General features: G+C 37.1%; 3 protein-coding genes and 1 non-coding gene across 4 annotated transcripts; all 4 read right to left on the bottom strand.

Moving 5' to 3' along the window:
- Window positions 1-19,531: 19,531 nt before the first annotated feature.
- On the bottom strand, window positions 19,532-19,637 carry LOC141603583 (small nucleolar RNA R71). The gene has a single exon (XR_012525447.1). It is a non-coding gene; the product is annotated as a small nucleolar RNA R71 (small nucleolar RNA).
- Window positions 19,638-34,589: 14,952 nt separating this feature from the next.
- Window positions 34,590-35,798, bottom strand: LOC141602085 (uncharacterized). The gene is made up of 3 exons (XM_074422396.1): window positions 35,173-35,798; window positions 35,014-35,069; window positions 34,590-34,936 (listed from the first exon to the last, which is right to left on the bottom strand). Exons 1-3 carry the CDS (start codon window positions 35,796-35,798, stop codon window positions 34,590-34,592), a joined length of 1,029 nt encoding a protein of 342 aa, XP_074278497.1.
- Window positions 35,799-37,794: 1,996 nt separating this feature from the next.
- LOC141602084 (uncharacterized) lies at window positions 37,795-38,463 on the bottom strand. The gene has a single exon (XM_074422395.1). The coding sequence runs from the start codon at window positions 38,461-38,463 to the stop codon at window positions 37,795-37,797; it is 669 nt and encodes a 222-aa protein (XP_074278496.1).
- A 9,931-nt stretch (window positions 38,464-48,394) lies between these two features.
- On the bottom strand, window positions 48,395-63,051 carry LOC141598445 (cytochrome P450 81Q32-like). The gene is made up of 3 exons (XM_074418173.1): window positions 62,481-63,051; window positions 60,275-60,678; window positions 48,395-49,384 (listed from the first exon to the last, which is right to left on the bottom strand). The coding sequence occupies exons 1-3, from the start codon at window positions 62,956-62,958 to the stop codon at window positions 48,764-48,766; spliced, it is 1,503 nt and encodes a 500-aa protein (XP_074274274.1). The 5' UTR covers window positions 62,959-63,051; the 3' UTR covers window positions 48,395-48,763.
- Window positions 63,052-72,089: the final 9,038 nt, after the last annotated feature.

Genomic DNA, 72,089 nt, shown 5'->3' with positions numbered 1-72,089 from the left:
TTATTTTTAGATGATCTGGAAATTTTCAGAATTGTTAGAGTTTTTATGCTCGAAATATGGATTTTTCATGATAAAAATCGGATTTAGATGAAAAATAGGTTAATATGAGATAAATTCCGAATCTGGTCATAGAAATTTAGTATGTTTTCATATGCAATTTTACAAGATGTGTGTAAAATAATAAGCTATAATGAAATCTTCATGCATTATTTATGATTTTTTGATGAAAAATAGCATAAACAGTGACTTAATTAGTGAATAATTGCAAAAACATACTTCATGACTAAGGAAAAACGTCACATGTTGCATTTTATTACCTTTTTTAGATCTAAAATTGAAAAGTTGATAAATATAATTTTTCTCATGTTTTTATGATTATTATTGATAAATCCGATAAACCGCAACATCGTTTTTCCGATAAATTTTTCGAAATTTTAACCTAAGATTTTGAACATTATGAGTGTCATGGTATTTTTTTCCAGAATTTTCATGCGTTTAAATTTCAAATTTCAAATTTATTTGAAATTTTTATGATTTATTTGAAGTTTATGGCTTTTATTGTAATTTTAATTCCTTTTATGAACAATATTAAGAGATATAAAGTTAATTATAGTCACTATGTTAGTGGAGACTAATTTTGAGTCCTAAGATGGTTAGGGTAATTAACTAATGCATAAATATGATTTTATGTAATTTATCGTGATTTTAAAAGGTTGAATCACGCAAATCCGTAAAAACCGTTTAATATACGATATTGGCTCCTTAAAGGCGATTTAGCATAAAATTGGGCATGTTCATACATATTATAATGCTGCATTTTATTTATGATTGTCATAATTTTATTTTATGTAATTTTTGAATTATGTAATTTTTACTTAGTATGGCCTTAGTTTTTAATTGGTATTACCCGAAATGTATGGGAATATCGATTCGGTTGTAATTTATTGTGATCTCGTATCACCGTTTTGGTATCACCCGAAATAAGGTACCTGAAATTTTGGTTAAATAAACTACTTCAATCAAATATGGTATCTAAAATGCATTGCCAAATAGAGTCTAAATCAATATCTGTCTATATTATTAAAGGAAGCTTTTTCGAGCGATTATAGAAACTCCAACCTGTGCAAACCTCATAGAACAAAAAATAAAAATAAAACACTTAGAAAAATAAAATAAAATAAAATAAAAAATAATTAAAAAGAGAAAAATATGACTAGAATTACAACTAATAATGTAATTAAGATAATTATTGTAAAGTCAATTACAATCCTATGCACATCATAAGACGTCCTATTTGTGTGTGTATATATATATATGCTTTTTAACAATTGTTATTTGTCAGCAACAAAAAAAAACAATTGTTATTTGTGTTCTCATATATTGTTTTCTCCCCCATTATGTTTGGTTATTGTTATGTAATAGATTTTATTAAAGCAATTGAGTATTCTATGGTGTTTATGAGAATGTTTACATGTTTGTTCGTTTATATTGTATTACTCCATAATTTTCTTTGATCACAGACATTTTTCTCCTGCGGATATTGTAGGTATGTAGAGATGAAGTGAGATTGTATTCAAGTATGCTGAAATCAAACATATAAATACAACGTTCATGGTATAACCTTACTTTGAGCTTAATTTGCAATATATGTTCATGGTGTTTTGCTATATACGTTCATGGAATTTCTTACTTATGTCATACGTTAGATTGGTCTTTTTAATTTAAATTGATAGTAAAATTTTGTGTATTTCATAATGCAATTGAGAGATTCAAGATTTATATTACATTGATTGTACATAACTATTATTTGATGAACATCTGATATGTTGTAATTACTATTAACACAATTCGATATCACTACTATTTTATGGCAACGACGATTGTCAAATTCAAACCTCTTATTACTATTATCAATGTGCAAACCTTTATAAAATATCTATTTGGCTTAGAAATTGAAACTATTAAGAATTTACAAATCTCCATGAAAAATATTATAATGGATATGATTTGAAGTAAATTCAAACTTTTATAAACTACTTAATATTTTAACCGATTTGTTTAAAAAGGAATAGATGTTTGGTTAAGTTAGTATGCCAAGTTTTGGATTAAAAAAACTACTCCCACTCATTTGTTTTCCTTTGACTAAAATTACCCTCACAAAGAATAAAAAGGCAAACAAATTAATAAATGATATAAAATGACCCTCACAAAGAATAAATAGGCAAACAAATGATTGAGACCGATGGAGTACAATATTAAGACAAAATAAGGTACGTTACGAATTTAATTGGTTTTGAAAAAAGAACTAACGACAAAACATTTATACATATAAATTCCAATATGAAATCCAATCTCATGCTCTGATATCCATAATTTAGCTACTGAATGCTCGCATATGGTGTAATATTATGTTATAGGTTACATTAACAAGGTGAATAATGAGACCAATACTTGCATTTACGAACAACCTATATTAACTACATAAAAAACTTACATAAAGATAGGAATTGAAAGACTTCACGTTCGAGCCAACGGTAGCTTTAAGAGTCCTACAAAATTTTTCATTCAAACATGACTTTAGGCGAGATTAGATCTTTTGACTAATTACAAATTAAAGGAGATCGTATTTTATCACAATAAATAAGAGAGAGCTTTATAAAGAGTTGTATTATTGAATTGGAGTTAATAGTATAACAAGGGTCTAAAGTATCAAAAAATTTAGCGATAAAGACCTATATTTCATCTGTTTAGCAATAGGGACCTCTGGATTGTTTCCATTGATGACTCCGTTATCTTTGTGAGTTGCCTACTTGATTACGTGCCTTCTTTTTCTTTTCGACAATAGTAAACTGATATTAAATAAAATAAAGTATGTTACAGTACAAACCCCGGGATACCGTAGTTCTGTAGACTACTGAAAACCAACAAACCGAACTAACGTTACGTGAGTATAAAACAGAAAAGGTAAGACGACGCTTCATGCAGGGAGGATGATAAAATTCGTCAAAGTGGAAAAGATCCGTCCCCTTCCTTTTAGCCCTCGTAGCTGCTGCAATTTCCTTGGTGTACCTATAAAGACATAGAGAAAAGTCGACCGAGACCGAAGATCTTTTCTTTGTATGAATACTAGCTTGGGTCTAGGGATGTCAATGGATCGGGTTCGGGTCGGGTGAAGCCTCATCCGTCATCCATCCGTCTTTTTAAAATCTCATCCAACCCGTCCGTCATCCGTGAAACATATCATCCGTCATCCATCCATCCATCATCCATGGATGAAACGGGTGGATCGGGTGATAAACGGGTGTTGTGCATTTATAATTTCAAGTTTAAAAAAATGATGATTTTTTTTTCTCTACAAAAATAAAGTTAGATAATTAATTTAGTTTAACTTTCTAGTGGGTAGGTTTACAAAATATTTATATTGAGAGTAGAAAAAAATGAAAATTTAAATATTTTATATCTTAATAATGTGTTATATGTAATAAAAATTAAATAAAAAATAATAAAATCAGGTGATGGATGGATGGCGGGTGGATGGCGGGTGGAATTTCTTCATCCAACCCATCCGTCATCCACATCCGTTTCATCCGTCATCCATCCACCATCCATTTAAATCGGGTTTTCATCCATCTTTTAGGATCGGGTGGATCGGGTTTTGATGGATGCGGGTGAAATTGACATCCCTACTTGGGTCACATGTCTTCGATGGTAGGAATAAACCACCTTACGTCGACAACTCTTATTCTTATTATTCGTGTTATCCCTGAGCGCAACAAATTGGAATTGAACCGCAGAAACCTTGCAGACTTGAGCCAAGTCCGATGATACCCGCTTCTTTTTAGCAATTTTTAAAACAGCTTCCTCGTGAACCACTTTATCTTCGTCGGACTCCATATCTACCTGGATGATTACCTCCTCTTGAACCAACTCAACACCTTCGGAGTGCTTGAAATTAATTGGCTGAAAAAGGTTCTCCTGCAATGGAGAAGTGCTAGGAACTTCTGTTGTCCCTGAAATTTCTTCCTGGGGAGTTCCCGTCTGGATAGTTTTAGAGGCGAGGGTACGGACCCTCAAGTAAGACATGGACCTTGGGTGGTACAATCCCAAATTTTTGCCATGTGCTAAATTTGCGTAATCTTCAGATGATAGATGTAATCTATTGTGAGGTCTCTTCTTGTTAGTGAAGTGAAATTGAGATGGTTGTGAGCTTTCTTAGCGGGATGAATTATAGACAGCTGAATCATTCAAGGCCTCGCACTGCGCGGTCACACTTCTACTCTCAGAATCGATAGGCACATCGGGTGAACTACAAGGAACACAGTCATCAGGCTCCTCCTGGGACAACAAGGGTTTCTTTCTCTTCCGTTCTTTGCTAAGACGGTCGGACGTAGAACAGTCATCAGGCAACTTAGGCAACTTATTGATCCTGCATGAGTAATTCTCCACCACACTAGGAATAGCACATTCGTTGACAACTTCGGGACTAGGACTAAAAACCTGATTTTTACCTCTCTTGGTTATGGCCAAAGGGTCAAATTGTAAAGCGACCCGCTTTCCATTAAGATTAAAGGCTAATTGGTCAACCAAAGAATTTAGCTCGCGGCTGACAACCTTATTGCTCGGATCAATTTCCAAAGCAGACTCGAAATCTTCAAGAGCTTTAGTTAGTGAATTCAAATGCTTGGACGCTAAGCCTCTACGGTATAGGGCTTTAACATTCGATGGTTCAAAAGTTAAGACGAAAATGCAGTACAACAGAGCCTTAGTGTAATTCGAAAGCTTTAGCTCACAAAAAGCTAAATTTAGGACAGTAGAAAAGGTAAGGGAAGAAGCCATGGACTGATCAGATAAAGGTGGAAGGCCAAGAAAACATAGAAACTTTAGAGCTAACTTGTAATGAAGAGCAGCTGAAGATATATTGTCTTCTTTAAAGAGGGCATTACCCCTATCTTTTAGCAGATTAACAGCTGGAATGGATGGCCCCCCAGTTCCATGATCCACTTAGCAAAAATGTCATCTTCCGCACCACTATCATTAGACAGAATTAAATCACACAGATTGAAAAGGAGAGTTTGATAATCCATTGAGAGAAACAATAGCCAAACCATCCCCATACCATCGACACAAGCAAACCACCGACTCAAGAACTTGATCAGGAAGATAAAAGATAACACCTTTCATTAAATAACATGGACCTCCGACCAAACAACCCAAAGAACAATTAATTTTAATAAAATCCAAACAGCGACAAAGTCAATCGTAGGGAAGCGGGACGACTTACAAATCTGTCGCTAAAGAACCCGTAATCAAAGATAAGAAATGAAAACTTTGAATTCCCAATTTAGAAGAACATCAGGCCAGTAGTGAGAAAATCGAGAAATAAATCTTGGACAAAGCAACACATGATTCCTTTTGAGAAAACTATAGCAATTCATCAATTCAGGAAATGATAGATTAGAGATCTAGAAACTCAATTATAAAGATACTAAAGAAAGGACAGAAAACAACTCAATTAATAGACTGAACTAAGCACGGTAAGACGTATAGAGGTCGGAGGGAGGACAAATGAACCCATGATCAATCAAAAAGGCCGCCGGAGATCAGCCTCAAAGCGGCTGCATCTCCGGCGGAGCCGGAGGGAAGCAGTGGTGGATGGAGGGGATGAAGGCGGTAGTAAGCATGGAAAACTTAAGGGTTTGGAAAGGGAGAGAAAGTCGGTGTATCTCTCTAGGTTTCTCTCTCTAGGAACAATTGTAGTACGAGCCTTCTACTGTATAATAAGTTTCCTTTTATGAGTACTAAAATTTGATTATCATCCCTTGGTCTTTAATTTCATAGTTTAAATGTGTCCAATTTATTTATATTTACCTTTTTAAATTTTATTTTATAAAAATATATTTACGTTACCTTGGTTAATTTGCCTTAATTCATCATTTATGAATTAATTTTTAATGATATTTTTAATATTAAGATAAAATTTATCAAGTAAATTATGAGGCACATTCATTATTCATGTTGTCACTATTGTTATCATTACTACTATTATTTTCATTACTATAGTTTTTAATACTGTTACTTTCAATAAATTACTTTTGTTGTTATTTCGGTTAGTTTTACTACACCTACTGCTATTACGATATTATGACTGAATTATTATCATTTATATATGACTTCTTTTAACATAAAAAATGTTTATGATATATTTTTTTATAAAAATGACAAATTTATATATACATATGTTTCGTCTTTCAAAGTCTCACACTTTTAACAATATTAATGATCAAAGTTTCTAAAGTTTAGCTACCATAAAATGAATGTTACATAAGACATGGATGAGATGGAGTAAATATATAATAGTACTAGATCAGATTAGATTACGTGCCCTAATTCTATCGTTTAACGACATCATGAAAAAGCATTTACCGTATATAAGTTATTTATTTGAGATTATGTACAATAGTTATCATTATCCAAAAGTATATTTAATATTATATGCTCCATACTTAATTGACATACTCAACAATAAGGTTGTCAATGATATGAGCCGACTCGTCGAACCCTCGGAATCGGCTCGACCAAAGCTCGGCTTTTGCTCGTTCAAAATGAGCTCGAGCCGAGCTTAGCTAAATACGAGCCAAGCCCGAGCTCAGCAAGGCTCGGCCTAGAAGCTCATTTGGGTGCGTTTATAATTTTGTTTGGTATAATTTTTAGGTTGTAGTATTATGTTTATTTCAAATTATATGTTATTTAAACATTTGAATAAGTATATTATGATATAATTATATTTTTAAGAATTTTAGAATTTATTTTTGGGTTTTTTGTCAAACACAACCTTTAAAAAACTTTTTTTTCCAAACACAACCTTTAAAAAAAAAGTTTGTGAAACACAACCTTTAATAAATTTTTTTTTGTTAAACACGACATTTTGGCTAGAATTTGAACACTTGCAATAGAATGACTTTAAGTCGATATTTGAGGTTGCAAACGAGGTCGATTTGAGGTGTTCTTATACTCTTTGGAAAGGTGGGACTACAAACTTTCCAGGCGTTACCAATACGGTGGTAATAGGCGGCCTTATGTGGGGTCTATTGGTGTGTAAAGTAAGGTTGGTCAAGGAGTGAATTGGAGGTAAAAACAAATAAGAAAAAAACCAATTCACTCCTTAATTAGCCTTACTTTACATACCAATAGACCTCATATAAGGCCACCTATCACCACCGTATTGATAACGCCTGAAAAGCTTGTACTCCCACCTTTCCAACGAGGTTAAAAACACCTCAAACCGACCTCGTTTACTATCTCAAACCTCGACTGTAAGTCACCGCATTGCAAGTATTCAAATTCTAACCAAAATGTCGTGTTTAACAAAAATAATTTTATTAAAGGTTGTGTTTCACAAACTTTTTTTTTAAAGGTGGTGTTTGGAAAAAAAAGTTTTTTAAAGGTTGTGTTTGACAAAAAACCCTTTATTTTTTTTCAAAATATTTATATTTAATTAGATTTAAAAGGTGAGAAAGTGAAAATATATCCATACACATATAAAAGTTTGCAAGCACCTCTACTGTAGCTATGAATAGTGCCCATTGAATGTGAGCCATTGATATTAGTTGTGCAATCCTCACCCTCCATTTTGACCTAATATCTTCATGTCCTTTGCTCCTTACTCGCAGCTACCTTTATTTTCTCGCTGCTTCGCTCATTTGTTCTCCTCATCTCAGCTCTAAAACCCTTTCATCCTCCTTTCAAATTTACAAAACATTCTCAAATCACATAAATTGCTCCAAACTTGGTAAGATTCTCGATTACTTTTATAAAAATTGTTTCCAGCCTGACCATTTTCTGGTGAGAGAAGAGGTCACCTTTCTTTAAATTAGAGTTTTGATCTCGATTGCGACTTTGGTAGCGACTCGATGATTTTATTTTGCGGTTTGCAGGATCTGGCCAGGTTACTGGAATTGGCCTAATAGCAGTGCAGTTAAGACACCCGCTATTGACGTGCCGGGAGTTGACAATGTAAGAGGTTGGGCCTTCATCTTTCTTTAAATTAGAGACTTCATCTCAATTTCGATTGCCTTTGTGAATCGTTGTTTTTTCATTGCGTAATTTCTTTTTTCTTAATAGGATCTGGCTAAATTTCTTGAATTTAGCGCACGGCGGTGCAATTACAAGAGCCGCTATTGATGTGACGGCAGTGGAAAGTTTACAGGGTTTAGTAGTATCACCTTATATGTGTTTATTTTAACTGATTTACTAATGCTTGATACTTTAACTTATTTACGCAATAAATGTGTTAGTGTTTGACTCAGGTTTTGGTGTATGATTTAAGAGTGTTTTTTTTTCACTTCCTCAGACTGCTGGTGAATTTGGCTGTATCCTATATGCAGGAGTGTAATATTGCGTAAGATCGTAAGATCTTATTTAATGTCTTGCGTAAATGTTGAGTAAAATGTACAAGTTCATTAATTATTATACTGGTAACTAAAGAGATTTTTAGCTGTGAGTGTTGTAGTATTCTCATCATTTAATTTCTCTAGATTATATTTTTTCCTGAGAATATTGCATGAAAACATTAAGGTGTTGAGTTACAAAAGCATATACTTCAATGATGTTTTGTAGACATCACATGGTACAATTAAGTTAAAATTTAAAACAGATAAGCAAGTATAGTCCGTTAATTATTAGTCAGTGAGAGTCCATCTTTTACATCATAATAAATTTAGTTAACAAGAGAAAAGTTAAGCTCCTACGTGATCAATTAACAAAAGTTAAGCTCTTATAAAATTTAGTTAAACTCCTATAAATTTAATTCAAAAAATATAAACTCAATTCATACCCATTTTTCTATAAGTTAAGCTATAAGTACAATTCAGTTCCTATAAGTTCGATTCAGATAAAGTAAACTTTTATAAGTTCAGTTCAACTTTTATATCTTAATTTCAGCAAAATTAAGTGCAAAAGAACAGAGCCTTGAGTATTATTACATCATAATCATAGTTTATTTCAAATTGGCCCAGGCATCGCCCGAGCATTAACTCTAGTAATAAATATATATTTGAGGCTTTTTTCGAGCGACGTGGTAGTCTCCAACTTTTTTAAAACACTTCAATAAATTTTAAAATTAATTACTTACAATGTTTCTATTAGAATTAGGAAATAATTAATCATTTACAATTTTTCTATTAGAATTTGAATATTATTTTTTAATATTTGTGCACTTATTATTTTAAAATTACGTTTTCAACTTTTCTATTAGGATTAGAAGATTATTTCTTAATATTCGTATTTATTTATATATATGAAAACTTTGATATACTATAGAAAAAAAACATAGATATATTCATAATCTCCAATTTTATACGGATTATTCAATATATTAATTCACAACATAAAATGTCAGTAAGCTCAAAATTTTTTAAACATTTAAAATAAAATTAAAAATTAACATAAAGAATAATATAGAAATAGATATTAGTACTGTAATTAGCTAAACATCATATTTTAAATATTATATTTAATTAGAAAAATGGTAAACTACTACCTATTATAGTTAGTAATTTTCAAAATACTACATAATATACTTAATTTTTCAAAATACTACCTATATAGTTACAACTCTTCTCAAATTGCTACCAAATAAGCTAAACTAGGTCATAATTGAGGTTAAATCATCAAAAAATCTGAAATTAATGTAGTATATTATCCATTTTGCCCATCTTTACCCACTTAAACTCACCACCATCACCAAAGTCCCACCATGTCAGATCACCACCAATACCTCTACCACCTAACCATGCCATCGTTATCACTCCTAATTAGCCACGCCGCACATTCTAACATGGTTAGATGTCGGGGTGTGGTGGGTGGATGTTGATAGTGCTGGTGGGTAGATGAATATTATGAAAAAGGAAAGATTGGAATAAGGGTAGGATTATTAATAAGGGTATAATGGAGTAGATTATTTAGAATTGAATTAATAGAGGAGAAATTAATGAAAATCATCTTATAATGGTTAATTAAGACCTTATCAAGGTTATTAGGTATCAATTGGGGAAGAGTTGTAACTATATAGGCAGTATTTTGAAGAAAACATTATAATATGTAGTATTTTGAAAAATCTTAATTATAATGGGTAGTAATATGCAAATCAGTAATTTAATAGTAGTTTCAAGTATTTGTAATCAATCTGAGTGACTTAATTTTGTTTAGTACTAACTACTCTCGAGAATGCAAATGAATTTCATGGCAATTCTATCATTTTAGAAATTTTGTTAAATGACCTGATTGCTTCCTATGATAAGCTGAAATTGATCATTACACGATCCATTCATTGTGTATTTTATCATTATTAGAGTGACGGAGCCAGGATTTAAGTTGGGGGGGGATAGCCCCACTCCACCACACGAGAGCAAGCACGCTAATTTTATTTCATCATAATAATTTATCGACACTCGCTTAAAATTTTGCTTTAATAGCATATTTGCCTATATATACCATTTTATCATCTAGATTTGCACAAATTTCTTGGGATGCCAACCTCTACTACACACGTACTAATATACTCCGTATTAAACAACGGTTTTTCCTACGATGATTGCATCAAAGGTACATGATAAGTTAGCTTAGAAAAAAAAGTCTGACATTCCTCACGTCCCGTCATTTATTTAAACTTTTAATTTCTATGAGGAATATATTAATCAAATGTAAAAAAAAATGATTGGGGCGGAGATAGACCTGGAAAACAAGCCAACCGGGTCAGGTTCTTGTCGAGACAATTCAGGTTTCAAGGATTTGGTTCAAAATGGGTTGGGTTGGGTAAGTGGTGGAGCTAGAGCCTAGAGAGGCTAGCAGGGTGAGGGCGGTCGGAAATTTCAACGCTTTAGTTAAAAATTTCCAACTTTTTTCGAGTTTCCCATAAACCATTACCTATTCGCCCCTCGCTAAGATTTTTCGCCTCCGATGGGGTTAATTTCAAGCTCCGCCACTGGGTTGAGTTATTTCAGGTTCGGGTCATTTTCGGATAGGTTATTATCACGTTATATAAGGATAGCAGTCAGTTCCAACAATAAACATTATAACATCTATTTTTTCCTCAATTGAAAATCGAAATTAAATAATTTTAAAAATATAAATTATATTTAAGGTTTCAACAATTTTCATTAGTCACCATGCTTATATTGACCTAATAATGAAAATTAGTTATATTACTAAATATTTTAATAGTAAATGATTAATATGTCGATAAAAAAACATTAAAAAGGAGTGCACGCACATAAAAAGTATTTGGCGAAAGACCGGTGTCGCTAATGGAAATAGAATGATTTTCAGCTCCAAAATCAAATTCACTCAAATATAATGTAGCGATACGTAATATATATATAAAAAAGAAAAGATAACCAATCAAAAAATTCGGTTCAACCAAATATTATATATTAGTAAGATTTGCACAAATAGTTACACAATATAACTAAACTACTATGTATCGGATCGGCAGTATATTTTAGGAAAATAATATCATTAGCCATATCATATATTTCATATTAGTTCATCTTCAACTCTTCTATGTAATAAAAACATGAAACAAGTAAAAAGAACGTAAATAGATACATAATATAATGCTTTTGAAGAGATTTTCAAAATAATCATATAACATGAAAAAAGATAAATATAAGTAAGACAAATAAATATTTTCAGAATTGCGTTTCTTTATATGTTGACATGCGTTTATGTGTTCAAACTGTAAAGCTAATTGGATTTTTTTATTCGGTTTGATCAATTAGAAATACATCTTAAAAATATTAGCAAATGACATTTTTAAGGATACTTAAACATAAACAATTTCAAGTTTGGAGTACATTTTCAAATATATTCCAAGTTTTAACAACCCACGTGATTGCACGGGAAATAATGTCAACTTGAAAGGCAAGTAGTACACTCAAAAGGGGTAAAAAGTTGTACACTTGAAAGACAATCCAATAACCACTGCTCTAAATGATCTCGGGATATCTAGTCAATACACACCAAAAGAGCAAAAGCACAAAAGGAGGCGGCTACATTCATTTTGTGCCATTGGAAATCAGGAGGGGCCTATTTGTAATACTACGGTTTTATGTACAGTTAGGTACTTTATCGAGTAAGGCTTACTCTGTCGAGTAAGTGAGTTTTGCGTACAAAACAGTGTTCTGTCTGAAGGGTACTCGATTGAATAGGTGCCACTCGATCGAGTAAGGGCCACTCGATCGAGTAAGTCGGTTTTTACGGGTTAATTGACGGGTTTTGATAGCAACGTGAGAATGATATAAAAAAACTTTTCGTCAGTTGCTTTTCACTTTTTACCCTATTCTAAGTTTCACAAAGATAAAACAAAGTTACGTTGCTTTTTTCTTTCGCATTGCTATCGAATCCTAAGGCTTGTCCCGTCGGAATCCAGAGTTCTTTACGCCGTTGAGACCGTCGCGTTGTGGGTAAGATCCTAGTACATTTTTTATATAGTTTCGCTGATTTTGGTTTAAAACCTAATTGGGTAGTTTTGGGGTTTTGGGTGTGTTGTTAGTTTAGATGGTGATTGTATGATTGTGTCTTTGATATGAGGTTATTACGTAGAGGAACGTTTCTGATTCGTTGTTGTGACGATAGTGGTGATTGCATTTTTCTAGGTAGGGTTTCCTACTCAGTTACTGTTTACATAATGCGAGATGGTTGATTGGTTGTTGATTGTTGATTAATTGTATTTGTCTATATCGTATTGGAATTGGTAATTATTGATATTATAGTTGGTTGTGGTTGTTTGTCTGTGGTTCGCGAGGTGCGCCCTCGGCTGAGTGGAGTCACTTGCGGGAGTGGCTTCACGCCCTTGATTCGCCCCTTGTGGAACTCGTCAAAAGAGGAGATGTGCACATTAAGGAACATGGGTTTGCGCTCAGAATAGATGAGCGGGGCATAGGTGGGAACGGCTGCGGTCCCCCACTGGCGGTGTGGATTACTGGTTGCGGCCATAATCTGGCAGGACTAGACCTTCAGGTTAGTCAGGTTATTGGTGATGTGACGGTGTTGGAGGATTGTATGTATTGTTGTTATTCCCTTATTGTATATTGTGTAATCAGTAACTGACCCCGTTTAATTGTTCTAAAAACTGTGGTGATCCATTCGAGGATGGTGAGCAGTTATTGAGCAAGTATGATATGGATGCGCGAGGGGTAGCTGGGATTGAGTCATCACGAGTCGATTAGAGTCTTCCGCTGTGTTACCAAACTTTACATTTGATTTAGTTGGTTTTGGATTTGGAACAGTTGTATCTCTTTTAACAGTTTTTGATTTTGTTATGTATCGCGTTAAACTTATCTATTAAAGTACGTTCTTTTATGGTCAATTTGATATACATTGCCTCAGGTAACCGAGATGGTAAGACTTCCATGCAATAGGTGATCTTGGTAAGGCACATTGGTGTATGGGGGTCTTACAAAGTGGTATCAGAACGTCGATTTTGGAACCTGTAACTAATGAATCTAATGAACTTAGAGAGTCAAACTAAAATGAACATGGGTAGGAGTTGTTAGGAGCTAATGCAAAGACTTGGGAGACGTCCTAAAGTCGCGAACGCGCCCTACAACTTTGAACCGGTCACTAAGGGGGGTGTCATGGGATCGCTATGTGTTTACTAATATTATATGAAAATGTTGAATGAATGATTGTGGAGAAATGGAGAATGTGGTTGAAAAAGGTAAATCGATGTATATGAGAATATGTTGTGGTGAAGCATGTTGTATGATGATTGATTTATAATGTGGCGATAATAGTAACATGTGATATGAATATTTGTGTTGTATACGTATATCTTTTGTTGCTAAAAGTTATTAAGTTAAGGCATGCGGGTAGTTAGAAAATTCAGCATGACTCGATCGAGTGGGGGTAACTCGATCGAGTAGGGTGGACTCGATCGAGTGGGCTGCGCTCGATCAAGTAGGTATATGGCAACGTTGGGCAGTAGTTGCTGTTTTGGGTAACTCGATCGAATAAGTGGAGTACTCGATCGAGTGGGGGCTACTCGATCGAGTACGTAAGTGACTCGATCGAGTGCGTTTTTGTGTACGTTCTGGTCAGGTTCTGGAGTTGAGGTACTCGATCGAGTAAGTGGACAACTCGATCGAGTGACCTCTACTCGATCGAGTGGGTGTGGTTACTCGATCGAGTAAGTGTTGTACAGGTCGTATATGCTTTGAGTCGTAGGCTATGTGCTTACGTTTATCTCTCCTCTTATAGCACTAAGATATGCCGCCAAAGAGGTCTACCATGTATGCTAATGCTCAAGAGATGAGTGTGGACGATATTGCCAAGATGCTTGAGCATCAAGACGCGCTTACCGAGGCAAGGGCTTACTCATCGGGATCAGGTTTCAGTGGTGGAGCTTATTATGGGCGTGGTCGTGGTGGTAGCAGTAGCAGCTGGAGTATCTCTTGCTTCAACTGTGGCGGTATGGGCCACAAGAGGCAAGAGTGTACTAGTGCCGGGGGTAGAGGTTTTCAGAGGCCATCGCAGGTGAGCTTTTCGCAGGGTCCGACTCAGAATTATGCTAGCAACCGATCGGCCAGGTTATGGAATAATTAAGGAGGGCATGGTAACAACAACGGTTGGTCCAACCTCAATGGCGGTAATGCTTATCAGAAACCGGCGGCTAACATTAATCAGGGGTCAGCTGCCAAGCCATCTACTTCAGCTAGTACAGTCCAAGGAGGTGGGAAAAAGACCAGTGGCAAGTTATTCATGATGGACAAGAAAGCTGCAGAGGATGATACACACGTGATCAGTGGTACCTTTCTTGTTAATGATGTTTCTGCCTTTGTTTTGTTTCATTCGAGGGCGTCACATTCTTTTGTATCGTTGGGTCATGCTAAGCTTTTGGGTTTGAGAGAGTTTGAGTCTGTAAAAGATGAGGTTTTTATACCATCGGGTGAGTCAGTGTCATGTGGGAGGTTGTATAAGGGTGTATCCATGATAGTTGGGCAGGTTGATCTTCCAGCGGGTTTGTTAGAATTTCTTATGGACGGTTTTGAGATGATAGTTGGTATGGATGTTGGGAAATGTGTCCTCAACAATAGTGCGATCACATGATTTAATATCATAATTAAATCTCATACCAAGAATACGTGAGGGATGATTCTTTATACAGTCAACTGACCGTCATTAATCGGTAATGATTGGCTAACTAGAGTTTGACATTACTGTCGTGTGACGGTGGTGGTCAGTTGATCCCTTTAGGTCACACCTATAGGATGAGGCCCAAATAGATATTTAATTAATTGTATGCGATACAGAATTAATTAATTCCTTAATTATGGGAGTGCAATTTTGCGTCTTATTGTAATGCGATTAAATAAGATTAAATTTAGTAATTAAGTTTTAAATACTAAATTAGTTGAGGTATTAATATAAGTTTTGAGGTAGAGGTAATTAGTTATTTAAAGTTACAAGAAGTTGTAATTTTAACTAACTAGTCATTATGGGACCCATTATATGTTGATATAATGGTAGTATACTACTCAAAAAGTGGAGTGTATATTATATTATTAATTGGAATATTTAAGTGTTAAATGATTACATTAATAATTAAATATGTAAGATAGTTAAACATATGACTTATAAGCATTTGTGGGACAAATGACAAAAGGCAAAAATGGACCAAAATAAGACCAATATTTCGGTCATATTAAGAGCACAAGAGATGCTCTTTTGTCTTTTGTTGGTGTTGGTTATTGTGTGATTGTGACATATCACACAATGCTTTTCATACTACTTCTTACACCATTGCTCCCTACTCTCTACCTACACTTTACAAGGAGTAAAAAACAAAAAGAAAAAGATTCCCTCATGACCATAAGGCCACCGGTTTTTTGGCCTTTAAATGGGCATTTTGGTTGCTCATTTTTTTTGGTTGTTGGTTGAAGCTTTTGCTTATTTTACTCTCTAATTTTCCTCACATGCAAGATGATAAAAACTCTCTAAAAATACTAATACTCATTATTTATTACTAGAGGTAGTAATATAAGAACATTAGTATTATTAAGGTAATATTTCTACTACATATCTAGTTAATATTAGTAGGAATTTTTGGGATTAATCTTGGGTGCAATTTATTGGAGTGGCTTCTATACTTGGAGTCTTAGGAGGATCATCCATCATATTTAGCTCAAGAACAAGTAAAGGAAGGTGACCTTACTTGTGCTCATAATTTCGAAACACATAACAATGTAAGGAACATTGTTTTTCTTATAAATCTTTCATTTTGTTATGCATGCACTAGATCTAAAGAACAAATTATTAACAAGTTAATTAGTTCACTATTAGAGGAGTCTAATAATAGGTATATGAACCCAACAATGGATTGGTTAGGTAAGTACAAGGCTAGAATAGATTGTCACCAAAAGAAAGTCTCTTTGGGAGGTCCTAAGGGAGTTAGTGTGTCTTATCGTGGGTTTGTTGTCAAACCCAAAGTCAAAGTGATTGCAGCGGTGACCTTGAAGTCTTACTTGAGGAAGGGGTATCCTTTGATTCTATGACATGTGAAAGATCATAGTATAGTTGAGCCGACAACAGATGAGATACCAGTGGTGGGAGACTTTCCAAATGTCTTTCCGGAAGAGATACCGGGTTTGCCACGGAAGAGGGCTATATATTTCAGTGAGGAGTTAAAACCAGGGACGGGACCAATCCCTAAGGCCCGGTACCGTATGGGTCCTAAGGAGTTGGGAGAGCTGAAGAAGCAGCTGCATGATTTGATAGAGAAGGGATACATTAGACCTAGTGTATCGCCGTGGGGAGCACTAGTTCTGTTTGTGAAGAAGAAAGATGGGAGTTTGAGGTTGTGTATCGACTACAGGGAGCTGAGCAGAGTCACAGTGAAGAATAATTATCCGTTGCCAAGGATAGAAGGTCTGTTTAACCAGCTGAGTGGGGCAGGAGTCTTTTCAAAGATTGATTTGAGATCAGGGTACCATCAAGTGAGGATTCGGGATGAAGACATACGAAAGATAGCTTTTCGATCGAGGTATGGTCACTATGAGTATTTGGTGATGCCGTTTGGGTTGTCTAATGTGCGGGCAGTGTTTATGGATTTGATGAACCGGGTATTCAGCCAGTTCGTGGATCAGTTTGTGGTGGTGCTCATAGATGATATCTTAGTCTATTCTAAGACTAAGGAGAAGCATGAGGAGCATTTGACGTTAGTGTTGCAAACTCTGCGCGACAATCTGTTATATGCAAAGGTTTCTAAGTGTGAGTTCTGGCGAGAGAAAGTGGCTTTTCTGGATCATATGATTTCTAAAGAGGGTGTATCTGTGGATCCTAGCAAGATAGAGGTGGTGTCTAAGTGAGAAGCGCCAAAAAACGTCGCTGAGATTATACGTGCATTTTGTATAGTCTTTTTAACCTATTTCAGCATGTATTCCCATGTAATTTTGTACGATTTATATAGTATTATGCCCGAATTTGCTACTTTGGTTCGTTTTGTCCATTTTGTAGAAATGAACGCGGAAGTAGTAGAATCGTACCATTTTCGTCCCTTTTTGCATGCATTTTGAGGAGACGGGATTGTTCAGAGTGAGATCTTGAATTGGGATGCGTGAAGAGACGGTCTATGGAGCAGTCGGCACGAGTTTGAGCTGTTTTGGAGGAAGAACACTCGATCAAGCTGTTTTATCACTCGATCGAGTGGTTTCTATGGCATTGGTTGGTCGATCGAGTAGTTTATTACTCGATCCAGAAGTCCTGGAACTAGGAGTTACTCGATCGAGTAACAATTTTGGTCGATCGAGTAGATTACATGAAGAGTTACTCGATCGAGTTGTTTCAAACTACTCGATCGAGTGGTTTTCGCTGTCATGGGCTTTAATTAGTCCGTGAGTTTGTTTTAGATATTGGACTTGGTAGTTTTTCTATTTAAGCGCATAATAACTAGGTCATTAGTATCTAATCTATTTCTATTCAGTTTTCATCTATCATTTTCAACATTACTCTTCTCTTTTCCTTTCACTATAACTTTGCTTTCGGGGTTATTTAGCTCGGATTTGTTTGTTCTTTACGCCGGATTCTTGCGATTGTAATCTCTCATTTTCAACATTACTCTTCTCTTTTCCTTTAATTTTCTGCCCTAATTACTTTTATGCATTTTCATTATTATTCCATTATGTTTTGTATTAGTTATTTCAATATTGTTATTATTGACAACATTAGGGATATGAGTAGCTAATCTGTTTCATGTTGGGATTAGGGGATCTACGGTAGAAATCTGACGATGTAGTAAATAAGTTAGATGAATTAATTGTGAGACTTTGTCCCCATAGCAATATAACTGTATTTACCGACTTAGTTGAGTGCACGCTTCTGAGTCACCCTTTTAATCTGGTTAAATTTAATCCTGGATCGGAAGATTGGACTAAATAGCCCTGCTATGAACAGTAGACTACCCTGACGAGGACAGAAGTTAAGTTAGTGGTAATTTAGGATAGAAAGTGGACCGGAAGGACCTTTCCATATCCGTCTCACAGTAATTTATCTAAGTTGTTTACAGTTGAGTCACTGGACTACCGTAGTGAACCGAAATCCTGACATGTCCCCTCTCTATTGATAGCTTATTCTCATTTTCTGTCTTTATTGCTCTTCTTTGCTTCTCTTCCTTTAAACCTTTTAGTTTAGAAAACCAATTACAACCCCCCCCCCCCCATTTGTGACCAAATAGACGGACTCTTATAGATATCTTGCCTCCCTGAGGAGATCGACCTGACTTCTCTAGCTATATAGTTAGTTTAGTTAGTTTATTTTTGATAGGTATACGACAGCCCTGTCAAATTTTGGCGTCGTTGCCGGGGAGGCAATTGCCCTATCTGTCTTTGTTTCGTTTATTTTATCCGTCTCAGGGAATTTCCGTTCCTTGAGACAGTTCTTATTTATTTTCTTTCAGTGTTGTGTATGCTCAGGTCAAACAGGTTGGAGTTAGTTTCTACTGATTCTAAGCCAGAGAAATTGTTTAGGGATAGACTTCGTCTGCAAAGAGAATCACGAAAGGAAGCCTTGAGTACTTTCGAACCCGAACTTCAACATTTCCTATTTACAGAAAACCCGTCTTTTGAAGAAGATATTTTCAGTTCTGTAAACCAACCAGTAAAGATGCCGAACATTGCTAGTCATTCGGAGCCTAAAGCATCATCTATTCCTAAAGGTTTCAATCTCCAGACTGAGGATGGGAATACTTTTGACATCCGTCCGTCCTATATCATTCTGGTGGAGAGAAATATCTTTAGAGGTGTGGCAGGTGATGACCCGAGGAAACATATAGAGGTCTTTACGGACTATTGTTCTACTATCCCCGCCACAAAGGGGGTAACTCAAGACAAGATTAAGGAGGTGTTATTTCCTTTTTCTTTGACTGACTCAGCCAAGGAGTGGCTGACTGATTTGGACCGTACAGCCGCAGGGGTCACAGACTGGGAGACCCTTGCTCTTGCCTTTTATAAGAGGTATTTCCCTCCGCAGCTCACTAATCAGATGAGGGCAAAAATCACTAGTTTCAAGCAAGCACCTGATGAAACTTTCTATGAAGCATGGTGTCGTTTCAAGAGGTTGGTGAGGTCTCTTCCTCACCATGGTTTTGACCCGTGGTTTCTGTCCAACCAGTTCTACAATGGGTTATACGATGATCACAGAGCCATACTTGATGCATCATCCAACGGGAGATTCCAAAAGAACACTGACGATGATAAGGGATGGGCCCTTATTGAAGAGATGGCGACCCATTGTGCTGAGTATGGAAACCCGAGGGATGGTATTAGATCAGTTCATGCAGTCGATAAGCAAGTTGTGGCTCAGCTGGAAGCCATGAATGCTAGGTTTGATAAGTTGGAGTTGCATTCTCTTGGGGAGCCTCAGACGGTTCATTTGCTTACTAGAGGGGAGACTGTCACATGTGAGAGGTGTGAGAGCAACGACGGTCACACTGCTGTTGGCTGTCTTACAGAGAAGGACAGGTCCTTGCTTTTCAACAATACAGGCAAGGAGGGGGTTCCTATTATAATAACCAAGGGGCAGTCCATCCCAATTTGAGGTGGACAAGTCAAAATGTGCTCAATCTTACCCCTCCTCCGCAGCAGCAGCAGCCATATGTCCCTCCTCATAAGGCTCAACAAGGCTTTCAGAAGTCTCCTTCCTTTCCTACACCTAATCAAGGTGCATCATCTTCTTATGGGGTAAGTGAGATAGGTGAGTTGAAGACGATGTAGCAGTCTTTGACAAAGTAGTGGCAGCTAAGTGACCAACAAAAAGATGCATCTATAAAGGCACTTGAAACTCAAGTTGCCCAGTTAGCCGCGAACCAATCCACAAGGAAACCGGGACATTTACCATCACAAGCCGATAAAAATCCACATGAGACGGTGAATTTAATTAATTTGAGGAGCGGTTATTCATATGAAAGACCGAAATCAGACACGGGGAAGGAAATTACTGCTGATGAACAGTGTTCTGTTGAAGAAAAGGAGCTGACGACAAAGAAAGTACTCGATCAACTAATTTCTGGGGGTCGATCGAGTAAAAATGGTAAAGAAAAGACTCGATCGAGTGGAATTGCTACTCGATCGAGTGAACAGGAAAAAGAAGAGCTCGATCGAGTGAATTTGCTGAAGAATCTGCTCGATTGAATGATATGTTTGGTCGATCGAGTAATGCCGATAAAGAACAACTCGATCGAGAGCCTGCTAGTGCTCGATCGAGTTAAGCATCGCTTGAAAGACCTCGTTCGAGAGGAAAGAAGTCTCGATCGAAGGATTTAGAGCTTGATTCGGCTGATACATTGGAAGAGAGGAACAAAGTGCTCGAGATACCCATCACGGTGCCTTTCCCGAGGCATTTGCAGAGTACTAAGGGTAATCAACAATTCGGCAAATTTGCCGAACTCCTGAAAAGCTTGCAAATCACTGTGCCATTCGCCGAACTGCTGACACAGGTACCCTCTTACCTTAAATTTATGAAGGAAATTCTATCACGTAAGAGGCACATAAACGACCATGAGACGGTAGCTTTGACCGAAGTAGGGACGGCCCTAGTTCAGAATAAGTTACCTCCCAAACAGTCAGACCCGGGTAGTTTTTCGATTCCGTGTCATATTGGTGCCCACTTAATTGATAACGCGTTATGCGATCTTGGCGCTAGCGCGAGTGTCTTACTGTTGTCTCTTGCTAAGAGACTTGGTTTGACCAAGTTTAATTGCACAAATATGACTGTTCAGATGGCCGACCGTAGTATATCACGACCACTAGGTGTCATAGAAGACATACCTGTTAAGATCGGGAGGTTCTTTATTCCCGTTGACTTCGTTGTGCTTGACATCCCCGAAGATACACATACCCCTATCATTTTAGGGAGACCATTTTTATTTACTGCCCGTGCAGGATAGACGTCGGGCACAAGACATTGACTTTCCAGGTTGGGGACGAGGAATTGATATTCCATCAGTCTAATTTCCGAAGGGCTCCCATGCAAGCTCAGCCTTGCAATGCCCTCTCTTCTATTGACACTCCAAATGAAAATTTAGAATATTGTGTTGTTATCGTGACCCCTCCGTCTATTTTCCTTGCTGCAGGTATAGATGGAGATAATGCAGGAGCTGTCAACAAGTATTGTGCAATTAATGTCAGTTGAAGTGGGAGCGATGATGTTAAAGCCGGTGAGAAAGGAGTAAGGACAAGAAAAATCCGTGCGTATGTGGACGTCAACTATTCTCCTCCTAACGATTCAAGTTCGAGCTCATGGAAATTGAAGAGGACGATTAATGTAGCTGGGGTGACATCCTCCAGTCAGGAGCCCTCCGAGGGGCTGCTGAATTGATTTGAGAAGTGAGCGGGGAAATGCCCCGTGTAACAAATTGTATAAACAAATTTTAATTTCTTTTGGATTTGTTTATTGCTTTTAATTAGGACAATTAGAATTTAGACATTTTTAGCATAGATTAGAAGACTATAGACTGTTACTATTCGTATTTGGTATTTTGGGATATTTTTGCGAGTGTTTTTATGCAGGTTTGGGGAGTTATACGCAAATTCAAGAGCTTACACGAGGAAAAGAGCTCGATCGAGTACTTTTTGTACTCGATCGAGTGGATTATGTTCGATCGAATGATCCCATATAACTCGATCGACAAAAGCTGAAAAGAGGAGTTCTCGATCCAGTAACTTTTTACTCGATCGAGTAGATGAATACAAGAAGTTCTCGATCGAGCAGTTCTAAAGCACTCGATCGAGTGAAATTGGAAATTACACGCAGGGAGTCTCTTTAACTCCTTCCTTTGTTTTATTATTTCATTTCTTCTTCATTTCTTTCGATTACCCCTATTTGCGATAAAAAAAAACCCCCAAAATCCTCCATTTTCTTGCCCATTTGCCAAATCCCCCACCTACATTTTGTTCCTTGCAAATTAATCATCATTTTCCCTCTACTTCCCGTTTGATTTAAGCTATTTTACACGGTCGATTAAGGGTTTTAGGGTTTCGTGGTTTTTTAATCAAAAATTGCCATTGTTGCTTGTTGATTATCGATTAATTGCTATTTGTAGGTTCTTAATCATCAAGTAAGTAATTCCTACACTTCTTTGCATTTTAATTTCATTAATTTTGTTTTTTATGAAGTGAATTGGGAATTAGGGTTTCGAAATTCCTCATTTGGTCGAATTTTCGACTATAATTGTAATTCTTTGCCCAATTTGTCTTACTTGATGATTAATTCCCGTTCCTCATTGATTTTTACATGTTTAATTCGAATTTTATGGGAAATTTGCGATTAGGTTAATCTCAGTCGAATTTTTCGACTGTTATTGGGTCTTTACTGCTGGTTAGGCCTCATTGGCCTCAATTGTTGCTTAATTTGCTGCTTCTGTCATCTGCTACCCTTCCCCTATCGCTGTTTACCCGCTATCATTCGAATTTTTTGAGGAAAAGTTGGGAATTTTTAGGCTGTAGTCGAATTTTTCGACTGTTTAGGGGAAGCTTCATGCTGTTTTCACGCTGATTTCTTATCGATTTTCCCCTGCCCTTTTTTATTAGGATGGATTCTAGCTCTATGCCTTCTATGAGCTCGACTTCTAGTTCATCCTTGTCTGAGACGGTGGTCCCTGCTATCACCACCGCCTCCACTTCTGTTAGTACCGCAGCTCTTGTGTTCTTAATTTCTGATGCCGGTAGTGTGTTTACTGCTGCTAGCACTGCTGTTAGCCCTGTTACAGCCACCACTTCAGCCACAGCCTCTAATTCAGCCACAGTGAGCACACATGTCGTGGAATCACCTACAGCCGCAGCTCCTTTTAGGGCCGGGGCCGAGGTCGCGGTCATGCTCGTGCTACACCAGCTCCTCGTGCTCCTGCTGGCACGGTCACTGTTCGGGTGGACGACACTCTCGACTCCCACCCTGAGTTCCCCCAGGTAACTTTCGTTAATGGTATTCATCGTGAGAGGTTTTATAGCTTAGTTGACTGTGACTTTCTCCTACGCACTTTCTTTGACGTACTTCACTTCAGAGGCTCGGCTTCTACGAGCCAGTCTGTGTGCTTTTACGGGGCACGGGGATGGCCGGACTCATCACTATGAGTGGCCACACTTTTCGGGAGCTGAGCCTTGAGTTCTTCAGCTCCTTTACCTTCTCCTCAGGGGCACACGACGCTGTCCCCACTAGTCTTTCTGTGTCCTTCCGGTTGTTTAACCGGACCTTTTCTATGACACTTGAGGGGTTTGGTACCCGGCTCGGCCTTTCCTTTACGGGCGCAACTGTTGCCCCTAAGAAGGTCATTAGTCTACTTTGGCGGGCTTTGGCACAGACCCCGTTTCACGAGCGAAAGCTCGCTCAGGTCCACCTACCCCCCGCTCGTTACTTACTCAGACTGATGGGAAGTACTATCTTTGGCCAAAAGGAGCCAAACAACATCAACAACAACGAGCTTTCTATCTTAGGCGGTTACCTGAACATCGACGGCGAGGGTCCCTTTACCCTCAACATCGCCTATTTGACCGCCAAGTACTTCCAGGCTCAGGGAGAGAAGGTGGTGGGCACCATCGTCTGCGGTGGCATAGCCACCTTTCTTGCCCGTTCTCTCCTCACCATCTTGCCTCGTGACTTACCATACATTGACGGTGATAGATATCTGAGACTAGCTGCCATGCACTCTCAGACCTGGCTGACCATAGACTACCGGACATGGAAGATAGATGGTTCCCTGTTCGTAGACCTTCCTTGTGACACCCTGCCTCATCTCGCCCCTTTGCCTACTGTTGCACGGGGCGCCCGACCACCATCTCTAGCCGAGTACCACCTCCAGGTCCGCCCACCTACTACCTTACCCGCCGCTAAGAAGCGTCGTAGACTTGAGACCGGAGAGGGGTCCCCACCTTCCACGGGTGGCCAGACTTCCACGGCCACACCTACCCCGATCCCTACTCCTACTCCTACTCCCGCGCCTGCTGACCAGACACAGACACAGCCGGTTCTTCCGGCTAATTTTGTACCTCCACCACCCTTTGAGGCGTCCTTGGTCATGGACCAAGGGCGCCGTGACGGTTTGTTAGTTGAGATTGCAGAGAGACAGGCTCATATGGAGCGGGACATAGATTTGACTTTGTTCCCTCTATACGAGTATCACATGAGGCGACACCGTCCGATCCCAGAGGGTTGGCCACACCCTTCCTTTTACCGGTACCCAGCTGAGGGGTACCCGGAGCCTGCTAGTGAGGAGGAGGAGGAGGACGAGAACCCGGCGGCGGCAGCGGAGAGAGCTCGAGCTCAGCAGAGGAGGAGGAGAGAGAAGGAGGTGGACCCGGACTACACCGTGACGGTGGAGGACGTGACGCAGGAGGCTGACGAGTAGCTGCTGGTCTACTCACTTCCCCAGTTTTCTGGCTGGTTTGGGGAAGTTCGTGTTTTGTATGTCTATTCTCGCTCTTTTCTTTATTTTGTCTCCTTTTTATTTTATTGTTTTTCATTTTTTATTGGTTGTATATTCCCGTTCCCCTATATATATCTGCTGGTGTATGCTGGAGGACAACGAGGGCGTTGTCCATTTTGGTTTGGGGAGGATATTGCATCCTTTTGAGTCTGCATTTGCATTTGTTTTGCATTCATGTTTCTATTTTCAAAAAATTCAAAAATATTCACGTTTATTTTGCATATAGGTTGAGTCGGAAAGGTTGATTTCCGTGAGTGATATTGCACTATAACTTGTCATTTTACTTGAGCCTTGCACTTCTGTTGATGGTCATTAGCTTTGTCATACGTATAGTCTACGAGTTTTTGTTGAAATATAGCTGACTGTTTAGACTTGACCTGATAAATTGGCAAACTACTCCATAATTTCTAAGATTTAGAGCCCATATATATAACTGGTGACATTCATGACCAGTTCGTTAGGAATTGAGAGTAGTACTCCTTGCATAACATGTTCATAATTTTTGCACTTTTATGACATTCGATTTCTTGTCAAATGCACACATTCGGGTTTGTGGTCGGTGTCACATGCAGGGAGGTGCTTGCAAATTTTTCCCTTTTCTTATATTTTTTCACCCATTTAGCTCCACTTAAGCCAAAACTTGTCTTTTTGACCCATTAGCTACATCCCAAACTTAGCCTGCCTAGTCAAGCTAGTTTAGTATGTCCTTTTGTGGTATGATTTTCCGTCTGCAGTTTTGGCCCGTATCATTTTGTTTGGAGTTGGTGAAAATAAAGGAAGGAGAAAAAGAGAAAAAAAAAGAATTGAAAAAAAAAAGAAAAAATGTGAAAAAGAAAAAAAAAGAAGAAAGAAGAAAAATGAGTGTATGATTCACGTGAATGAAGAAGAAAAAAGAGTTGAAAAAATATTTGATTTGTATTAGTTGATTCATTTAGACGGTTTTAAAAAAGGAAAGTTTGTGACCGTCTAACTCCTCCGTTTTTATTCAATTTTTTTTGAGGAGATTGTGTATATGATTAGTGAGTTGTGTGCCAAATGAAGGGCACTTGTATTTTATTTTTCAGTCAGTTGAGATTCGGACGGTCTTATTTGGTCCTGTTTAGGAACTAGCTTGGCGCTTTTACCTCCACATTACCATAACTTGTTTTGCCTTTTCTCACCTGAACCTCACTATTCCCATATCATTTGTAAGCCCTCGGCTGTGACGGACATTATTGGTTCGAGTGTGTGCATTAGTACTTGAATCGTCTTTCATTTTTGTTGCATGCACGCTATGTAGGTCGCAGTTAGGTGAGTGACTGTCTTTCTCTCTCTCTTTCACATTTATTATTCACCCTTTGCTTCATGAGAGAAGAGTGACCACGTGAGAGTCCGATTTTGTTGGTCTTGCAAGGTCGATAGGTCGGCTATATTTCTAAACAACTTACAACTCATTTGCGTATTGACTACATAGCTATAACTGTTAATTTTTGTTGCATTAAATTTGTTCAAGTAGACAAGTTAAGCTAGCTCTGAGTTTTCATCTCCGTTCCATTAGTTGTATTTTAGTTTACTGGAGGACGAGTAAAGGTTCGGTTTGGGGAGATTTGATACGTGCATTTTGTATAGTCTTTTTAGCCTATTTCAGCACGTATTCCCATGTACTTTTGTACCATTTATATAGTATTATGCCCCGAATTGGCTACTTTGGTTCGTTTTGTCCATTTTGTAGAAATGAACGCGGAAGTAGTAGAATCGTACCGTTTTCTTCCCTTTCTGCATGCATTTTGAGGAGACGGGATTGTTCAGAGTGAGATCTTACATTGGGATGCGTGAAGAGACGGTCTACGGAGCAGTCGGTCACGAGTTTGAGCTGTTTTGGAGGAAGAACACTCGACCGAGCTGTTTTATCACTCGATCGAGTGGTTTCTATGGCATTGGTTGGTCGATCGAGTAGTTTATTACTCGATCCAGAAGTGCTGGAACTAGGAGTTACTCGATCGAGTAACAATTTTGGTCGATCGAGTAGATTACATGAAGAGTTACTCGATCGAGTTGTTTCAGACTACTCGATTGAGTGGTTTTGGTTGTCATGGGCTTTAATTAGTCTGTGAGTTTGTTTTAGATATTGGACATAGTAGTTTTTCTATTTAAGCGCTTAATAACTAGGTCATTAGTATCTAATCTATTTCTATTCAGTTTTCATCTATCATTTTCAACATTACGCTTCTCTTTTCCTTTCACTATAACTTTGCTTTCGAGGTTATTTAGCTCGGATTTGTTTGTTCTTTACGCCGGATTCTTGCGATTGTTATCTCTTTCTCCCTTTTTAATATTACTCTCTCTTTTATTCATCTTAATTACTTGTTTTGTTGCTTTAATTTTCTGCCCTAATTACTTTTATGCATTTTCATTATTATTCCATTATGTTTTGTATTAGTTATTTCAATATTGTTATTATTGACCACATTAGTGATATGAGTAGCTAATCTGTTTCATGTTGGGATTAAGGGATCTACGGTATAAATGTGACGATGTAGTAAATAGGTTAGATGAATTAATTGTGAGACTATGTCCCCATAGAAATATAATTGTATTTACCGACTTAGTTGAGTGCACGCTTCTGAGTCACCCTTTTAATCTGGTTAAATTTAATCCTGGATCGGAAGATTGAACTAAATAGGCCTGCTATGAACAGTAGACTACCCTGACGAGGACGGAAGTTATGTTAGTGGTAATTTAGGATAGAAAGTGGACCGGAAGGACCTTTCCATATCCGTCTCACAGTAATTTATCTAAGTTGTTTACAGTTGAGTCACTGGACTACCGTAGTGAACCGAAATCCTGACATGTCCCCTCTCTATTGATAGTTTATTCTTATTTTCTGTCTTTATTGCTCTTTCTTTGCTTCTCTTCCTTTAAACCTTTTAGTTTAGAGAACCAATTACAAACCCCCCCATTTGTGACCAAATAGACGGACTCTTACAGATATCTTGCCTCCCTCAGGAGATCGACCTGACTTCCCTAACTATATAGTTAGTTTAGTTAGTTATTTTTGATAGGTATACGACAGCCCTGTCAAGAGATCAGGAGTTTCTTGGGTTTGGCAGGGTACTATCGACGGTTCGTGAAAGACTTTTCAAAGATCGCCAAACCTATGACGGTGTTGATGAGGAAAGAAAACAGGTTTCGCTGGGATGAAAGTTGTGAGACGGCGTTTCAAACATTAAAGGAGCGTTTGACCACAGCTCCAGTCTTAGCTTTACCTGAAGGGTGTGAGAACTTTAAGGTCTATACAAATGCTTTAAAGAACGGGTTGGGTTGTGTGTCGATGCAGAATGGGAAAGTCGTAGCCTATGCTTCTAGGCAATTGAAGCCTTATGAGGAGACCTATCCGACGCATGATCTAGAATTGGGTGCAGTTGTGTTTGCTCTCATGATTTGGAGACACTATCTTTATGGAGCGACCTTTAAGGTGTTTTCTGATCACAAGAGTCTAAAATACATCTTTACTCAAATGGAGCTGAACATGAGACAGAGGAGGTGGATAGAGCTTATCGGGGACTATTACATGGATATCATATACAATGAAGGGAAAGCAAATGTGGTTGCTGATGCGTTGAGCAGGAAGAGTGTGCATTCTCTATGCACAACTATGTCTTTGATGAGGTTGAGAGATTAGGTGGGAAATATGGGGATACATGTGATTCAAAAAGGGGATGCTAGAGGAGACTTGACAGTGGAGCCGGATCTTTATGATGATCTTCGCAGGAAGCAGGCTCTCGATTCTAAGATTCAGGAGTGGAGAGCTGGAGCAGAGAAAGGGACAATGTCTCGGTTCTCTATTCATTCTGATGGGAGTGTTTGGTTTGATGGGAGATGGTGTGTGCCTAAGGATGAGGAGTTGAAAAAGGTAATCATGACAGAGGCTCAATGCACACCGTATTCAGTGCATCTGGGTGGTGACAAGCTTTATAGAGATCTGAAGAAGACGTTCTGGTGGCCTGGGATGAAAAGGGAGACAGCTGAGTTTGTGGCTAGATGTTTGATATGTCAGAGAGTAAGGGGGGGGGGCAGCGATGACCACAAGGTAAGATTCAGTCTCTTGAGGTACCTGAGTGGAAATGGGAGTCTATCTCCTTGGATTTCATTATGGGTTTACCGAGGAGCCAGCAGGGTAATAACATAATATGGGTGATAATTGACCGTTTGACTAAGTCAGCTCACTTTATTCCAAATAAAGATACATGGAGTAAGGTGGAGTTGGCTAATGGCTATAGGAAGCATGTGGTGAGATTACATGGGGTACCAAAGGACATTGTGTCAGATTGGGATGCGAGGTTCATTTCTCGGTTTTAGCAAGAGTTGCAGGAGATGATGGGAACTACCTTGAAGATGAGTACTGCGTTTTATCCTGCAACAGATGGGCAGCCAGAGAGAACTATCATGCTTTGATAGATATGTTGAGAGCTTTTGTGATGGAGTTTGGTGGTAGTTGGGAAGATAGGTTTGATTTGATCGAGTTTTCATACAACAACAGCTACCATACGAGCATTGGGATGGATCCGTTTGAGGCTTTGTACGGGAGGGGATATAAGAGTCTGATTTGCTGGGATGATAGAGCTGAGGCAGTGGTTTTAGGACCACAAATGGTACGGGAGATGATAGAACAAGTGAAAGTGATTCGGCAAAAGATGAAAGCGACCCAGGATCGACAAAAGAGCTATGCGGACTTACAGCGTCGAGACATCGAGTTTCACGTTGGGGATAATGTTCTTTTGAAATTGTCACCGATGCGTGGGGTTATGCGGTTTGGTAAGAAGGGAAGTTAAGCCAAAAGTTTATTGGACCGTATGAGATTTTGGATCATGTGGGAGAGGTTGCTTATCGGTTAGCCTTACCACTAACTTTGGATCGTGTACATAATGTGTTTCATGTGTCTCAGTTACGGAAGTATGTGAGTGATCCTTCCCATGTGTTAGAGGTGGAGAACATCGAGTTGGATGAATCCTTGTCTTATCTTGAGGTGCCAAAACAGATTCTTGGTCACAAGGTTCGCAAAACTAGGTCCAGGGAAACAGTGTTGCTCAATGTTTTATGGTCTAATCAGGAGGTTGAGGAAGCAACTTGGGAGGCGGAAGAGGTTATGAAGGAGCGGTATCCGTCTCTTTTTGATCAGGTATGTGTGGTTACAGGGACGTAACCATGTTTCTTTTAGGGGGGAGGAGATGATCGCATAAGGTTTTGGTATGGTTTTATGTTTGTTTTGGTACAGTTAGTAGTTGTTTTGTGTCGGTATGAGTTGTGGTTGGGTTTTGTTTTTGAGTTTTTGTTGCGTTGTTTTGTCGTGGTTGAGTTAGTGAGTTTGTTTTTGTGTATGGGTTTGAACTTCGGGGACGAAGTTCATTTTTAAGGAGGGAAGACTGTAATACTACGGTGTTATGTGTTGTTGGGTACTCTATCGAGTAAAGCATACTCTGTCGAGTAAGTGAGTTTTGCGCACAAAACAGTGTTATGTCTGATGGGTACTCCATCAAGTAGGGGCCATTCGATCGAGTAAGTCAGTTTTTACGGGTTAATTGCCGGGTTTTGATAGCAACGTGAGAATGATATAAAAACACTTTTCGTCAGTTATTTTTCACTTTTTACCCTATTCTAAGTTTCACAAAGATAAAACAAAATAACGTTGTTTTTCTCTTTCGCATTGCTATCGAATCCGAAGGCTTGTGTCGTCGGAATCCAGAGTTCTTTACGCGGTTGAGACCGTCGCATTGTGGGTAAGATCCTAGTACAGTTTTTATATAGTTTCGTTGATTTTGGTTTAAACCCTAATGGGTATTTTGGGGGTTTTGGGTGTATTGTTAGTTTAGATGGTTCGTAGAGGAACGTTTCTTATTCGCTGTTGTGGCGATAGTGGTGATTGCATTTTTCCAGGTAGGGTTTCCTACTCAGTTATTGTTTACATAATGCGAGATGGTTGATTGGTTGTTGATTATTGATTGTTGATTAATAGCATTTGTCTATATCGTATTGGAATTGGTAATTGTTGATGTTGTAGTTGGTTGTGGTTGTTTGGCTTCACGCCCTTGATTCGCCCCTTGTAGAACCCGCCACAAGAGGGGATGTGCACATTAACGAACATGGGTTTGCGCTCAGAATAGATGAACGAGGCTTAGGTGGGAATGGCTGAGGTACCCCATTGGCGGTGTGGATTACTGGTTGCGGCCGTAATCTGGCAGGAATAGACCTTCAGGCTAGTCAGGTGATTGGTGATGTGACGGTGTTGGAGGATTGTATGTATTGTTGTTATTGCCTTATTGTATATTGTGTAATCAGTAACTGGCCCCGTTTAATTGTTTTAAAAATTGTGGTGATCCATTCAGGGATGGTGAGCAGGTATGATATGGATACGCGAGGGATAGCTGGGACTGAGTCATCACGAGTCGTTTAGAGTCTTCCGCTGTGTTACCAAACTTTACATTTGATTTAGTCGGTTTTGGATTTGCAACAGTTGTATCTCTTTTAACAGTTTTTGATTTTGTTATGTATCGCGTTAAACTTATCTATTAAAGTATGTTCTTTTATGGTCAACTCGATATACATTGTCTCGGGTAATCGAGATGGTAGCAGTTCCATGCATTAGGTGGTCTTGGTAAGGCACCTTGGTGTAGGGGGTGTTACACTATTAGATAGGGTTAACAGGTGTTTAAGGTCAGGTTTTAAGAGTGTTGGCAACAGGCCAAGAAGGGCAATCAAAATGAATAGAAGAAATCACTACGGGTCAGAGGTTTAACACTGAGTTGACCAAAATCACCAAAAGATTAAGGAGAAAAGATCAGAGAAAATGAAGACGAGTTGAAGTAATGAAGGTTTTGAATGAGTCTAGAATAAAGGGCAATTTAAAGGAGTAGAAGGTAAGCGGGAGCTGACAAAACAAGGGACAGACCCACACAATGTAAATAATGCTCTTAGAATGATGGTGACACATGTTACAAGAAGGTGAAATAGGCAAACCTCGAGAGGAGAGAGTAACATTATGTGGGAGTATACCTGATACGTCTGTCGTATACCTATCAAAAATCAACTAACTAAACTAACTATATAGCTAGGGAAGTCAGGTCGATCTCCTAAGGGAGGCAAGATATATGTAGAAGTCCATCTATTTGGTCACAAATGGGAGGGGGTTGTTTGAATTGGTTTCTAAACTTAAAGGTTTAAAGGAAAGAGAAATAAAGAAAGAGCAATAAAGGCAAAAAAATAGGTTTAAACTATCAAATAGAGAAGGGGCATGTCAGGATTTCGGTTCACTACGGTAGTCCAGTGACTCAACTGTAAACAACTCAGACGAATTAATGCAAGACGGATGTGGAAAGGTCCTTTTGGTCCACTTTCTATCCTAAATTACCACTAACTTAACTTTCATCCTCGTCAGGATAGTCTACTGTTCATAACAGACCTATTTAGTCCAATCTTTCGATCCAGGATTAATTTTAGCCAGATTAAAAGGGTGACTCAGAAGCGTGCACTCAACTAAGTCCGTAAATACAATTAAATTGCTATAGTGACAGAATCTCACAATTAATTCATCTAACCTGTTTACTACATCGTCACATTTCTACCGTAGATCCCCTAATCCCAACATGAAAGAAGTTTAGCTACTCATATTGCTATTAATACTATCAAAACTAACAGCAGATAAATAACCAGCATTCAACATATTAAAACAATGATTAAATTGCATCAAAAGTAAATTAGGGCAAAAAGTAAATAAAGCAAGACGAAGAATTAAAGCAAATGAAATGAAGTTTATTTTAAAGAAAGGAGAAAGAGATTACAATCGTGCGAATCCGGCGTAAAGAACAATCAAATCCGAGCAAAATAAATCCCAAAATAAAGTTACAGTGAAGGAGAAAATAGTATGCAGTCTTTGTTGTGTAGAATAGATAAAAGCTAAGTAGTGAATAAAATCTGATACTAATGACCTAGCTAATACGTGCTTAAATAGGAAAATAACTAAGTCCATAAGCTAAAACAAACTCACGGGCTAATTAAAGCCCACGCCAGCAGAAACCACTCGATCGAGTGGAATAAAACCACTCGATCGAGCAAAACTCCATAAAATCTACTCGATCGAGTAGAATAGTCACTCGATCGAGTAACTCTCTTTTCAGCACTTCTGGATCGAGTAGAAAACTACTCGATCGACCAACCAAGACTATCAAAACCATTTGATCGAGCAGTAAAACCACTCGATCGAGTCTTCTGTCTTCAAATCAGCTCAAGTTCATGCCCGACTGCCTCGTAAACTGTGCCTTCACACATTCCAATGCAGTATCTCACTCTGTAAAGTTCCGTCTCCTTTAAATGCATGCAAAAAAAAGGACAGAAAATGGTACGATTCCACTACTTTCGCGTTCATTTCTACAAAATGGACAAAACGAACCAAAGTAGCCAATTCGGGGCATAATGCGATATAAAAAGTACAAAAATGCATGGAAATACGTGCTAAAATAGGCTAAAAAGACTATATAAAATGCACGTATCAAATCTCCCCAAACCGAACCTTTACTCGTCCTCGAGTAAACTAAAATGCAACTAATGGAACGGAAATGAAAACTCAGAGCTAGCTTAACTTGTCTACTTGAACCAATTTAATGCAACAAAAACTAACAGTTTTAGCTAAGCAGTCAATACGCAAACGAGTTATAAGCTGTTCAGAAATATAGCCAACCTATCGACCTTCCAAGACCAACAAAATCGGACTCTCTCGTGGTCACTCTTCTCTCATGAAGTAAAGGGTGAATGTTATATGTAAAAGAGTGAAGGAAAGACAGTCACTCACCTAACTGCGACCTACATAGCATGCATGCAACAAAAATGAAAGATAATTCAAGTACTAATGCACACACTCCAACCGATAATGTCCGTCACAGCCGAGGGCTTACAAATAATATGGGAATAGTGAGGTTCAGGTGAGAAAAGGCAAAACAAGTTATGGAAATGTGGAGGTAAAAGCTTCAAGCTAGTTCCTAACAGGACCATAATAAACCATCCGAATCTCAACTGACTGAAAAACTAAGTACAAGTGCCCTTCATTTGGCACATAGCTCACTAAACTCAAACACAATCTCCTCAAAAATATGGAATAAGAATGGAGGAGTTAGACGGTCACAAACTTCCCTTTTTTAACACCGTCTAAATGAATCATATAAAATAAATCAAACTTTTTTTTTTCAACTTTTTCTTTCTTTTCTTTTTCTTTCACTGTACACGTGAATCAACCTCTTTTTTTTTCTTTTTTCATTGTTTTTTTTTTCTTTTTTTCTTTTTCTTTCTTCTTCACGTTTTACTCTTTTTTTTCTTTTCTTTTTTTTTTGGTAGAAAGTAAGAATTTCATTAACATTGAAAGCCCACATACATTGTTTTGTCAACCATACAACAAATTATCGAATTGGAGAATCCAATTCTGATCAACTACTCTTAACCCAGACAAAGATCACTAGACAGTAAGCCAACTTAAGGCTCTCCTCGCCCTGTCTTTATATTTGCAACTAACACGAACCATTACATCATTCTTAAGCCGCCTAAAGATAATTCCAGGAGACCAAACCATCAGTGTGACTCTACAATGGTTTCGAGCCCACTAAATGTGATATATCAAAGCCAAAATAACAGCTACCAGGACATCCTTGTGATCAAACTGACTAAGCCCAATCCACCAGTCCATCAACTGCTGTGCAGGAATGGAACTGTGACACCATCCATTCACCAGTTGCAAACACCTCTGACTGTACTCACAACCAAAAAATAAATGCTCATGGCTCTCAGCAGCATCACCACATAATTCACATTGTGTGTCAGAACTAATACCTATGGAACGCAGTCTGTCCTTAGTAAGCAAACGACCTTGAATCCAAAGCCATCCAATGAACTGTTGTTTAGGGACATGAATGCTGTTCCAGATGCAGTTATACCACGTTACAGCAGGAGCTGCAGTACCCAACCATTGGTAACCTTAAGCTATGGTATACTCAACATCCTATGTAATCCGACCATTATTCACATACCCTGCAAGGAGTCTATTCTTGATCCTGCAAATACGTTTCCAGGCCCAGCTACTCCCCTGAGATGGTTTGTAGTCATCCCACGCAACATCTTTAATATAAATACTGTGAACCCATTTAACCCAAAGGTGGCCTTTATTGTTCATGATCCACCACACATACCTTCCCACTGCAGCAACATTCCATCTTCTCAAATCACAGACTCCAAGCCCCCCTTGAGTTTTAGGCAGACACACCCTATCCCAAGCAACCAGAGTAGGAGAATGAGACAAAGCTTGACCTTTCCAAAGAAAATTTATGCAAATGGATTCAAGTTTAGTCATAATACAAGTAGGGATTATATAAATTCTTGCCCAATAACTATGGAGAGCTCCCAACACACTCTTGATCATCACCAATCTACTTGTATATGACAGTTTTTTGGCACCTAGAGCTCTAATACGATCCACAATACGCTCCACCAGAATATTGCAGTCCAAAACTGACAATTTCTTAGCAGAGATACGAACCCCCAAATATTTAAAGGGTAGAGTACCTATTTTCAAACCAGAAACCAAAGCAAACTTCTCCAAAATCTCCCTGGGCATGCCATTCCCATAGACATTAGACTTCTGCTTATTTATTTTCAACCCAAAAGCAGCTAAGAAAGTGTTGAAGGCTCTGATAGAAACAATCATAGAATCCCAGTCTCCACGGCAAAAAACTAATAGGTCATCAGCAAAGCACAGATGGGTAAGGTTCATTCTCTTACACAAAGGATGATGCTTGAAACCATCTATATCCTTCATTCTGTTAAAGATCCTGGTAAGGTATTCCATGCAAATGGAAAAAAGAAGAGAGGACAAGGGATCACCTTATCTTAATCCCCTTTGTCCTTTGAAATAACCAAAGGACTCACCATTCAAGGACAAAGAATAGTGAGGTGTAGTCACACACTCCATCACAAGCCTAGTAAAATGAGTAGGAAATTTCAGAGCTTTCAGCATACCCTCCAAGAAATCCTATTCAATAGAATCATAGGCTTTTTGCAGATCCAACTTCATCATCACTCTGGGAGAACAATGTTTCCTATTATACAGCTTGGTAAGGTCTTGGCAAATCAAAATGTTCTCCACAATATCCCTATCTTTTATAAAAGCACTTTGAGTAGGGCTAATGATATCAGGGAGAATTTACCCTAATCTATTGCACATAACCTTAGCAATGCATTTATAAATCTTGTTGCAGCATGCTATAGGCCTGAATTGAGTCACATTTTTAGGCATATCAACTTTTGGTATAAGGGTGAGAGTAGTATTATTAGTCTGCTTGAGTAGCTTCCCAGTGATAAAAAAGTCCTGAACAGCAGCAATAACATCAGCACCAATCACCCCCCAGGCATCCTTAAAAAACTGAGAATTAAACCCATCAGGGCTTGGGGACTTGTTGCCAGGAATAGAGAAGAGCACACTCCTTACCTCATCCCCAGTAACTGGTCTAGCAAGGCAACTGTAATGATGCTCAGTCAAAACAGGCCCCTGCCTAACAGTAGGGAAGTGAACTCCTGTGACAGGACAACTAGTTCCCAGTATCTGTTTGTAATAACTCTCAAAAGCAGCATTAATACCCTGAACCTGAGTAAGAACAATCCCATTATGATCTTCAATTTGCACCACCTTATTGGCTATTCTTCTTTTCTTTATTGCAGAGTGGAAGAAGGAAGTGTTATCATCACCCTCCTCTAACCAGGAAACTTTAGCCTTTTGAGCCAGAAAAGAAACCCTTGCTTCATCCAAGGCTTTAAAACCATCAGCTGGAGCCTGCTCTGCCTCAATGAGTTGGGGGTCAGAAGGCCTAGTTTGGAGTTCAGCCTGAATATTATGAAGGGTCATAAGCATAATCTGAGCATTCTTTTCCACATCATGAAAATTATCTCTATTCAATTGCTTGAGATCAGACTTCATAGCCTTCATTTTTTTAACCACCTTGTACATAGGAGTGCCATATATAGGAGCATTCCAATGTTTAGTAATGATACCCAAGAAATCAGGGGATTTAGCCCACATATTAAAATATCTAAATGAAATGTTTCTAGCCTTATCATTAGGTTCCATCTGAATGAGGCAAGGGCAGTGGTCATACACCCCTTCAGGCAGGAAATTGGCAAAAGATTTAGGGAATAAATGCAGCCAATCATCATTAATAAGAGCTCTATCAATCCTACTGTAGACCCTAGATTTTGCATCTTGTTTGTTTGTCCAAGTGAAAAAAGAGCCTACAGCCTTAATATCCTCAACACCACAAGACTGAACACAACTTTTGAAAGGAGCCATTTCAGCACTAGTAATGTTAGCCCCAATCCTTTCATTAGGAAACAAAACATTATTAAAGTCACCCCCAATTAACCAGGCCCCTGGAGTAACCTTATGATAGTGTTCTAAGGTATTCCGAAGCACCTTCCTCTCAGCAGCTTTGTTAAAACCATAAACAAAGGTAACCCAGTAAGTCAAATTCTTCCCTCTGTCAGTAATCTTTGCATGAATAGTTTGAGCAGAAATATGTTGACTGTCTAAGGTGAGAGCATGTGGATTCCAAAGAACCCATATTCTACCCCCTTTATGACTTTGATGATTAGTACAAACAGACCAACAATCACTAATGAAATTACTTACTTTCTTCCATTTATTATGTTTCACCCTAGTTTCAATCAACCCAAATAACTCTAACTTATTTAAATGCAGGAATCTCCTAATATCCATCTGCTTATTAAGTTTATTGAGGCCCCTCACATTCCAGAAACCTAATCTAACCATAATCACATGTAGTCCTTGGAACACTGCCCATCTCCTGATTAGTAGCATCATTGTCCTTATCCTTCCTTAAAGACAGTTTAACAGCTTCAACATAAGAGTGACTACCAGGTGTAACAACAGGAGGATGAGTATCCTGTCTACTCAGTCTAGATGCATTCTGAGCAGGAGACTTCCCCATGTTGGCTCCAATAGTTCTTACCACACCATCCTTTGGGGTAGCTAAAACAGTGGCAGCATGGACAACTTTTTTCCTCCACACCTGAGTTACTTTCTGAGTATCAGTCTTCTTTCTGCACTGCCCTGTAGCATGCCCTATACCCCGGCAAGTATTGCAGATTATAGGGAGCCAATCATACTCCAATTTCACTTTCCTCTCTTTTCCTTCCTCATCCATGAAACTCAATGATTCAGGGAATTGTTGATTGACCTTAACTTCAATCATAAGTCGTGCATACCCCAGAAACATTTTCTTCTCAGTTGCTTCATCCCTTCTAATAACTGTCCCAATTTGACCCCCAAGTTTATGCAAACAGGTTTTACCCCAGAACTTAAGATCTAAACCCACCAACTTAACCCAGATAGGAAGCTTGTCAAGTTTCTCCTTAACCAGGTCAGTTGTGGGTGTCCATTCTCTAATTATGACGGGCTTGTTGTCAAACATTACATCCCCTTAATGTAAAACTCTTTGTTGAATGGCCTTAGTCTTAAACCTTACAAGAAAGATTCCATTAGGCAAAAAGGACACCTGGTTGTACTCATCCTCTTTCCACATTCTTTTGATAAATCCATCCAACACATTCCATGGAGGATTGGCTCCAATAACATAACCAAAGATAGATGTAGACCAAAAATTGATTTCGTCCTTAACATCATCTAAGGTTAATTAGAGTAAAGGTGAAGACTTTTTACGAGAAACTTCAGACCACTCACCAGATGATTCTGTAGGAACAGCATCCGCAGTGACAGCAGGCACATCTTCCTCTTGTACCTCCTCCTCTTCTGGAATAAGCTCCAAATCTTCATCCAGATCATATGGTTCAAGGTTCTCTTCAGTAAAATCCAACACCCTAGCCCTAGATTCTGTTTCCTCTGTCTCCGTTTGAAGATGATGTTCTTCAGCTGCTTGTTGAGTATCATAATTTTTGTTATAGTTTTTAGAAATTTTATTACTATTTTAAGTATTATTTTGTTGTTGTTTCCTTGCTTTTGCCATAGTCACAAAACCCTAGAACGATTCTTCCAATTTTCAGAGCTTTTTCTCTCTCTACATTCTCTCTATTAATCGCTTTTTCTTTTCTCCTTCCTTTATTTTCACCAACTCCATACAAGAAGATACAGGCCAAACTGCAGACGGAAAATCATACCACAAAAGACTACTAAACTAGCTTGACTAGGCAGGCTCAATTTGGGATGTAGCTAATGGGTCAAAAAGGCGAGTTTTGGCTAAAGTGGAGCTAAATGGGTGAAAAATATAAGAAAAGGGAAAAATTTGCAAGCACCTCCCTGCATGTGACACCAACCACAAACCCGAATATGTGCATTTGACAAGAAATTGAGTGTCATAAAAGTGCAAAAATGATGAACATGCTATGCAAGGAGTACTACTCTCAATTCCTAATGAACTGGTCATGAATGTCACCAGTTATGGGCTCTAAAACTCATAATTTATGGAGTAATTTGCCAATTTATCAGGTCAAGTCTAAACAGTCAGCTATATTTGAACAAAAACTCGTAGACTATGCATATGACAAAGCTAATAACTATCAAAAGAAGTGCAAGGCTCAAGTTATAGTGCATTTTCATCACGAAAATCTACCGTTCCGACTCAACCTATATGCAAAAATAAACGTGAATATTTTTGGATTTTTGAAGTTTTTCTAATTTTTTTGGTATTTTTGAATTTTAATGAAGTAAATAAATACAAATGCAAGCTGAAAAATAAACGTGAATGCAAAACAAATGCAAATGCAGACTCAAAAGGATGCAATACCCTCCCCAAACCAAAACGGACAACGCCCTCGTTGTCCTCAAGCATACACCAGCAGATATATACAGGGTATGGGAATATACAACCAATAAAGAATAAAAGCAATAAAAAAAAAGGAGACAAAAATAAAAGAGTAAGATATACATACAAAACACGAACTTCCCCAAACCAGCCAGAAAACTGGGGGAGTGAGTAGACCAGTAGCTACCCATCAGCGTCGTCGTCGTCGTCGTCCACCACCGAGAACTCCGGATCCTCCTCCTCCTCTCTCCTCCTCCTCTGCTCAGCTCAAGCTCTCTTCGCTGCCACCTCTGGGTCCTCGTCCCCATCCTCCTCCTCCTCAGCAGACTCCGGGTACCCCTCAGCTGGTTACCGGTAGACGGAAGGGTGTGGCCAGCCGTCTAAGATCGGACGGTGTCGCCTCAAGTGGTACTCGTACAGAGGGTGTAAGGTAAGAGCTAAGTCCCTCTCCATACGAGCCTGTCTCTCTGCAATCTCAAGCAACAAACCATCACGGCGCCCTTGGTCCATGACCGCGGACGCCACAAAGGGTGGAGGTAGTACGAAAGTAGCCGGTAGGACCGGCTGTGCCTGTGTCTGGCCGGTGGGTGCAGGAGTAGGAGTGGGAGTAGCCGTGGAAGGCTGGGCACTCCCAGAAGGTTTGGACCCCTCTCCAGTCTCAAGTCTACGCCGCTTCTTGGCGGCGGGTAAAGTGGGAGGTGGTCGGAGTGAAAGGTGGTAAGCAGGTGGAGGTGGCAGTCGGGCACCCCGTGCCACAGTAGGCAAGGGGTCTAGACGGGGGAGAGTGGTGCAAGGTAAGTCTACAGACAAGGAACTGTCTCTATTCCATGTCTGGTAGTCTGCAGTTTGCCAATGCTGAGAAAGCATGGCATCCAGACTCAGATACCTCTCACCCTCGAGGTACTGCAAGTCACGAGGCCAGACGGGGTAAAGGGAACGGGCAAGAATGGTGGCTATGCCGCCGCAGGCAATAGATCTTGTCTCCTTCAGCCCCTGGGCCTGAATGTACTGGGCGGTCAGGTAGGCAATGTTGAGGGTAAAAGGACTCTCGCAGTCAACGTTCAAGTAACCGCCCAAGATGGAGAGCTCGGTGTTGGTGATGTTGTTTGGCTCCTTTCGGCCAAAAATGGTGCTCCCCATCAATCTAAGAAAGTAACGGGCAGGGGGAAGGTGGACATGTGCGAGCTTTCGCTCGGGAAAGGTGGTCTGGGCTAAGGTCCGCCAAAGCTGACGAATGACCCTCTTATGGGCGATAGCGTCGCCCGTAGAGGAAAGGCCAAGTCTGTGACCAAACCCCTCCAAAGTCATCGAAAAAGTCCGGTTGAACAACCGGAAAGACACTGAAGAACTAGCGGGGTCAGCATCGTGTGCCCCGGAGGAGAAGGTGAAGGAGCTGAGGAACTCAAGACTCAGCTCCAGAAAGGTACGACCACTCATAGTAATGAGTCTGGCCATCCCTGTGCCCCGTAGAAGCTCACAAACCGACTCGTAAATGCCGAGTATCTCCAGTGCCGATTTATCTAGAAATCGGGAAGGTACAAACTCATAGCCTAGAAGGTTATAAAACCTCTTACGGTGTACACCGTTAATGAAAATTACCTGCAGATAGTCGGGGTGAGAGTCGAGGGAGGTGTCCCTTCGAACAGTGACTGTGCCAGAAGAAGAAGCAGCTGAAGTGGAGGGAGCGGCAGAAGTAGAGGTAGCAGGAGCTGGCGTAGAACGGGAATGTCCATGACCTCAACCCCGGCCTCTAGAACCCGAAGTAGAAGCCCGTCCAGTGACGAAGCTAGGAACTAAGGCCGCTCTAAAGGCAGCTGCAACTGTAGGTGAGTCCGCCACAGGTGTGAAAACAGCGGCTGGAGTAGAGGCTGTGGCTGTTGTGGCCACCACTAAAGAAGAAAGACTAGCAGCAGTGCTAGTAGTGGTGGTGGCCGTAACTGAAGTGGCAGCCAAAACGGAGCTAGCAGCAGTGCTAGCTGACGCAAAAACTGTACCGGCAGCTGGAACTAAAAACACAGGGGTTGCGGTACTAACAGAAGTGGGGGCAGTGGTAACAGCAGGGACCACCATCTCAGTCAGGGATGGACTAGAAGTCGAGCTAGTGGAGGGGAGTGAGCTAGAATCCATCCTGTAAACCAAGGGCAGGGGAATTTATAAGAAAAAACAGCGGCTAACAGCAAGAAAACCAGTATGGTAACAGCATGACAATCCCCAAACAGTCGAAAAAAATGACTATAGCCCGAAAATTCCCAATATTTCCTCAAAATTTCGAATGAAGTATGTAAACATCGATAGGGGCGGGATAGCAAGCAACAACAGCAGCAATTAAGCGATAAATGAAGTTGCATAAAGCATATGACAGACTAAATTCGACTGAAAACCCAGATGACAGTCGAAAATTTCGACTGAAAATCACCCTTATCGCAAAGTTCGTATAAAATCCGAATTAATCATGTAAAAATCAATGAGGACATGGGATTAAGCATCAAGTAAGCTAATTAGGGCAACCAAGTTCAATCAAAGTCGAAAAACTCGACTTAATAAGGGATTTCCAACCCTAATCCTAATTAACCTCATAAAAATGCGAAATTAGTGAAATTAAAACGCAAAAAGGTGTAGGAGATACTTACTTGATGAAAATAAACCTACAAATTACAATTAATCTTCAAACAACAAGCAAAAATGGCGATTTTTTTTGAAAAAAACCGCAAACCCAAAAATCCTCAATAGACCGAGTAAAATAGCACAAATCAAGGGGAAAACAGAGGTCTTTGAATGATTAATTAACAAGTAGCAAATTGTAGGTGACGGATTTGGTAAATGGGCAAGAAATAGAAGGGATTTGGGGATGTTTTTGATCGCAAAATAGGAAGGTTAGTCGAAAAATTGGGGAAGAATGAAATAACAAGGAAAAAAAAGGAAGTTAAAGAAAACTCCCTCGTGTCTTTTCCCATTTCACTTGATCGAGTGGTTTAGAACTTCACGATCGAGCACTTTAATAATCCATCTTCTCGATCGAGTAAATATTTACTCGATCGAGAACTCCCCATTTCTGCTTTACTCGATCGACTGATTTTGCTTTACTCGATCGAACAGAATCCACTCGATCGAGTACAAAAAGTACTCGATCGAGCTCTTTTTCTCGTATGAGCTCCTTAATTCGTCATTCTTCCTTTATATTTGCGTAAAATTCCTCAAACCTGCATAAAAACACTTGCAAAAATAACCCAAAATACCAAATACGCAAAGTAATAGTCTATAGTCTCTATCTACTATAAAAATTATCTAAATTCTAATTTGTTCTAATTAAAAGCATTTCCTCGCTCACTTCCCAGAGCAATTCAGTAGCCCCTCGGAGGGCTCCTTACTGGAGGACGTCACCTCAGCAACATTGATCGTCCAATTCAGTTCCATGAGCTTGAACTTGAATCATTCGGAGGAGAATAGTTCACATCCACATATGCTCGAACTTTTCTCACCTTTGCTCTTTTATCACCGGCTCTAGCATCGTCACTCCCAATTTGATTGACATTAATTGCACAATGCCCTTTGACAGCTTCTTCATTGTTTTCATTTGTACCTGCAGCAAGGAAAACAGACGAACTTTCCTCCTTTTTGCTCTCAACCTGAGGCGGAGGGGTCACAATAGCAGCACAATGCTCTAAATTTTCATTTGGAGTGTCAATAAGAGGGTCAATAGAAGAGAGGGCATGGCAAGGCTGAGCTTGCATGGGAGCCCTCCGGAACTTAGACTGATGGAATATCAGCTCCTCGTCTCCTACCTGAAAATTCAACGTCTTACCCTCGACGTCTATCACTGCACGGGCAGTAGACAAAAATGGTCTCCCTAAAATAATAGGGGTATGTGCATCTTCGGGGATGTCTAATACAACGAAGTCAACGGAAATAAAGAACCTCCCGATCTTAACAGGTACGTCTTCTATTACACCTAGTGGCCGTGATATGCTACGGTCGGCCATCTGAACAGTCATGTTGGTGCAATTAAACTTTGTCAAACCAAGTCTCTTAGCCAGAGACAACGGTAAGACACTCACGCTAGCGCCAAGATCGCATAACACGTTATCAATCAAATGGGTACCAATATGACACGGAATCGAAAAACTGCCCGGGTCGGACTGTTTTGGAGGTAACTGATTCTGAACTAGGGCCGTCCCCACCTCAGTCAAGGCTACCGTCTCATTATCACTAATATGCCTCTTACGTGTTAAAATTTCCTTCATAAATTTAAGGTAAGAGGGTACCTGTGTCAGCAGTTCGGCGAATGGTACAGTGACCTGTAAGCTTCTCAAGATTTCGGCAAATTTGCCGAATTGTTGAGTAGTTTTAGTACTCTGAAGACGCCTCGGGAAGGGAACCGTGATGGGTATCTCGAGTCCCTTGTTTCTCTCTTCCAATGTGTCAGCCGGATCAAGCTTTGTATCCTTTGGACGCTTCTTTCCTCTCGAACGAGGTCTTTCAGGCGATTTCTCACTTAATCGAGCATAGCAGGCTCTCGTTCACGCTGCCCATCTTCCCTACTACTCGATCGACCAAAATTTCCATTCGATCGAGTAGTTTCTGCAACAGCATCACTCGATCGAGTAGAAAATTCACTCGATCGAGCAGTTGTAATTTCCCGTTCACTCGATCGAGTAGAAATTCCACTCGATCGAGTACTTTCTTCAGCAAATCTACTCGATCGACCTCCAGAAACTAGTCGATCGAGTACCTTCTTAGCCGTCAGCTCATTTCCTTTGACAGAAAATTGTTCATCAGCTATTATTTCCTTCCTCGGGTCTGATTTCAACACTTTCGGTCCCTCATATGAACGACCGCTTCTCAAATTGATTAAATTTAACGTCTCATGTGGATTTTTGTCAGTTTGTGATGGTAAATGACCCGGCTTCCTTGCAGATTGGTTCGCGGCTAATTGGGCAACTTGAGTTTCAAGTGCCTTGATGGATGCATCTTTCTGTTGATCACTCAACTGCCACTGCTTTGTAAAAGATTGCAGCATAGTCTTTAGCTCACCAATCTCACTCACCCCTCCAGAAGATGATGCTTCATGATTGGGAGGAGGGGAGGAAGGAGGCTTCTGAAAGCCTTGTTCATTCTTATGTGGAGGAACATACGGCTGCTGTTGGTGCGGAGGAGGGGTAGGATTGAGCACATTTTGACTAGTCCACCTCAAATTTGGAAGGACTGCCCCTTGGTTGTTGTAATAAAAACCCCCTCCTTGCCTATATTGTTGAAAGGCAAGGACTTGTTCCTTCTCCGTAAGACAGCCAACAGCAGTGTGACGGTCATTGCTCCCACACCTCTTACATGTGACGGTCTCCCCTCTAGTAAGTACATGGACCGTCTGAGGCTCCCCACTAGAGTGTAACTCCAACTTGTCAAATCTAGCATTCATGGCTTCTAGCTGAGCCACAACCTGCTTATCAACTGCATGAACTGTTCTAATACCATCCCTCGGGTTTCCATACTCAGCACTGTGATTCGCCATCTCTTCAATAAGGGCCCATCCCTTATCATCATCGGTATTTTCCTGGAATCTCCCATTAGATGACGCATCAAGTATGGCTCTGTGGTCATCGTACAGCCCATTGTAGAACTGGTTAGATATAAACCATGGGTCAAAACCATGGTGAGGAATAGACCTCACCAATTTCTTGAATCGGGACCATGCCTCATATAAAGTCTCATCGGGAGCCTGCTTGAAACTGGTAATCTTGGCCCTCAGCTGATTGGTGCGCTGTGGAGGGAAATATCTCTTGTAAAAGGCAAGAGCAAGAGAATCCCAATCTGTAACCCCTGCAGCTGTGCGGTCCAGATCAGTCAGCCACTCCCTGGATGAGTCAGTCAAAGAAAAAGGGAACAAAACCTCCTTAATCTTGTCTTGAGTTACCCCCTTAGTGGCGGGGATAGTAGAACAGTAGTCTGTGAAGACCTCCATGTGCTTTCTCGGGTCTTCTCCTGCCACACCTTTATAAAGATTTCTTTCCACCGGATTGATGTAAGAAGGACAGATGTCGAATGTATTCCCATCCTCAGTCTGGAGATTGAAACCCTTTGGAATTGAGGATGCTTTAGGCACCGAGTGACTAGAAAGTTTCGGCATCTTTACTTGTTGATCGACAAAAATAGGAATGTCTTCTGCGAAAAGAGAATGATGTAGCTCTGGCTCTAAAGTACTCAAGTCTTCCTTTCGTGATTTTCTCTGCAGTCAGAGTCTATGCCTGAATAGTCTCTCTGGCTCTGAATCAGCTGAAACTAATTCAAACCTGTCTGACCTGGGCATAAACAACACTGAAAGAAAATAAGTAAGAACTGCCTCAAGGAATAAAAATTCCCTGAGACGGATAAAATAAACGAAACAAAGACAGATAGGGCAATGGCCTCCCCGGCAACGGCGCCAAAATTTGATACGTCTGTCGTATACCTATCAAAAATAAACTAACTAAACTAACTATATAGCTAGGGAAGTCAGGTCGATCTCCTCAGGGAGGCAAGATATCTGTAGAAGTCCGTCTATTTGGTCACAAATGGGGGGGGGGGGGGGTGTTTGAATTGGTTTCTAAACTAAAAGGTTTAAAGGAAAGAGAAATAAAGAAAGAGCAATAAAGGCAAAAAAATAAGTTTAAACTATCAAATAGAGAAGGGACATGTCAGGATTTCGGTTCACTACGGTAGTCCAGTGACTCAACTGTAAACAACTCAGACGAATTAATGCAAGACGGATGTGGAAAGGTCCTTTCGGTCCACTTTCTATCCTAAATTACCACTAACTTAACTTTCATCCTCGTCAGGGTAGTCTACTGTTCATAGCATGCCTATTTAGTCCAATATTTCGATCCAGGATTAATTTTAGCCAGATTAAAAGGGTGACTCAGAAGCGTGCACTCAACTAAGTCGGTAAATACAATTAAATTGCTATGGTGACAGAATCTCACAATTAATTCATCTAACCTGTTTACTACATCGTCACATTTCTACCGTAGATCCCCTAATCCCAACATGAAAGAAGTTTAGCTACTCATATTGCTATTAATACTATCAAAACTAACAGCAGATAAATAACCAGCATTCAACATATTAAAACAATGATTAAATTGCATCAAAAGTAAATTAGGGCAAAAAGTAAATAAAGCAAGACGAAGAATTAAAGCAAATGAAATGAAGTTTATTATAAAGAAAGGAGAAAGAGATTACAATCGTGCGAATCCGGCGTAAAGAACAATCAAATCCGAGCGAAATAAATCCCAAAATAAAGTTACAGTGAAAGAGAAAATAGTACGCAGTCTTTGTTGTGTAGAATAGATAAAAGCTAAGTAGTGAATAAAATCTGATACTAATGACCTAGCTAATACGTGCTTAAATAGGAAAATAACTAAGTCCATAAGCTAAAATAAACTCACGGGCTAATTAAAGCCCACGCCAGCAGAAACCACTCGATCGAGTGGAATAAAACCACTCGATCGAGCAAAACTCCATAAAATCTACTCGATCGAGTAGAATAGTCACTCGATCGAGTAACTCTCTTTTCGGCACTTCTGGATCGATTAGAAAACTACTTGATCGACCAACCAAGACTATCAAAACCATTCGATCGAGCAGTAAAACCACTCGATCGAGTCTTCTGTCTTCAAATCGGCTCAAGTTCATGCCCGACTGCCTTGTAAAACGTGCCTTCACACATTCCAATGCAGTATCTCACTCTGGAAAGTCCCGTCTCCTCTAAATGCATGCAAAAAAAAGGATAGAAAATGGTACGATTCCACTACTTTCGCGTTCATTTCTACAAAATGGACAAAACGAACCAAAATAGCCAATTCGGGGCATAATGCGATATAAATAGTACAAAAATGCATGGAAATACGTGCTAAAATAGGCTAAAAAGACTATATAAAATGCACGTATCAATACCCCCTCTAACCAAGCTACAAGAAAAGAAAATTACGATGCTTAGTACATGTGGAACATAATCATTTAAGGTTGGCCACGAAAATAAGGTTATATTATATTGAGGGTAAGAGCACTCTTTAGAATAAGAGAAATCTAAGAAGAAACTTAAGGAGAAACTTTTAAAGGAACATCGAGAGTTGATATAACAGTCCCAACGGGGTTAAAAAGAAATTGAGTAACAAAAATATTTTGATGATGATAAAAAAGAGCACATTAAACTAATTGTCAGAATCGTTTCAAGAGACAATGACAATAATAAAGATATGAAACATATGGTTGAGGTGGGGAGGAGAGGTCCAAAAAGAAGGGATCTAAGAGGCTTAAGGGTGTACTGCATGATTGCATCTATATTAGTCATTTATCATACTTTAGATTCAAACATCAAAATATAGAAGACGTGTACATGTTGTATGTAACACATGCAATGTTAAACAAATTAAAATACAAATGGATTGTCATTTTTTGTTTTGTTTTACCAATTAAACTTTCAAAACTACTATTTAAAGGGAAAAAATGTATAATCCAATAAGTGTTGATAAGTTTAGCAATAACTACTGTCTAAGTAATAATTATTGTTAATCAAATATGTTAGCATTAAAATTGATCTACAGTCCCTTTACACAATAAAGGCTAAAACGTCATTACACATTTTACATTTCGACAATTATTTTAGAATCCGTGCGCACGGGCATCATACTAGTAAAGATAATATTGTTTGGTCATTTCTTATCTAATTGAACCTCCAAGTTAAAAGAGATAATAGTAAAAAAGACGTGAAGGGTAGTAAAAACCAACAAAAACCTAAACCACGAAAGACAAAAGCAAATTAAATGATATTATTGCGGGGCAAGAAGAAAAAAAAAAGTTTAAGAAAGATGAACAAACACTACAAAAACAGAGAAGCAATGAAAACAAAGTTTAAAGGAAAGGAAAAAAGAAGTAATCCGCAACAATGATCGTTATGGTGTGGCCGCCACATGATCAAGTCTCAGAGTTTTTTTAGAAGATTGATCATGACCTGACGAGGTTGAATCCGGGCACTTAGTGGCTCCGCTTTCTTCAAGTCAAAGCTGTCAAGTAGACTCATATCTACGAACTTCTCATCAACCCTGTCCCAATCAAGACATTGGATTAAAGTAGCAAGCATCATACCCATGACCCGAAATGCCAAACTTTCACCCGGGCAGCTTCTACGACCCGACCCAAATGGCATCATCTTATACCCAACCTTATACCCTTCCACTCCTTCAAATCTCTCTGGTCTAAAACTTTCCGGATTATCCCAAATCTTAGGATCCTTTTGTATGGCATAAATGTTGATTAATAGATATGTGCCTCGCAAAATACGATACCCTCCAACAACACAATCTTTTGACGACTCATGCGGAAACATAAACGGGAGAGGTGGATACATTCTCAGTGTTTCCTTTAGTATGCAGCCGATATATGGCAGGTGATTCAAGTCGGTTTCGTCAACAAATCTATCGTAGCCGACATGGTTATCTATCTCAGTTTGCACTTTTTTCAATACTTCCGGATGGTTTAGCAGAAGCGACAGTGCCCATTCCATTGTGTTAGTTGTTGTTTCTGACGATCCTATGAATAGATCCTGTCGAGTTTAAAGGAAAAAAAAATTTATTCATAATTAAGATTATATACCCAATCAGTTTATTTTAAATTTAAGATTTCTATATAAAGTTATACAACTTGAAGAGCTAGTATCTTGTAATATACTCCGGCTTGACTAGGCCGACCCGGAACAGGCCTGAGATAAGGATCGGGTCGTGCTGGGCCTGGTGGACGTGAACCCGAAACTGGGCTGAGGTAGGGTCAAGGGTGTTGAGAATGCTCCAAAATTAGTTTTAGTTATTCTCCTATTATTTAGTTAATTAGGGTCTAATATGATTCCTATTAATATGGCATTAAGATAGTAGTGGTCAAAGTAATTGTTAACAACAAAGTGTTAACTAATGGCAGTCGATGCAAGACGTGGGTTTGCCCACTAGTTTAGGATATTTAGTTAAAGTTGTAAAGCCTATAAAAGGCTATTAATGTATTCGTTAATAAATGAGTTCATTTACCAGTAAAACGTCTCCATATGATTTTACTCTCCTCTCATTTTTAGTCTATCATGTGGTATCAGAGTTATCTTGAGTCGAGAAGGTAGACATGATTATCACCTCCCGCTCAAGTAGCCAGGTTCGATTCCCGAAATGGGGCGATCACAAAAAACAAATGGTGAGAGCAAAAGAAAAAAAACATCTTTTTTTTGTTTGAGTTACAAGCGAGCCATACAGCCCTTGTACCGATTTATTTCCGCATTGAAAAAATTTTAAGAGAGATGAGAGTGAATTGTTTGAGTAAAAAAATTTCAAAAAAGAAAAAAATGGTGAGAAGTGCACCATAATTGAGAGGTAGAGAGAAGTGCTCTATCAAGTTTTTGTCGAGAGAAATGTTCTATCAATTGAAAGAAGGGTAGAGAGAAGTGCTCTATCAGAAAAGGTGGAGAGAAAGTGCTCCAAATGAGAGTTGATTATGATGTGCATCAACAAGAAGGTGACCAGAAGTGCGTCACAGAGTGAAGACAAGGGCTTCACTAAGTTAGATGGAGAAAAGTCTATTTGATCGAGCAATTTACGTTTTATGGATTCCAAGTAAGGAGACTCGGTTTATGTCTCGAAAGGAGACTATATTTAATGTTGGGCGTGGAGCCCAACATGTGCGGGTTCAAGAAGGATCGCATACCGTTTGAGGATAGATTGCTCATCAATAAACATAGAAGGTGCAAATGACAAGATGGTCACGTTGAAGTGTCACAAGGTAAAAAGGCATGCTTTACAAATAAACGATTTGAAAGTACAGCTAGTTTTGCTTGTGATGGGCTAATCCCGTCAAAAGCTTGTGACCTCTCACAAAAAGGGAGAGGAGACAAGGTGGGGCACCCCCATTTGCTTCCCACTCACCTCTCAATGGGTATTTTTTCAGAGGAAACGGTATCCATCACAAGCTTGTGACGGATACCGCCGTCACAAATGAGAATTTGTGTTGAAAGTATTAAAAGGAGGTCAGGCCGTCGTAAGGAAGCAAAGTCAAATGGCAGAAGATCTTAAGGCAAGCTCTTCAACAGATTTTTGGCAGGAGGCTCTTCAATAGTCTCGTAAAAGATAGGAGAAGATACATAAGCATGTTGGCATAAGAGAATCAGACAATAGCAAAAATCTCAAAGGTCGGAGTCTAGAGATATGGTAACTCAAGCCAGTTTGAGCGTGTTAAATTTGTTGAAGATGGGTAAGCAAAATCCCAATTGATCAAGATAAATGGATGGTACCGAAATGAGGTAACCGGAGTATTCATCCTACAAGCATGGGTGAAGATCAAAAAAAGCTTTTATTAGAACTTGAAGTTTCTTAAGGGTTTTTTGTTACGGCGAAGGACGTAACGAGTCTAGTAACGGGTATGGTTCGGCAAGGCAAGAAGTCGAACGTGAATCCAGCTAATTTTGGATCAAGGGGTGTGTTGAGAATCCTCCAAAATTAGTTTTAGTTATTCTCCTATTATTTAGTTAATTAGAGTCTAATATGATTCATATTAATATGGCATTAAGATAGTAGTGGTCAAAGTAATTGTTAACAACAAAGTGTTAGCTAATGGCAGTTGATGCAAGACGTGGGTTTGCCCCACTAGTTTAGGATATTTAGTTAAAGTTGTAAGCCTATAAAAGGCTAGTAATGTATTCGTTAATAATTGAGTTCGTTTACTAGTAAAACGTCTCCATATGATTTCACTCTCGTCTCATTTTTAGTCTATCAAAGGGGCGGGTCCACGGCAAGCTTAGAGCAAGTCGAGAACAGGCCGGATTATTTTAGACCCAGACCCAACTCTATTTTATGGCGTCTCTCGCGGATTTCACACAGGCCTGAGAGTCGGGCCCGTTCAACCCTTGATTTGACCAGCCGTAATACATACCATGGATTGTTTAAAATACAAATCGAATTCATTATTAATTAATGAGGTCAATGGCCAAATACTAGATGAGGAAAAAATGTAGAGGTGTACGCGGCACAGGTTGGGCTGACCTGGAGGTGGGCCGGGTTCTCCTGGTCAGGCACTTAACCGGGTTGTTGGAGGTGGGGGGGCGTGGTCGGGCCGAGCTAGCTGTTGGTGTGACCCGTGTCAGGCCGGCCCATGGCTGGGAGAGGGCGGGGCTGGGCCAAGACGGGTCGGGTTTGATATGACAAGCTCGGGCCCGGCTAGGGGTAAGAGGTGGGTCAAGCAGGCCACAGGGTCAGAAGAGGCTCGTGTAGTGGGTCAGGTCGGGCTGACCCGTTACTTTGGCCACCTCTTGGAAAAATGCATGGCTCAACTTGGAAATAAATCTTCTCTATTTTAGTCTCACTTTTCTATTAAAGATTCCTCGTTTTGTTTCCCGTTAAAAAAGTTACTTAATCCCCCTACTACTAAGAGAATAAAAATTCTCTTAATTTCCCTCCAAAAAGCATCTACCTAAATTAGGAAATAAGTATTATAAAATTATTTTTTCAATAAATATGTTTTAATAATTATAACTCTAATCTTTTTATTAAATTCATAATTATTATTTTTTCATTAAAATTAAATAAATTTAGTATTAAATTATAAATTAAAAGTTGTTAAATTTTTCAATAATGCAATAATTATTATTTTAGAGAATCACTTGACATTCCCTTTTTATTAAAAAAAAATCTCAAACTTTTTCCGCCTACGTTGCTAACTACTACTTACAGTACTTAGTATATATCTCTATATTTCTCTAATTAACTACTCTCCTAATTCATTTTAATGATATTCTGATTTTGTACATAATAAAAGTACCCATAAATATATGCTGTATAATTGAAAATAGAAAAATCCTAATAGTTTAAATGTTAATTTTTCTTACATTTCCATCTAGAAAAACCGTGCTATAGCACGGGAGCTACACTAGTTTGACTTTAAAAGAACAAATAAACTTATAAAAATATCCATGGTAATGTGTTTTGGTGGTAATGAGGTTAACTTTTTAACCCATTGTCCATCTTTTTTTTTTTTAACATTTCTTAGTGGTTCCTTAAATTTGGGGGAAAAGCGCTTTTCTAAAAGGTGGTCCCCGGGTGTAACCAAGCCGATTTGAGCTCCAGCTCTAGAGGGCTCATAATCAGCTCGGAAACTTGAGCTTGAGCTCGGAATCAGCTCGGAATTTTCCGAGCATAAAAAATCAAAGCTCGGAATCAGCTCGGATTAGGCTCGAGCCCAACTCAACCTCTGCTCAATCAGTATATTCTTTGCTTTCTTCAAACTTTAAATCAAATTAAAAATAAAAATATTTAAGAAAAATAAAAAGTACTTATCAAAAATAGCAAATTTATATTATAAATGCTAAAATAACATTTTATTAAGAATAAAAACAGTTGCAAAATGCCAAAATAAACACTAATAAAAAATAAAATGAGCCTAAACGAGCTTCCGATTCCGAGCTTTACTAAGCTCGAAATCGGCTCAGATATGGCCCACATGGGCTTGAAATCGCCTCAGAATCAGTTTTGATCGATTTCGAGCCGAGCTTTAACTGAGCTGATTCTAAGAGCTAGTGGCCCCAACTCATACTTGCCTCAATTTATTATAATTCATGTACATTTTATTTATTTAGCCCCACCAGTCCACCACATAGTTTATACAATTTGATTTCATTTAGCATTAAAAAGATTTCACATAATCATCCACCCTACTACTAAGATAATAAAAATTCTCTTCTCTTAGTTTTCCCTCCAAAAAGCATCTAGCTAAATAAGGTAATAAATAAAATTTTCTTTCATTACATTATTATCTTTTCAATGAATATATTTTTATAAATAAACTCTAATTTTTTAAATAAATTCATAATTATGATTTTTTCCTTAAAATAAAATAAAATTAATATTAAACTCTAAAGTATAAGTTGCTAAATTTTTCAGTAATGCAATAATTACTACTGTAGAGAATAACTTGACACATGCTTACTATTAACTTCGTGACAAAAAAAATTGATCATGAAGAGTTGGGCTTCTTGTTGTAAACCAGTTCATGAGGGTGGGTTCAATATAAAGGAAGTGCTGGCTTGGAATAAATGTCTTATAAGCAAGTGGATCTGGGAAATTGATCAGCATTCTGAGAGTTTTTGGACTTCTTGGAACTATCTATATAACATCAAGGCTGGTAATTTTTGGACAATGACATCCAAGAACTACCACTCTGAAAGTTGGAAGAGTCTCCTAAAGGTTAGAGATGATTTGCTTCACCAAGCTGGTACCATTGCAGCTGCTCAGAATGTGCTACAGTCATGTGTTAGAAATGGGAAATTCAGTTTGTCTTTGGCTTATGAACAACACAGAGATAAGGCTAGCACTATAAGATGGGGTAAGACAGTATGGAATCGGGCTGTTCTACCAAAGCACAGTGTAATTGTGACTCTGGCATTGCAGGGGAAGTTGGCTACTGTTGATCATTTAAACAAGAAGGGTATGATGATAGTCAACAGATGTGTTTTTTGCAAAGCGGCATCAGAAAGTCACCGTCATTTATTCTTTAAATGTCCATATTCTGCATCATTGTGGCAAAGTCTAATGCTATGGATGAAAGTATTGGGTGGAACCAACTCATTGAAGCAAGAAATTGCTTGGATTTCTAACAGGCATGCTCGAAGGCATTAAAAAACCAGCTGGTATTTGGGTTGTATACATACCTTGGTGTATAGTATATGGGAAGAAAGGAACTCCAGAATTTTTCGAGGCTTGGAACGTGATGTTGATTCACTGCTAAGACGAGTCCAGTATATTGTTTGTGTCCGTTTATTTCATGTTTCAACTGTAAGTGAGGAAAAAGAGATCCTAGATTACTTAAATGCTTAGATAGATATCTAAGTTATTGGCTATCTTTGTAAGAATTTGCCTCATTATTCCCTTTATGGATGATACAAGGCTTGCTATTCTTGCAAAAAAAAAAAAAAACCTTCGTGACAAAAAACACACTAAAAAAAATTCACAACTTCAATAAAAATTTTTTATTAGTTTTCTATTTAAATTTTTTTGTTTCATATCAAAATACAATGGAGTGAACTGATAAATATTAATGAGGTGCAAATTTAAAAAGTATAAATCGTCCTATATACTATACAACTTATCTAAAGTTTTTCCCCAAAGTGCTCAAACTTATATATGGAAACAAATTAGATTTTCATTTATTAAACTAATTTTCCATTTAAAATAATCTATACATTTTTGTATCTCCTATTATTAACTTCGTGACGAAAAAAGAATTTTTTTTAAATAATTTGATGTAGTTAAAATATTTTCATAACAAACACAATTTATGGAATTATTCAATTTTTTTGATTAATTTTAATATTAGAAGTATTTTTTATAAATATTTGTGAGATATAAATCTAAAATCTATAACTAATACACTAAAAATTAAAAGACCTATATTTACCGCGCATTTGCGCGGGATCTACACTAGTACGAGTAGTATTTAAATAAAACACTTGCCCAGATGCTTCTTCTGTGCTAGATTAATATACTACAATAATAACTAGATTTAAGTAATTTTATCACTGTAAAAAAAAGTACAAATGCATAGTGTAACGGTAGTTATATACTATGTAAAAGAAATGCAAGTCATATTAATTAATTTCAAATGAAACTAAAAAAGAATTATTAGAAAATTCTGAAATAAATATTTACAGAAATTATTTGTATGGAAGATTTCATTGCATTAATATAATAACTAAATCGGAAAAAATTGAAAAATCCAAAAGAACATAATTGAGCCATCTACATAGTATAAAAGCTGAGTTTCTTAAAGAGTTCTCATTGGTTGTTGAGTTTCAACATGTGGGTCCCCTATATTTTCTATTCTATTTAATTACCCTCTCTCCTAAACCCAAATCCTCTTATTTTTATCTCATATTCCTATTTTAACTACTTATATTAAAACATAAGTTAAAATGTCACACTTTACAAAAAATGTTGCAATTACATACATATAACGGGTCTAACATATCAAATACCCTAAAATATAATTCTTATAAATACGGTTGTATATTATCTGATATTCGAATCTAATATTTATCAAATATTCGAATCTCCAAATTTGACAATTTATATTGTCACGGTATTAAACACTTAATCATGCTCAATTATATGTTCATGTATCTAATGATAGCGTCTGCTATTACGCCCTGTACATTTTTAGTACGGGTATAAAACTAGTATAAGAACAATCCTCTTATCCCCTTTTTTACTAATAAGAGAATAAAAATTCTCAATAGTTCTCCCTCCAAAAGGAATCTGTTTAAATATGAAAACATGCCTTTATTTTTTATTGAATTATTATCTTTTAATTAATATATAACCTATTAATCATTATAATCTTTTTTTAACTAAATTATAATCTTTTGATTAAAATAAAATAAAACTTGTATAAATCTAAAAATTCGCGTATAAAAACCTATAAATTGATAATAATGTTTGAAGGAATAAATTGATACTATTAGTTTCGTATAAAAAAAACTTACCACGTACTTAATTTATATAAAAAAAGTTATAAACTGATATTATTAATTTTGTGATAAAAAAATTATTTAAAACTAGTTGAGAAAATTTATAAATTGAAAACATTTGTTGTGTAGTAATAAATTTCATTAAAAGACACATTTTATGACTTTATGACTCAATTAAAAGACAAATTTTATGACTCAATTCTTTTGATTTTATTATAATTCATGTACAGTTTATTTATTTAGCCCCACCACATAGTTTATACAATTTGATTTCATTTAGCATTAAAAAGATTTCACATAATCGTAGTATATTTTTTCACTGTAAAAAAAGTGCAAATGCATAGTGTAACGGTAGTTATATATAATGTAAAAGAAATGCAAGTCATATTAATCAATTTCAAATTAAACTAAAAAAGAATTATTAGAAAATTCTGCAATAAATATTTACAGAAATTATTTGTATGGAAGATTTCATTGCATTAATATAATAAGTAAATCGGAAAAAATTGAAAAATCCAAAAAAAACATAATTGAGCAATATAAGAACAATCCTCTTATCCCCTTACTAATCCCCCTACTACTAAGAGAATAAAATTCTCTTAGTAGTTTCCCGTCCAAGTGCTTTCCACTATGATTGGGCCTGCCTTCTGGACTGAAAAAACCACATATCACGTTCTAAGTTGGGCCCATTACTTAAACTAATTGATTTTGCAAATATTCTACTGTGATACTTTTTCCAATCTTTAACTTTTCTAATTATACCATCATATGTTGGGCCCATTACTTAAACTAATTGATTTTTCAAAAAAAGATTTTTTTAAAAAAATTTGATGTAGTTAAAATATTTTCATAAAAAACACAATTTATGCAATTATTCAATTCTTTTAATTAATTTTAATATTAGTTGTTTTTTATAAAAATTCGCGAGATATAAATCTAAAATCTATAACTAATACACTAAAAATTAAAAAGTCTATATTTACCGCGCAAAATGCGCGGGATCTACACTAGTAAGTGAATAAAAATTCACAATAGTTTTCCCTCCAAAAGGAATCTGTTTAAATATGAAAACATTCCTTTATTTTTTATTAAATTATTATCTTTTAATTAATATAAAACCTATTAATCATTATAATTTTTTTTAACAAGATTATAATATTTTAATTAAAATAAAATTAAACTTGTATAAATCTAAAAATCCGTGTATAAAAAACCTATAAATTCATACTAATTTTTGAAGGAATAAATTGATACTATTAGATTCGTATAAAAAAAAACTTACCACGTACTTAATTTATATAAAAAAAATTATAAACTGATATTATTAATTTCGTGACAAAAAAATTATTTAAAACTAGTTGAGAAAATTTATAAATTAAAATCATTTGTTGTGTAGTAAAATATTTCATTAAAAGACACATTTTATGACCTTACTTAATTGTTTTATTTAGTGTTCCATTTTAATTTTTTATCCTTATTAAAATATGAAAATTGATATTGTGTCAATTTTAAATTTTTAAATAATATATTATAAACTAAATAATCTAGAAATACCGCGCATAGAGATGCGCGGGATCTATGCTAGTCCCCTATTTACTAAAGGAATATGTATCCTCACAAATTTTCCGTCCAAAAAGCATCTTTCTAAATAAGGTAGCTAATAACAATTATGTATACATAAACTAAGTAAGGTAACTAATAATTATATTAATTTATTTCATTAACTTATTATCTTTTCATTAAAATTAATCTTTTCATCAAATTATATATATTTTTTTTTGACTAAACTCTAATCTATAGTCTTTTAATTAAAATATTTTAATAAAAAAATTGTATCAAACTATGATTTACTAAATATTTTACTGACTATTATTTGACAATGACTTGACTCATAGTATGTATAAAATAAAATTATAAACCGTTTTAATTACTTTCGAGACAAAAAATTGAGAAAATTTATAAATTGGAACCATTAGCTTTGCGGTATAAAAACATATTATTTACAAAAATACATTTCAACATGCTACTCAATTCTTTTAATTAATTTTCAGTTTCAACATTTTATTTCTCGAAGCAAAATGCAATGATGAGAAAAATGAATAACTAATGAGATACCACTATTATATATCTAATTTAGTAGAAATAAAAAAAACTTTATAAACTGTGCATCCATGCGCGGGATCTATACCAGTTATATACTAAAAGATTAACACATCTCCAAATTCTCCCGCTTAAATTTCCCGCTTAAGTGATATTTTACTGGACAATATTTATCTCCTAATTATTTGTTGTCACTAACCATATTTACTATTGAACAATTTTTATCTCCTAATTAATTTTATAACATAAATCATTGTTTAACATCATTCATTGTTTGACTTTTACATAACTAAGGCTCTAATAAAATATCTTCTTGGAATTATATATGCAAATCTTTTACCCTTTTTAAAATTGAGGTAAACTGCATTAGTTTAACTAATTGTCAAATTTTCTAACATTTTTATGTAAAATATGCATTCGCACGAAAGCTACACTAGTTATTGTAAACAATTAGTCAACTTAAAAAAAAGTCCATATAGAAGTCGAAAAAAATCAACTTAATAAAATATCCACAAATGAAAACACCAAAACTTATGAAATTAAAACACGAAAAAAATCGAATAAATTACTTTTAATAACAGATAAATAAATAAAGTACAAAAGTTAATCTTTCATGCAAACATTTAGGTTCTACATAGAGCTCTTCATTTTGAATCGGCAAAAATAATTAGCCATCTAACGAGTTATATATACAAGCACATGTTTTAAAATTTTTGTTGTTGTACTTGTATAGCACATAGCATCCATCTTCAAAATCCAATCATACAATAAATATATGAAGACTTGATAATTGAAAATTATCAATAACAAACTTGAACCAAATTTTAATAAAAATTGCGATATTTCATCCGGCATCCAAAATCAAAAAAAAAAAAAGTTTTGGATTTTGAAATAGGCAGAAGATAAGTAAATTGAAGGCAAAGTGATGTAGTTGAACACAATTAATCAAAACAACGGCAAAATTATAAGGGAAGCCCCAAGGGTTTTTTTTTGTATCCTAATTACCCTAGTAACCTGGTTGGTTTACAAAAAGGTCGGGTTTTTTATGGGTTTTTTTGTTAATTATGTGGCTTGATTTGGTCAACAATTTAATATGGTTATTTTGGAAAATATAATGTCGTATTGGTTATTTTGACAAATAGTTTGGAGCAAATGACTAATTTGGCAAAAGACCCGCATTTTTGCAAGGGTTTATAACCGTTGAAGTTAAAAAAAAGTTCGTTTCTTTTTCTGAGAAGTGTGTCTAAATTAAATGGAAAGAAAACTAAAAGGGTGCTAGCATGTAATAATTACATTTCTTTCATACAATTCAGTTAAAACAATCAAGACAACTAGACAGCGTTACACACCGTCACGTGTCCCCCCTGATGGCAATTGAAATTCTCTCCATTTCTTTCTCTCCATTTCCTCTCACAAATTCATTTAATAATATTTCCCTTTTACACACTATTAACCATTTATTTCTATACATAAATGTGCAACCGTTCGATATTGTCAAGATGCAATCTGAACCGTTTAAAGGAACTTGCCTCTCCATTTCTTTTTAGGAAATGGAGAGGATCTTGACTCCCTGATGGTGGGAGTGATTGGGTAATAACATAAAGTAATACTCTTGATATACATATATACGGAGTAATGAGTATTACTTTAGATACATAAAATTATTTAGAGCACGTTTATATCTCTATCTCTGTACTACTAGTCTACTACGTGTATTATTTTGTGTATATCGGTAGTTTTGTTAACATACCTTTGATTGTTTAGAAAGGTGTCTATCAGATTTCTGCAATGTACATAACCAACATTTTGTAAGACAAATAAAAAAAATGTGTGGTTGATTGTACATACCGCAACAAGACTGTGGAGCACCTGGTCCTGGTAGTAATCTGGGTCGGACTCTTGGAGCTCCAAAAGTGACTGGATTACTGGTCTCACCTTGGTGTCCACATTGTGAATCTCCATATCCTTTCTTTTGGTTCGGTGCTCCTCTAACAACTCCGTCATCATTGTATCTCTTTTCTCTTTGTACTCCTTAAACCTTTTCTCGGCACTCCGGTCTAACCACCTTAGGCATGGAATGTCGTCTCCTATGCATGGAACACTTGCGAGTGCTATAGATTCTATAACAAATTCTCGAATCTGTCTTCCCTTCTCCAAGCCGTTGTAGCTATCACCAAAAATCATCTTTGTCATCATCTTCAAGTTGGTTTCAAATATTTGTGGCTTCATCTCCACCACTTGCGATGAAGCAGCTGCATATACAACTTTTCAGAGAACGGACTTTGCATTTGATAATTAAAATAAAATATATGTCTATATACTCCCTCCGTACCACACCAAAGGTAACGTAGGGAAAAATGGAGTATTTAAGAAAAAGTGGAAAAAGTAAGGGTAAAGAGAAAAAAAATAGGTGGGGTATGTAATTGTGGGTTTAATTGTGGGTTGGTAGGTGGGGTATGTAATGGCATTTTGTGTAAATATCAAATGGGTATATGGATAACTAGGTAATGTTGTGGCCAAATAAGGAATGTTACCTTTGGTGTGGTACGTCCGTTTATAGTAAGTGTTACCTTTGGTCTGGTACGGAGGGAGTATAAAGGTAGAGTAATTAGGGAAGATGTCCTAGTCTAGCGGTTAAGAATAATGTATTATGGAGAATAGGTCATAGGTTCCAACCCCACCCCCCAATATGTAATGCCCCTAAGTGAACGCTTGTTAGATAAAAAAAAAAAGTTTTGAGTAATTACAAGCACTTACTAAAGCAGAACTATAATATTCTCTCTCTAAACTAAGTTATTTTAATACTATCTCCATCACAGTTAATAGTTATCTATTTCCATTTTGAAGTGTGTTATTCAATAGTTATCCATTTTTATTTTTTTAGTTTTTTGTGGTCACCGCCCATGTGCATGTGGGGTCCTACGTTTTGTGTGGTGCATATTTACCCAACTTTGTTTAATTTTCTTAACCTTCCTGCCAAAAGCAATAGATAATTAATAACCGAGAGGGAGGGAGGGAATAATTAAAGGATACACATTTCAACAAGTCTTGTTCACTGTTGTTGTAAATATAAAATTGCAAGGTAAATGTTCATCCAAGGGAGTAAATTTACATTTAAACCAAGAATACATCAATACTATATATTAATTCCAGAAACCAAGGGATTTCAATGTAATTAAAGAAATTTATACAAATTAAATATATTATATAGTTTTAAATCGATAGCACCGTGTGATGGACCTGATAAAGGGATCTCAATGTAAATATTATATAGTTTTGGTTAAAAGTATAATATAAAGATGCATTGATGAAGAATATTTATGGAAACTACATTAAATTAAAGTAATTAAATTTAGAAAACACAATAATATAGTGATTTTCCTTAAAATTAACATGCCACACCTATGGAATTAATTAGTATCATCATAGAATTATAAATTAAATTAAATGTAGTAAAAGTAATAGTAACAGCAACGAGATTAATAAAATTAACGGTATTAATGTGGGAGTAGTGACAGTTATAATAATGACAATGGGAGTAGTGAATGTAACAAAGAATGTAGTGAAAGTAACAGTGGTAACAATGAGAAAAAGTATGAACATTAAATAACCAATCGACTCAAGAAAATATTTTATTTATTTAAATATAGGTCGGATAAAATTAACGGGAATAATGAATTTAACAGAAAAAAATAGAGGAATTAGTAAAAGAAACAATAGTAACCACGGGAGTAGTGAACGTAATGATATTAACAAAGAATGTCGTGAAAATAATAATATTAATAGCGGGGTAGTGAACATGTCTCATAATTTGAAAATAAATTTTACATTTCATCATAATTACAAGATATGACATAGAAAATATATTACTAACAGTAATTGCGTGAGTTAGACAACTCAAATATAGTTTATTTCATTGAAAATAAAATTTAACGATAAATAGAGGTAGCCCGAGGGAAGTCGGGCACCAAACCTAGTGTATTGGAAGATTGAATCCACAAATTTGAAAAAAGGATTTGCATTTGACTTCGACTAAAGAGTCCTGATTACTTACCTAGTCGTTTGATGAGCAACCTTAGCTCATCGGCACGAATGGCGGCGAGTGACTGTAGGCGGTGAGGTGATAAGATCTCAACAGTTGCAATTTTTCTAAGGTTTTTCCAGTGAGGACTGTATGGTGCAAAATTTAGACTGGTAAAATCGTAGCCCCTATATTTCCCCATTAAGCTCCCCAATGGACGGTTACAAAAGACGATGTCATTTTTGGTTAGGCATTCCTCGGCCGCTGAGGGGGAGGAGATAATCAGGGCTGGTCGTGAGCCGAACCAGAGATAGTAAACTGGGCCATAACGTTTTGCGAGGTTTGTGAATATGTCAAAAGTGGGATTCAACAATAAATGGATGTGGCCGATAATGGGAAAACAGAGAAAAGGGGAAGGAGGTTGTTTTTGTAGTTTCCTAAATAAGTAGGCAGTAGTTACGTAAACTACTACAAGGATGGGAATGCAGGCTAAGTATGACGCAGCCCCCATGTTTATATTTCTGCGATCTGTAATGATTTACTATGTTGATAGTGTGCAAAAGAGATGAAGCACAGGCCAAGACTTTTATAGAGTCCAAATTTTATAGAGGAAAATTTTATATTGGCCGTGATAGATGTTGTCTCCAACGCAACGCAACACAACACGAGCACAAACTATTCAAAATTATGACGACTATTTCATTTTAAAATCGTTTGTTGTTAATCTAGATAAAAAAAAAAATATATAGTATCCACAACCCAATGTTATTGTCCCTCATTTATTTCAATATTGGGTTTAAAGTAGAACTGGTAAACGGGTCATTTGATTCGGTTTCGGTTCGATTTCGATTGAGTTGACGGTTGACCTTAGACTCCGTTTGGCACGACACTTCAGGTACCTTATTTGACCAAAGTAGCTTATTTGAGCAAAATTTCAGCTACCAAATTTTTTTGCAAGTGTTTTTTTTCGTTAAAATGTTAGTACATTAAGGAAAAAAAGTCACCATACATCAAGTATACTAGTGGTCCAAAAGACCCAGCCCAAGATACTCGACCCAAAACGGAAAACAACAAACAGGCCTAATATAAACAGACCCGACTCCACTCAGACAACAACAAATAGAAGAGGAACAAAATCAGGCGAAACACAACACTACTGTCACTCATCTTCTTCCTCAATCATCCCCAATTTCCTTCTTCTCATTTCTTCTCTTTTCCAGAATCTCCTTAGAAGCAGTTACGCATCCGATTAAGCAATTCTCTATCCCGTGTCCGTAATTGGACAGGTAAGTTCATGATTCTAAGGGTAACCTCTTTGATTATTAGGGTTACCAGTTTGTTGGGATGGAGTAGAGTCATTTCGTGCTTACACAAATTTCCTTGTCTCCAGATGTAGTAAATGCAAGCATTGTAGAGAGCATTGATGATCCCCTTCCTCGTTCCACTACCAGTCAGCTTCAATATCCAATCAATCGTGCCATGGTGTGGGAATTTCTCCCCAATTCGTGATCCTAGGGAGGATATAATCCTGGAGCCGTACTCACAATCGAAGAACAAGGGAGAAGAACTCTCAGATCCATACCCACAGACACCACATGTATCATCTTCAGTGATCCCTAATTTGTATAGCTTTTCCTTGGTGTTAAGACCTTTGTGAAAGTAAATCCAAGTTAAGAAACCATGCTTAGGGATAGTGTATTTAATTTGTTCTATACCAGACCCTTGTTGGAATATGTGTCCTCCGACAATAATGCGATCACAACTGTCGATCATGATGATCACATGTTTAAATCTCATTTTAAGAATACATGTGGGATGTAATATTTTACAGTCAACTGGTCCACACATATCGGTAATGATTGGCTGACTAGAGTTTGACATTACTTCGTGCGGCAGTGGTGATCGATTGATCCCCTTAGGTCATACCTATAGGGAAATACTCTTAATTGATTATTTAATTAATCGTATGCCGATACGAGTTAATTAAATTGCTTAAAATTGACGGATGATTTTGTGAGTAAAGTTAACGTGTCTTATTGTAATTCGATTAAGTTAGATACGGTCTAAGTAATCAAATTGTCTTGTTACTTAGATTAAATTATTGTTTACGAAACAATTGAAATTGAATGAATAATTTATTATAAATACAAGACGTTGTAATTTATATTTTGATAAACCGTTTTGGTACAAATAATTACGAATTACTAGTCGATTTGGTATATGACATATTTTATGAGTATGTGGTTTTTTAATATGTTAAAAATACATTACAATTTCATATGTCAAGTAACATGTCATGGTGACTAATGGATACCTATGTTTCTCGTTGATTCGATGTGTATATCTCAATACTTATCCAACATCTCATGATGTGATTGGATTCATCATAGTTCATTTTCATCCAGAATTGAAAACTCAAATACTTCTTTGTAAAAGAAAGTATTAGCTCGTCATTCTCAATGAGTAATGAGTTATAAACTTTTTCAAGATGATTGCTCCCACTAAATTCCATGTCTTCACATGATAATTTCCAAACTCCCACTTAATTCCACATGTTTCGAAATTGACTACTCAATCGAAACATTTCAAGAATTGAAATATATTTTGCTTTGCCAAGTTATTAAGATAAAACCATATATGTTCCCATCATATCCTTTCAAAATACCTATTTTGAAGAGGTCTCATCTTAAACTTATGGAAAGAGATTTTAATATCTAACTCATTCATTTTATAATGATGCGTAGCAATGTCATTATTTAAATATGAATAATATCTAATACACGTCCTTCAAAATACCCTTTTCGGAAGGAGGTTTAACCATTTCATTTTCATAATGAGGTTAAGTAATGACATTAGCGTGGTTAATCCTTAACTTAGCTATTGTGGATATCGGTATATCAATCCTTGCAACTTCTAGTCATAAATCTCATTTATTTTCTAGGATGTAACTTTGATTCATTTAGGCTCTTAAGTAAATATTAATATTGAAACTATGTGTCAAAAAAATATCATAAACTAGTCAATTAAGACTTTACATTAGTCATTCTTCTTCCAAAACATTCTTTTGGTCTCCTCGTGTAGTTATCTTGAGAACATATTCTTTTGATTACTTCACTTGGTCTCTTTTGTCATGTAGATCTATTCGAGACCATAGATCTCATCTATTCGTGTATACTATATAAATAGATATACCCTTATTCAAATCATTCTTCCTTGCGTAGATCTCATTTACACAAGTACACAAATTTATCTTGGTGTTCTTTGTGTCTTCATTTTTCTCCCACTCTATCTTTACAATGAATACACTAGAGATTCAAAGATAGCTTATGAGACACTAATAATGATTTTGAAGTAGAAGGAGGACTATCTCATAGGTTGACTAATTGTTTTAAATTTGATAAGTGTACTCGGTGATTGACATTCCTTTAAGAGAGTTCATCAACTCAATATTACTTTATAATTGATCATATACAAGCCTTAAGCTTGTGGACATATAATGAATCCCATCATTATAGTTGTCTATTAGATCACTTTAAGTGAATGACCATATGTTTCTATGAGCAAGCGGATAAAGGCGAATTTTAGAACAAGGATAAAATACGATAAAACGGGTGACTTGGGTTGCAAACCAAGCGACCATTATCCAAAATACAACCAATATCCAAAATACATTTCCATGTCGAACACGGAAATCAAAAGGTTCTAAAATCCAAAACATAAATTAAAATAAGACAATAAAAAGACAAGCTTCATGGAAGCTACTCCTAGCTTCTCGATGGTTTCTCAAGCTTGCTTTTCTTTTCCCTTGTCCTTGCTTGGTGGAGGCCCTATTTACAATAAAAAGGGGATACATTATCACAACTTTGTATCACAATACCATAGTTGAGTTAGAAACATAAAAGAAAGGATAGTCATTTACCTACTGGAGTGATCTTTCCAGCTTTAATGTCACCAAGGTATTTGGAACAATTTCTTTTCCAATGTCCAACACCATTACAATAATGGCATTTGTCAAGAGGACCCTTCTTGATCTTGGAGGTGCTAGCTCATAAGTCTTAGCTTTGGTGAAAGTGGGAGCTTGCTTCTTACTCTTCTTCCCATTCTTCTTGAACTTCCCCTTGCTTTTGGTGCTATTGTTAAGCACATCCTTAGGTGGGTTAACATTTAACCCCATGTCTCTTTCAGCTTGCACAAGTAACTTGTGAAACTCTTCAAGAGACACGTCCTTGTCTTGCATGTTAAAATTCACCCGGAAGTGAACATACGCTTTGACTTTGGACAAGGAGTGTAGAATCCTATCTACAATGAGTTCTTTGAGGATTTCAACCTTTTGAATTTTCAAGGCCTCGACTAGCTCCATCAATTTGAGCACGTGAGGGCTAACCTTTTGGCCCTCCTTAAAGTCAAGATCAAAGAATGCCGCGGCCGCCTCATATTGGACGATCCGCCGAGTTTGTGAAAACATTGTCACAAGCTTGGAGTAGATTTCATTAGCGGTGCCCATCTTAAAGGCTCTCCTTTGGAGATCCGCCTCCATCGCAAAGATCAATACATTTTTCATTGCGGCGGACTCCTTATGGTAAGCCTCATATGCTTCCCTAGTAGCGGCACTCGACCTAGCATTAGGTTCGGGTGGAGAGGCCTCGGTGAGGTAACGAAGCTTGTCGTCACCTTGGGCGGCTAATTTGAGTTGGGCATCCTAATCGGATAAATTTGACCCATTCTTTTCAAGTTTACATCGATCCATGAAGGATTGGAGCCATGAAGTATTAGTGAGAGGTGTGGCGTTGGTGTTTGGAGTAGCCATTTGTTATGAGAAATAGAAGCGGTCTACAAAAAAAAAATATAGAAGGAATAAAACATATGTCATTTTCAAAATAATAATACTCGTAAAATAAATTTAAACAAGTTTTATTGCATTTATCTAGTGACCTCTACCCAACTTGATAAATGATTCCAAGACCCAAATTCATATTAATTTAGGCATCGGTAAAGCCGAAAAACAACCCTTATCAATATAACTTGGTGGATTAACCTTTTAATCGATTCTACTTTTAGAACTCTTGGTCGATAAATTTACATTAAAATTTATCTTTAGCCCGAAACACATCCGGCAACCGTCGAGAATACTTTCGTTGAGTTCAACCCAAATTTCGAATAAATGTGTCCATGATCCAAACTTACATCAACTTGGGCATCGGTAAAGCCGAAAACAACCCTCATCTTTATAAATTCGGTGGGTAGACATTTATCACCCACTTCCCCTACGTAACAAGGTTTGTACCCCGGTAAAGCCGAGTGAACTCCCTCACGAAATAGGTTTTCATGGTTTCGACTTTTTGGTAAGGCTATGTCTCAATTGATTATTTTAGTGAGAGGTCATGTCAATTTATTATCTATCACGTTTTAAGTGAACTAAAGCGGTGAACTACGATAATTCTAATTGACACGGTTGATAAACTCGATTAAAATGACAATGCATGTTTTAGTTATGGCGATTTAGCGATGCATGCAACATATAAATAAAATGCAAAACATAAAATAAATCCTAGTATGGCCTTCCTAAAATAGAAAATCTAATTATCTATTACATATTCGGAAACCAACTCCATTGGTCCCTTGAACTTCGGTTATGGCACGCATCTCGAGGTAACACCGTCTTCATGGAACTCCGGAATAAATAAATTACATAAAAAATTACATAATTTTCTATTATACATTTGTAATTAAAATAAAAATAAATTTATTAAATTACAAAATGGTGATACGAGATCACAATAAATTACAACCGAATCGATATTCCCATACATTTCGGGTAATATCAATTAAAACTAAGGCCATACTAAGTAAAAATTACATAATTCAAAATTACATAAAATAAAATTATGATAATCATAAATAAAATGCAGCATTATAATATGTATGAACATGCCCAATTTTATGCTAAATCGCCTTTAAGGAGCCAATATTGTATATTAAACGGTTTTTACGGATTTGCGTGATTCAACCTTTTAGAATCACAACAAATTACATAAAATCATATTTATGCACAAGTTAATTACCCTAACCAACTTAGGACTCAAAATTAGTCTCCACTAACTATTTGACTATAATTAACTCATATTTCTTAAAATTGTTCATTAATGGACCCAAAATTACAATAAAAATGCTATAAACTTCAAATAAATCACAAAAATTTCAAATAAATTCAAAATTCAAACTTATGAACATTCTGGAAAAATACCATGATACTCATAATTTTCAAAAACTTAGGTTAAATATTTCAAAATGTATCGGGAAAAACAATGTTGCGGTTTATTGGATTTATCAATTATAATCATAAAAACATGAGAAAAAAAATATATTCATCAACTTTTCAATTTTAGATCTGAAAAATATAATAAAATGCAACATGTGACGTTTTTCCTTAGTCATGAAGTATGTTTTAGCAATTAGTCACTAATTAAGTCAATATTTATGCTATTTTTAATCAAAAATTCACAAATCATGCATAAAGACTTCAATATAGCCTATTATTTTAAACACATCTTGTAAAATTGCATGTGACAACATACTAAAAATCTATGACCAGATTCGAAATTTATCTCATATTAACCTATTTTTCATCTAAATCCGATTTTTATCATGAAAAATCCATATTTCGAGCATAAGAACTCCAAAAATCATGAAAATTTACAGGACATCTAAAAATAATATATGTGAAAACATATCCAAAAACCACTGGAAAATTCGAAGTTTAGCTAATTTTAGTCTGAAAATGACATTTTAATCATAAAATCACATTTTTAATGCCATTATTATATAAGATGAACAATAAAAATCCATAAATTAACCAAAATATCCTAAATACATTTTAGGACCAGAAACTTTCACATGCATAATTTATTTTGTGATATATCATAATAACACAAATTTACAAGTTTTATATGTTAATCGTATAACTCGGAAAAACTATAACCGATTTGCATGCAAACAACCAAGGCTCTTGATACCGCTTGTTAGAAATCTATATCTCATTACTAGACATATTCATATATTTGATGATTTAATTTTAGTCATAAAATTAAATATTGATCTTATGCATGCAAACAATAATAAAATTAAAGAAGAAAACATCATCTTACATTGAAGATTTCGGATTTTAAAGTGAACCCGGATTAACATGGTATTCGCCCATAGTCACTTGTATGAGGTGACGTCTCGAAGTGACTAGAGTGTGATGCGATTGATGACAAGTTCAAGTGCCATAGAGTCATGTGAGATGACTAGTCGATCACATAGGCACACTGTTAGGAACACTTTGTCGGGCCTTATGACCGCTTATAGAGTTCTGGAAAATTTATATAGCCTGGTCGAGGCGAGAGCTACTATAGTATTCTAATGAGTCGATTCTTTTGACTAAAGACTGTTCGCCTAAGGTGGCACAGTTTCAGATTGACTTTGATTTATGTTACTACGACCTTCGTAAATGGGGTCAAATGGGCATATTTTAGGTTATGATGGCTGTGGCTAGTCGAAGGGAATAAGTGCAATAGGAATTGTCCACCCCCTTGTCAGGGATATAACAATATCTCAGGGCCACTCGAGGAGTAATCAACTGGAAATGCGTGGCCACGCTCGGAAGGTATCTATGGTAGATAATACCGGTCAATCAGTTATTCTCCAGATCGAGGAAACCACTCTCGATATGATCACTTGCAAGTACGACCCGAAAGACACCTTGCATTGAGTGGGAGATAGTAATAGGACATGAGAATTGGTGACGCACACTTGTCGAGGACAAGTGGGAGATTGTGGAAATATGTGTCCTCCGACAATAATGTGATCACAACTGTCGATCATGATGATCACATGTTTAAATCTCATTTTCAGAATACATGTGGGATGTAATATTTTGCAGTCAACTGGTCCACACATATCGGTAATGATTGGCTGACTAGAGTTTGACATTACTGTCGTGCGACGGTGGTGATCAGTTGATCTCCTTAGGTCATACCTATAGGGAAATACTCTTAATTGATTATTTAATTAATCGTATGCCGATACGAGTCAATTAAATTGCTTAAAATTGACGGATGATTTTGTGAGTAAAGTTAACGTGTCTTATTGTAATTCGATTAAGTTAGATACAGTCTAAGTAATCAAATTGTCTTGTTACTTAGATTAAATTATTGTTTACGAAACAATTGAAATTGAATGAATAATTTATTATAAATACAAGACGTTGTAATTTATAATTTGATAAACCGTTTTGGTACAAGTAATTACGAATTACTAGTCGATTTTGTATATGCCATATTTTATGAGTATGTTGTTTTTTAATATGTTTAAAATACATTACAATTTCATATGTCAAGTAACATGTCACATATGTTACAATTGACAAATGACAAAAATAAAATGGACCTCCCATTTTATATGTGCCGAAAATGGAGGGGATTTTGGTTGATATTGTGTTAATTATTTTTTAAGTGGAAAACACAATTATTACCTATAGTCTTAGCCTTGCATACCTATTATTTCTTGGGTAGAAAAACTAGCCCATGTATAGGGCACTCTCTCCCTCTCCAACCGGTTTTGCATGAGGAAAAGGCAAGGGTTTTTCCTCTCCATTTATTCATTCATTTTCATAATAGAATTTCTAGTGTAGGAAATTACTATTCTCTCTACATCTTATGAAAATTCTAGAGAAATAAACCTCACAAATACTCCCTCTTGAACCAATTTTTCAAGAGCAAAAATTACAATTTTTGTGTCAATTTTATAGTAAGACTTATATTATTTCTAGTACAAAATAATATTAGTTATGAAGAGATTTTCTTGGGTATTCACATTTGGAAGAGGTTCTAATTTGGATCTTTTGTTCATCCATTTTAAGGAAAGCTCAAGAACTAACAAATAGGTGAATTTGTTGGTGCCCATTAATCCGAAATCATATAGTAAGATTGATGATTTCTTCTCTTATCTTATTTATGTTTGCATGCATAAGATCAACAATTTATTTTATGACTAAATAAATTAATTCATATATGAATATGTTAAATAATGAGATTAATGAATTCTAACAACCCTGCCACTTTATCTTTTCCCCTTTGTTTCTGATCAAATCATATCCTTTAGCTATGGTGTATTCTTTTCCCTTATCCAGAGACCATATGTTCTGCTGATAGGATTCCTGAAACTCTACTTTAATTTGGCAGATTTTCCTCCACGACCAACTGGAGTTGGTTGATGGAGTGTAATCTAGCCAATGCCTCCCTTTTATGTATACATTATTGACCCATTTGACCCAGAGAAGGTCAGATTTTGAGGCCAAGCACCACGCAAGCTTACCAACTGCTGCTTTGTTCCAATGAATGGCACTCTTCAAACCAAGACCCCCTTCCTGCTTAGGTTTACAAATTTTCTCCCAAGAGACAAGAGGAGATCTGAGGTAATCAACCCCTCTATCCCAAAGGAAATGTCTGCAAATTGCCTCAATTTTATGGATTACTCATGTAGGTAATATAAATATAGCAGCCCAATAATTGTGTAGAGACATTAGGACTGATTGAACCAAAGTCAACCTCCCTGCATAGGAGAGTTTCCTGGCCCCCAGATTCCTTATCCTCTGTACAATTT

Source organism: Silene latifolia, chromosome 9 (genome assembly GCF_048544455.1).
Source record: "Silene latifolia isolate original U9 population chromosome 9, ASM4854445v1, whole genome shotgun sequence".
Classification (NCBI taxonomy): Eukaryota; Viridiplantae; Streptophyta; class Magnoliopsida; order Caryophyllales; family Caryophyllaceae; genus Silene; species Silene latifolia.
The sequence above is the reverse complement of the archived record's forward strand: the minus strand, read 5'-3'. Positions and strand labels throughout refer to the sequence as shown.

Bases quoted from the DNA above. Each gene is read 5' to 3' on its own strand.
- LOC141602085 (XM_074422396.1), bottom strand. From the start codon at position 35,798: ATGAAGGATATAGATGGTTTCAAGCATCATCCTTTGTGTAAGAGAATG. The intron at 35,070-35,172 runs GTATGTGTGGTG...AAACCATCTCAG, and splicing joins AATGTTGCTGCAGTGGGAAG to GGGAGTAGCTGGGCCTGGAA. The intron at 34,937-35,013 runs GTATGTGAATAA...TGGGTACTGCAG, and splicing joins AAGAATAGACTCCTTGCAGG to CTCCTGCTGTAACGTGGTAT.
- LOC141602084 (XM_074422395.1), bottom strand. From the start codon at position 38,463: ATGTTTGACAACAAGCCCGTCATAATTAGAGAATGGACACCCACAACT.
- LOC141598445 (XM_074418173.1), bottom strand. From the start codon at position 62,958: ATGGGGGCTGCGTCATACTTAGCCTGCATTCCCATCCTTGTAGTAGTT. The intron at 60,679-62,480 runs GTAAGTAATCAG...TTGTATATGCAG, and splicing joins GTTGCTCATCAAACGACTAG to CTGCTTCATCGCAAGTGGTG. The intron at 49,385-60,274 runs GTATGTACAATC...TAAACTCGACAG, and splicing joins TGCTCCACAGTCTTGTTGCG to GATCTATTCATAGGATCGTC.